This window comes from Falco rusticolus, chromosome 6, assembly GCF_015220075.1.
Source record: "Falco rusticolus isolate bFalRus1 chromosome 6, bFalRus1.pri, whole genome shotgun sequence".
Lineage (NCBI taxonomy): Eukaryota > Metazoa > Chordata > Aves > Falconiformes > Falconidae > Falco > Falco rusticolus.
Genome location: NC_051192.1, coordinates 31,842,044 through 31,914,132, shown reverse-complemented (window position 1 = coordinate 31,914,132; position 72,089 = coordinate 31,842,044). Strand labels below are relative to the sequence as shown.

The 72,089-nt window shown below is 37.1% G+C and overlaps 3 long non-coding RNA genes across 3 annotated transcripts in view; all 3 read left to right on the top strand.

Moving 5' to 3' along the window:
• The window catches only part of LOC119149709, a 10,536-nt gene extending 3,801 nt beyond the window's left edge, over window positions 1-6,735 (top strand). The window contains exons 4-5 of the long non-coding RNA XR_005104840.1: window positions 4,837-4,887; window positions 6,690-6,735. This is a non-coding gene — a long non-coding RNA (uncharacterized LOC119149709). The remainder of the gene's footprint in view (window positions 1-4,836; window positions 4,888-6,689) is intronic.
• Window positions 6,736-17,010: 10,275 nt separating this feature from the next.
• Window positions 17,011-36,476, top strand: LOC119150502. The gene is made up of 4 exons (XR_005105082.1): window positions 17,011-17,034; window positions 29,980-30,006; window positions 31,037-31,084; window positions 36,432-36,476. It is a non-coding gene; the product is annotated as an uncharacterized LOC119150502 (long non-coding RNA).
• A 9,680-nt stretch (window positions 36,477-46,156) lies between these two features.
• LOC119150147 lies at window positions 46,157-71,516 on the top strand. The gene is made up of 3 exons (XR_005104956.1): window positions 46,157-46,202; window positions 47,151-47,186; window positions 69,415-71,516. It is a non-coding gene; the product is annotated as an uncharacterized LOC119150147 (long non-coding RNA).
• Window positions 71,517-72,089: the final 573 nt, after the last annotated feature.

The window sequence follows — 72,089 nt, the reverse complement described above, 5'->3', positions numbered from 1 at the left end:
ACTTAACAAAGTTTGAACTGAATGCTTGTGTAAATCTGTGGATATAATAGGAAAAGAGTAGAATTTATGAGCATATGAGTGGGTAATGTGCTTTCTGGACTCTGTAAAAGCTATAGTTAAAAACCCAGGGCTTCATCCACTCAGCCACCTACCTGCAACATGAGAATTGGTCTGAATCTTTCTTTTATTTCTTATATTTTATCAAACAGTTCCCATGTTTCTCTTAAACTTGATCAGAGTAGATGGTTAGCTCATCTGAATTTCCTTTCACCCATTATTTTGCTGGGTGCTTTTTACCCATCTTACTGGTTTCCTCCTTTCTAGAGATAGCTGTATTTGAAAGGAGGAGTGGTTTATGGATAAGTCTTATTTGACATGTTCTTTAGGTTCTTCAGAATAAAAAAATCTACCATATACACAGACATTTTAATATTTATTCTAAACTATAGTCACTATATGCTATTTCAAATGAAGAACTGCATGAAGAGTTTAGTTCAAGCACTATGGAAAGATGCAACAAAAATCTAAAAGAGAAGAAGGAATAATCTTATTGCTAGACACATTTTCAAAACCCTGGAAGCTGTTCATTCACTCTTGTTTAACTGGGTAATCACTAATTAATCACTTCTTTATACACAAATTAAAATTAAATTATAATAATCTGCATATAATAATCTGCAAATCCTGTGTAGCTTACTCCCAATGTACACATGCCCCATTTGCATAAGCTTACTTATCTGAATCAGAAGTGTATATCCAAACTGTCCTGGGGTCCCATGGCCCTCTTCACAGATTGTCTATAATCTGTTGTTCCCTAATGGAGTTGTGCTGAAAAATTAAAGGAGCCACTTGAGTAACAGCTCTGCCCCCTCTTCCTTTAAATGGAGCAGGTATGCTCAGCCTGCTCCTTTCAAAGGATTACTGATGGCAGTGAGAAGGGGCGGGGGCAAAGAAGAAGGGAGAAAAGACCCAAAACATTTTTCTTCTTTGGCAAGTTTCTTTAGAACCAGTGGAAAGGGGTTTGCCATCCCTGAACAAGCTTCTGTAGCGCATCCTTCGATGGGTGCTCCCACAGCACCGCTTTTGATCTCCTGGGCTCATGCTCAATAGATCAGCAACTTACTAAGTTATTAGCAAGTCCTTCTAACATGAAAGAGCAGGTTAGACCTCCTCCACCCAGCCTTCAGAAAGAGGTAGGCAGGAATTGAATTTAAACATCAAGTACAGGCTCTGTTATATCCAATTTCCTACATTTTAGGAAAACAAAGCAAAAACATCTGTTAAAATTCCAGGATATTACTCAAAAGTCTTACCATTTAGAGCTTCACAACACTTTCTTTACCCCATGTAATACTGTCATGTATGCCCAATGCATTACTGCTGCTAAAAGCAAGATCTCAACCTACTACTCGATGCTGAATACAGCTGTAAATGTACCTCAGGCTCCTGAGCCCCTGCAGCAGACAGATGTCCAGCCCAGATGAGCCTGACCCCTCAGATCCCGAGAGCACTGGCTGACGCAGCCATAAGAGGCTTTCCCATAAGAGGCATCAAACTTGCACAATTCAAGTGTCTGTGTCTAAAAATGCAGGTACCGATTAGCAAGCTGAATAGCTCGGTCCAAAATATATTGGCAGCAAAGAAAGACTCCATAGGAAGAATTTATAATGCTGTGTGGGAGAAACCCTTAGAAATCTTGGTGCCTTTCTGGGCTATGTGCTTTCCCTATTGCATTCTGAACTACTCTGCTGCATAAACATATATTTAGCACTATAAATCCCCTACTTCAGTCACCATATTTGCCCAAACTGTAACGCACAAATTAATCAAAGCCTTTCTTGCATGCCACTCTTTCCCCTCTCCATGACCTCTTCAAGCCTCTTCAGTGGGCCTCTGTAAAGTTTGACCAAGTTACTGGGGGCTTCTTTTCAGTGTTTGCAACTTGGTGTCTTACAAACTGTTCCCTGAAGTGGATGTTTCTGGCAAATAAAAATATATTGAAGGACACAGGAAAGTAAGGATATTTAAGACTGCATATGCATGCTAATTAGGTAGCTTGGGAGTTTGTTACTATTCATGTAAAACCAAATAAAAGAGTGTTTTTAGATGAGGTGTTAAATACTTGTGATGATTAATGTTTGCCTGGAACCTTATGCAATAAAAGAGACCTCATTCTTTTTGAAGGATAGGCTAAGTCTGAATGAACGAGGATGATGTCCTTAAGTAAAAACAAGTGTTTTTACTTAAAGCAGGGACAGGAAAAATAAAACCCTGAAACATGGGAATTGCTGCTGGGATACTCTATAGATCACAACCTCACAATGTTACCTTATCTATTTTATGACCTGAATAAATGCCCTCAATCTTAGAGTTTAATTTTATTGGCAGTAATTAAGAAGAACGCTGGAAGAATATAATTTCCATTGTCTTGTGATAAAGGACATCTCAAGAATCCTTCTGAATTTATAACTAGCTTTTCAGCTTTTTCCTGAAGAAACCCACTTACAATAATGAATATAAAAGCTGATTTTCTGTTAACATAAGTATATTCAAATAATGTGAGGTCAATTAAACCCTCAGGTATAATTTGCCATGTGTTTTTTTGGTAAATGTCTTACCCAGCTAATCAGAGCAGAAGCTCATTCATCCAGAGTCTTTTACAGTGACACTAAAAGCTCATGATACATCATATATAACTCCTCACTTAATTTTTCTAAGAAATTTGCTACAAGTGCACTATGCTGAGTTATTAAGTGACAGTATTTGTGCTCTATAGGTAATCTAAATCCACTCTTACCCGGTGTTCCATGATTTGTTTTCCAAACAAATATTCCTTTTTTCCCTCTTGTTTGCTTCTGTCATGTTTTGGGATATCTTTGCATCTTTCCTTATGTCAGTTATGTGTGGATAATAACCCTATTTATTTTTATACACAGATTGGTAGGGGAAATAAGTCAGTAGTGTGTATTTCTTTCTTGCCATATACATAATAGCACATTGTCATTTAAGAAACAAATGTGCTGATTTGCACTTGCCATGCAGTGCTTGTGCTTCATTTGAGGTAGAAGTAAAAGGAAGTAACATCTTGCCTGTAGCATTTTTTACCTTAACTTATAATACTCCTTTTTTTCTTTAAAAGTAGAAAGTTATGTTGTGAGACTCACCTACAGAAATGCAGTGTGTGTTCTGTTAATACTTCCTCCTATTTCTATGTACTGATTTGTTGTTGTCATTTGCATAAGAACTACATCTTTATCCTGAAGAGTTCACACACTGCTGATGCTCCATCTTTCCATACCATCTTCCTAACCTGACTCATCTTCACCCCTGGAGTAGGATGCAGGAAGAAAGCAGCAAAGTGAATGTTGGCTTTAAGCCAACTTTATGTTTTACCTCTTCTGGGACCAGAAGGAAAGTGGTCCATTGAGAGCAGAAATTTGAAAAGTCTTTAGTGAGTCCCTGTTTAAACACCTGAAGATGAAAGCCTGCTCCCTGGAAGGGGAACAGGACTGGTGATCTCAGTAGCCTTGGCTCGGTAGGGAAGTCAGTATACCACAGAAAGTGTCCTGCACTGATAGCTCTATCCAAAAGTTTTAACGGTCAAAACTACTGAAGCTGCTTTAGGAGCTACAAATCACAGGAGATCTCAGGGACACCTGCTACAGAGGTGACAAAAAAAAGCCCCTCATGGGCACATGCCAGCAAGTCTACAAGGGCAAAGGCAATGGCTTGTGCCTGTGGCTGTAACAATGACTGCTGGTCTTTGAGATCATAAATTAACACAGAGTAAAATGGTCAGGTTGGGTAGCTGTTGTTTCAAGGCTTCCTATACAGTCAACATAAAAGCTCCTTCAAAAGGTTTCAGTCTTCACACTGCAAATTTTCTCTCAATCCCCTGAAGAAGTCCACCTGCTATTGTGAAGACCAAGCTCCTAATTTAAGTACCTGTCCCTGAATGGTGTGATTTCCCTAACAGCTTCAGCCACTCTGGAAGTGTACTTTTTCTGTTACAACTCGCACTTAAAGCCAGATGGATAAGTGGGATTGCTTCCTGGTACCATGGCAGCCAGGAGGATGATCAGAGTTAAACTTATTTTGGAAAGGATCTTATCTTAGCTTTATCTGTTTTACTGAAGATTTGGTTAACTTTCATTTGGAATAAAGTGCATGTTTTTTCTAGATCCTTAGGTGCTATATCCTGTCAGATGTAGTGCAATTGGGTTTACTCAGCACCCTGAAAACTATGATATTATGTCACTCAAACCACATACTTTCATAAGGCTATGAAATTACTTCCTCAGTTTGGAAAAAACTATCCTCCTAATCTTCCCTGGTACATACACTTAAGAGGTCAAGAGGCTATTGGTTTTTTTAAAAAAATAGTTATTTACAACATACTGTGTGTTTTTCTTGTGCTTGCTGACTCTGAATGCATGCTTCCTGAGAGGCTGAGGAAAAAATTTGGCTTCAGACCATCAGAGAAAACAGAATAATCCTTTCTGTCTGCATGAAGTTTTGGATACAGCCCTAAGAATTTCTAATCCTATGTCATTACTTGCATTTCCCCCTCTCCTTTCCAATTTCTTCCTTCTGTGAGATCTCTAAAGACAGAGTGATCTATAGTAACTTCTGCTCTTGAATTTGCTACTAACATTGCACCTCAAAAAATACAAGGTGGTCACTAGACAGAATGTAAAGACAGGTCAAGGTTGCATCCATTTATGTTCATAATTTTAGTCTTACTCTTTAAGTATTTGTTGGGTTTTTTTTTTTCTTTTAAATATAGAAGGGCAGTCCTATCTTCTAAGTTTCAAAACCATAATTATCTCCCTACAGATTCCCTGAAAGGAAAAAATCCCAAGAATCCAGAGGGGTCAAAGGAAAAAGGTAAGTGCAGAAATTAAGAAGTTCAAAGCTGAATATCAGAACATCTATTCAATGCTAGAAACAGATCTTCAGTAGGAATATACCAAGATGGAAAACCAGACCCATCCTGGTTCATGTTTAGATCATTTCACCCATGATACTGTTTTTAACAAGATTTGTGCTTTACAGATCCCCTGTAGGGTCACTAGTAACTACCTAGGCTTCTTTTAAATTCAGATATTTGAAATTGCATCCTGGGGGAAACACCAAAATGGATTTTTATACCACTTTTGGATGTTAGTCTGCCAAAAACAAGTTGTCTAAATCCTACAGTGGCGACTTTCTTGCAGGGAACCTAGACTAAAACTGGTTCATGTGGCTATGGTTCAAGAATGTGGTTGACTAAGAATGAGACTGTCTGAGACTACTGACAGATCCAGCTGTTTGAGGATGACTGAAAGAAGTCAGGATTTTTTCCTAATTTACTGTCAACATAGACATATATGTCTCCAATCTTTTCAGTTGCAGGAGCTTGGCCTGATAGCTGTGCCCACAGAGATCATGGACTGTTTGATAGTGTCTATTTGGAGAAAACCCTATTTGTTGCAATGTGACATGTACAGAACACTGATACAAAGAATTAAAGGATTCACAGCCACTGATGACTTTCTGAAGAGTACTGAAACAGCTCAAAAACTTAAGGGGAAAAGCAAAGGCTAGCAGAACTATGCATGCTTCCTGAGCTATAAAGGCACATCTGATGTCCAAATTGTGACAAATTCCCACTTTTTTTGGAAGAAGGTGATATTCAATGCAGTCCAGATCATGGCTGGCATAGTGTAGAGTACTGAGTAGTCATACAGCAAAGTGAGGTAGTTCTGGGAGGAATGCGTTATTCCTTGTGAAAACTCCATGGAATGAAGCCAGGGTATAACTTGGGGCTCAGGATTCTCCTCTGTTGCTGTTGTCAGTCCATGCGTCTCACCTGGGCACCACAACAAGATCCTAGTTTTCCTTCATTTGTGCTTAGCCAACTGGATTTTTTTTTGTCCTTTGTTCTGCCTTGTCAGATAAAGAAAGAGAGAACTAGAATATCAGTGGTTTTTGTCATCTCCTTTAATACTTTATCATATACAGCAGAAAAATTAAAGATACAATTACATTCTTGGACTATTCATTGTGACATAAGATATATAAGCACACATTCAAAGGATGAGCACTGCTCTTATTTTATACTCAGCCTGCCTGTGATTTTAAAAGGCTATATATATGCAGGAAGTGAAATCCTGTTAACAGGCAATACCCATATGGCCTCTTTGATATTAAAAGGATAATGGAGTCCTGAATGAGTAACCGGTCCTTTTGTCACTCCTGAATAAAGAAAACTCCCACTTACCTTTATCAGCAGCCTCTGGCTTTCAAGACCAGTATTCCTAATATTTTAATTCTGTCAGTGTGGATTAATTTTTTATTTGGGTTTTGCAAAAGAAAAGTCCATTGATGTCAACCGCTCTATAGAATTTATTTCCTCTTTGTAAGTTATTATTCTTCATTGCCTACTTGAAAGACAGTTTAACTGTTTCCTCAAAATGTGAAAAAACTAATGACATACTGAAAACTTATTATTTTGTATATTCAAGTTTAAAAGATGAATGAATGACCTCGTTGTTTTGTCCTGTTCTTTATTTCTGTGCTGTTAAATCCATTTAATTATCATGTCTTTTTTGCTCTCTTCATAACAAATTGTTTGACTTGCTTTCTTTTCAAGTGTCATCTTATTTCTCTAAACTGACTTGCGAAAAATATTAAATGTTTCTTTTTAGACACTGTTAAAAGAAAAGATGTGAAGCCTCCAGCAGCTTTAAAGGAAAAGGGTAATGTCTTATCATTATGTGGTTGGGAAATAACCAGTCAACCTCATGAAAGGGTCTGCTGGTATCTCAGTGCAGTTTTGATATATTTTGAATTACAAGCTTTTGGTGACATGCAGCTAAACGTAGCTTCCTCTCACTTAATAGATCTGATGTATTGAAAGAGCAGTGTCTGATACAATTCAGAGATAATAAGATCTTAACCCTTACTGTGGTATTCTTTAACCACTGCCTGATCTTCACAGCCAATGCTGCAGCAGGAATGCTCGTCTATTCTGAGTGAATTAGTAGCAGAGCTGTTACTGAATTCACATGGCAGGCTGAAATGATAAGCTGCACAGGAATGAGTGCATGGTTTGAACCGCAGAAACTTTACCAGCTAATTTAGTGGGAATTAGTTTTTGTTTGCTTTCAAATCTTAAGTTGAGCCTTTTATTGAAGTGAACAAAAATTCTAATTCTTAACACTTACCTCTTTTGCATATTTGTTTGATATGGTGTTATGCATGTTTGTTACAGTACTGATGGGCACAGTGTATACTTATATTACTAACTTTCTCCTTCAATTATTGTGTTTGTTATCTTTTCCAGACCATTCAAAAGGAAAAGAAATGAAGGCTTCAACTATGACTAAAGAAAAAGGTAACAACCCCAAGCTGAGCTGAGACTTAACATAAGATTCAGTTGAGAGAATATATCCATTGTGCAAGTATTCCTAAATTAAATCCTAGTTTCTTCACTTAGCCATCCATAAATATCCTTGAATGGCATCTTTTTCTGCTGGACATTCATTTAACCTGGCTGATAAATAAGAGGTATATATAGGGTTATACAAGCAAGTTGTAGCAGTGATACTTTATAGACTCTAAAGTTACGAGGACTTATTTTCTTCTTTCTTAATTTTGTCTCATTTTTTCAATTTATATTTGTCATTTCAGATTGGTTTTTACTTTTCTTCCATAACACGTTACTTGATTCTGCTTTTCTCTCTCTCTTCTTACATTGAAATATCAGCATTAGCCATCAAATAAAAATCAAATACAATTTATAGTACCTCTCAAATATTAGGCACTTTTAGGCAGTGATAAAACTGTTATTATAATATAACCAACTACTTTCATGTTTATTTATTCCTATCAACTAAATTCAAACAAAACTTAGTTTTACTTTGACACGACTTGCATATTGATTAAATACCACTAGCTCATTAGAAAGCAGTCTGTCAGGTTAAATGTGCAAATAATTTGACACGGATAAGAATACATAACAACTTGCTAGATACTAACAGTCATTTGAGCCATGGGAATACAGCAGTCGATTTTTAAAACTTCCACTCAGTTTTGAAAAGTACTTCAGGTAATTGAATAATATTACTTTCTATCTTTACATTTTCCCTAAGGATCACTAGAAATAATGAAGCAATATTTTCTCTGACAAAGCTATGAAAGATAACATTTGCAGGTTTGTAAGTGCAGCTGTTTTACACAGTGTATATAGGTAGTATATAGCAGTACAGTAGAAATCTATTACTTTGCACAGTTGTATCATTCTGAAGCAAAATGAAGGCTTAAGTGCAATGAAAAGAACTACGGCTTAAATAGTCTGGAACTCTTTGAAACAGTCAAAGTAGATGAACGTGGATTTTCAGTCCAAGGTGAATGACATTAGCAAAATCGGGATGCATTATTGTACTTTTTATTTTATTCAACAGGGAGTACCGAAGTGCAGGGGTCTTTTTTGTACATTGATTATTTGTTTAATACAACCTGGTTTTTTTTATTTTGAGCTTCAGGCAAGCAAGGTCTATGGTCTCCCTGGTAGGTTCTTGTAAACATACCTGTAAAACATAGGTAGGTTAATGATGAGTTAAACATTTATTAGACCCTTAAGTATTTGACTATTGAGCTTCCCATTGCAGTCCTTATCTAATTTTTGTCTTCAGATCACCATAAATATTTTTAAATTGGAGTGATAATAAAAGTAAAATACTAATTATTAGAAAAGATCAAATATTAGAAAAAGTAAGACATGTCTGTAAGAGTTTTTTAGCTGCACTGCTAATAAATTAGCTTCAGTGAAGTGTCAAACACTCACTCAACCATACAAAAAACAAGTATTTAAAAAGGACTTAATTAACTCAGTTGGATCAGCCAGTGAAACATCTGTTGAATAACAAGTTCCAAACTGAGTTCTTTCAAGAAAGGACATGTTTATTTAAACATTGTAGAATTCCACTGACTGCACATGATGTGTTTTGTGCTCAGTATATTTGAGAATGAACCTCAGTACCCAGAAGTGATTAACCTCACTATCTTGGGGATTTTTATAAAATTAAGTCTTCTTCCCATAGTAGTTTATAGGACACATGCAAGATTTTCCTTATGATACAGCAGTAGAAAATATGAGCTATGTTCCCAGTGAACTTTTATATCACACATGATTTTTCCAGATGGGCTAACTTTTTAACCTATAGATTAAAACACTGCAAGAGATGTAAAAGATTCTGTGCTGTTGTGTCATCTTACAGTCTTACAGTTTGCTACTTGTCAAGAGACCAGAACCAAGATCTGAACGTTTATGCTGAGTTTAAGTCCACTGCAGTACAAGGTCACATAAAAAACAACTGTGATTTTTCTGATAAAGAGCAATGGCTTGGATGAAGTTTGAACTCGAATCAATTGGTTTTTTTATAGTAACAGTAGGATATTTGGATGAGCAATGCTGTAATTTATTGGGAACTAATGGTGCTGAGACTGTACAGCCTTTACCAGTGAAATGAGCACTACTCATTTTAGTTTTTCCTACCGGCTTGCATACAGCCTTGCATGTCACCTGTGGATGTACTTGATGCCTTGCACAGCTCACTGAGAGCAAGTGATACCTCACAGCAGCGACAGCGTTTCTTTTTGAGTCCAGCTAGCTCTGTAAGAACTTGGATGAGCTGCTGCCAAACACATGGTCAGGCCAACTGCCCTCTTTTTAAGTTCTGTGTATCTCAGGTCAGTAAAGTAGCTGTTCTAAGCAGGACTGCAGATCCTTCAAGGACCTTGGAGCAAGACTGCAACAGGAAAGTGCAACTTGAGTGGGAAGATCTCAGGGTGTATGTACATGCATAGTGATAGCACTTTAGTGTCTACAATAGATCTCAGTCATTTTCCAGTCACCAAACTTCATGACACAGCAAATCTATACACGCTCACTCTGAAGGCAGTTCAGCTTAGTGGCTGCAGGTTTTTAAAAGTTGTTTCTATCTTTTCTGTTCCCTGTGGCAGGTCTTCATAAGCCCTTTCTCAGCTGCTGGGATTCATAAGAATGCAGCACTTCCAAAAGCAAATACAACTAACTGACACTGAATATGTATGACAAGACATTGACATTCTGTCAGAAGAGTGTAACCCCAATGCGTAAAGTGGCTTTAAGCATCCATGTGGGATGCTGTGCTTCACCAGACCTCTCTTTCTTCACAGTGATAAGTGACATGTCACATATATCAGGCAGATAGTTTGTGAAAAGCCTCTGTAGGGAAAAGTGTCCCAGAAATCTTGTGGTCATTGCCCTGTAAAGAAGTGTAAGCAGGAGGTCACCTTTGCAAACACTGGTATTTTTTTTATCTGACTGAGAATACACAGGGAGCTTCTTCAGTGGGCATTTCAGTTTAAACTTGCCAACCAAAAACACCATGAGAAACAGCAGTGGTTTGATTAGCACTTGCTGCTTTGCAGAGATCTGTCAAATCTGTAAATTGTATTAATAGAAGCGGCCACAGTGTAACCCCTTTGTTAAGATAAATGCATTTTTGAAATGTGAGTCAAATTCACACAAGCTCAATATAGAATTGCAATAGAAAACTCTGAATAAAAGAAGACCTAAACATAAGGTAAATATATCAGGTGTATAAAAACTGCAATATCAGCCTGTTGAAATGGTCCATCCATTACAGAACATTATTGCTGAACATTGCTGATAATAAACATTTCAAGAAAAGATCAGAGCTTTAAAAATCAACACCAAGATAATGACAGATATATAAATACCAAGACTGAGTCGTAGTGGGAGGTATAAAATTCCCATTGTGAGTCAGCACTTCTCTGTAGAAAGTCTTCAATAGACACTAGAAGAAATTAGAAAATAAGAGAAAAAGAACAGAAATACCCTACATAATGTGAATTAATATAATTTTATAAAAAGAAGGAGATAAAATTTTAATTCCAAAAAACAGTATATATAAATTAAAGATGAGGTATGTTTTCTGGCAAAATATGAAGTGTAACATTGTCCTTAAGGTTTCATACTTGATTATTACTTTTTTTTTTTAAGGAATATATTCAAGCTGATTAAGTAGCATCTGCACATATAACTAGAAATATACATTCAGTAGTTAAAACAGATTTGTAAATGAAAATCTGTCTACTGATACTTAAGGTATTTCCTGGAGGTAGGGACTGCTACATGCTGGGACACCCAGGTCTCTGTAATAGCACTCTGAAAAGTCTTCTGAATGCATAACTTTAACTTTTTATTTATACACGTCTATGCAATAAAACAAAATTCTTGTTGCATAATAGTATTGTTTCACATAATATTTGAGATCAAAACCCAGCATTCTCTCTGACTGGGATGATGTGCTTCTCAACAGCTGACAGAACCAGGCTCCCTCTGGATTTTTGCCATTTTATGGCTCAATTGCACTCTTTTCTATACGGATGCAGGAAAAAACTGTCCCTCTCCAAAAACTCTTTGTACTTTGGGCAATCTCCCTGAAAAATTATATTGGCAAAAAGAGATTTGCACTCTCTGATGCAGGAGAGAGATCAAATCCCTGGGTAGCTCTGCCCTGCTCCTTGGCCTTTTGTAATATTTTCAAACAGAAATTTGAGCCTGTCTTTGAGAGTGTGCTTGAGTTCATCTTCATATGTTTTAGGCATCAAGTTTCAAAGATTCAGACAGGGATAGAAGTCAGGCTTCTGCTGTTAGTCAGGATTGCCTTTTCCTTAGTTGTCAATGAGAGGCTGGACCAGTCTCCACACACAGTCAAAGGCAACTTAACCCAGGAACGTAACCACTCACTCACCGCCTCTACACAGGGATTTTACTGGGGGCCTGATACTCCAGTGTGAATTACAGTGTGAATCCTGATAATCTGAAACAGACCTTGCACACCTGTGTTGCTTTCATTTTAGACAATGTGTGTGTATATTCTCTTTAAGGCATTGCTGGCAATAAAGAGAAAAACTGTAAATTTTTGGGGAAGTTATCTAGCGAATTACATTTTTCTTATTAGATCTGACAGCTATGTCTTACAAATTAGGACAAAAGGAATAGTCAGGTTATGCAAGGAAGTTCAACCTCAATATCTTCCTTGCCCATTAATAGTAAAATGCATAAAGATAATTGAATAAGAAGTTATTTCTCCAAACCTGTTCATTAAAACCTCAACAGAGGAGGAGAGGGGCAGGAAAGGTGTTTCCTGCTCCTGAATGAGAATCATTTTAAACACAGATCCTCCAAGCAATTTAAAGGCTAAATTCTCCTCTCTGTTGCTCACTATACTGGTTCTTTTAACTATAGTTTCTTAACATGATGAAAATTTCTCTTGACATGGATAAGAGAAATTCTGAATTCAAAAAGACTGGAAGAGAGAGATAAAATATCTGTTAAGAAGACCCGAGAGAGTAATATCACTTTATAAGGTTCTTAAATATTCTAAAACAGTACCTTCTTCTCGAGCTATGAACAGATGGACAATTTATGGTGAGGTGGGCTTTGCTGTAGCTGCCTACACGAGGTGGTTTTCTACTTCAGGATAACCATATACTATGAATAATTATCACAGAATGCCTGACATGGGATGAGCCTGTGATTGGTCTTATTTTACTATAACTTACATATCTATAACCAAAACAAATGTAAGAAAGAACTAAAACAAAACTTCTACCAACTTCAGCCAAATCACTACTGTCTGTCTCAAAGTGTGTCAGGGTAAATATATAATATTTTAAATTATGCTAGGGTTATCCAGATATTTAAAAATCAGTCAGAAAATTAGTGATATCATAATTAAAATCAGAACAAAAGCAAATACTTTTAAATCACATCACAGAGATCTAGCCTGCATGGTTTCTGCAAAAGGAAATTATGTCTTAGTAATAAATGTTTTGAATATCTTAATAAAGTAATAACCACAGCATTTATGGAATGGTTTAAATAGGCCTTTGGAAAGTTCCAGTATAGGAATTACTGCAGAAACTAAATAGCTGCTGCCTAAGAGTAGTGAAGGAAATAAATATTTGATTAGGAAGCAGAGAGCAATTGATTCATTTCCATCTTGCAACCCGTTTACAGAATAATTACTTACAATTCCATGTCTGGATTCATGTTATGTTCCTTAATTAACAGGAAAAGATAGAAATAGTAATGTAATGAAATTTTCAGATGACATAAAATTAGTTAAAGAATTCAGGATCAGAAGGGGCTGTGATACACTGAATTTACAAAGTGAATGGATAGCATGATGTCAAAGAAAATTTAGTGTCAATTAATAGAATGTAATATATACTGGAGGGAAAATATTAAAAAATAAATTATCTCTAAATTAACTATGTAAAGTCAAGAAAGCACCTAAGTATTACTGCAGACAAGTCAAGTGAAAAAATTTCTTCCATATGCAGATGCATTAGGAAAAATACATACCGTGTTTTAAAGCCATTGCATAAATCAAAGATGCATCTCGTTTGTAGTGCTATATACAAAACTCTCACATGGTAATGTTGCACTGAAGTGGGCTAAGAAAGAACAGCAAAGGTCTCATAGAAGGAGAAAGGAAAGATTCAGATTACTTTTGAGATTAATTAGTATGATCATGGTAAGATTGAAAATCACAAATCAAAGTCAAGGGCTCTTCAAAAACATCACAGAGGAACTGTATATCTGTATCAAAATGCAGTTTTCATTGCCCAAATTTTCATAATTAAATATTGCAAATTTAGAGAGGAAGTTAAATTTCATGTGTCGGGATGAAAACCAATTGCTTGTTGTATGAAAATAACAGGAGTGTTTGTGGAAGAAATCACTTCTTTGACAGTATTCAGACTAAATATCTGCTCCTGGCTACTGCTGGGTCATTAACCTACATGGAACAGACTATTGTTGAGTAAGAAACAGTGTTTTCAAGGTTTTGGTGTTTCCAAGACATTTTCAACAAGTTTTCAAGATATCAGAAATGTTTCTGTTTGCTGACCAGCTCAGAAAAATGTCCCTCAGAATCATCACTGTCTATGGGATTAAAGGACTGCTGGTGATCCAGATTCAAGTTTTTCTGATGAAAGTGAAAAACAATAGAACCATCCTGAACTTGAATTATTCTTTTTTTCTCAATGAAATATACTTATGACATTGAGATACTTTTGTGACCTTTACGCCATTGGAAATTTTCCTTTATTTTCCCACCCCACTGAAAAATTTTTGAACAAGGTCTGCCATGCTTCATAATGATTTATTTCCCCATTACCAACACATAAAAGATGATGGTGCTTACTTCCAATATCCAGAGGAGCTGTCAATCTGGATTCATGATCCCTGAAAATGGGATGTGTATCCTATAAATTTATTTTGCTTTTGATCATTAACTGGAAATATATGGTTGGATTTGGACAGGTCTAGAAAAGGAAGATTGTGATTTAAGGCTGTTTATATAGTCCTCTTTGAACAGGTTTGTAGGTACAAATTCCTAATTCAAGAACTAGATGATACCTTTCATCAGTACAGCGCAGAAAATGTAGGCTTAAATATTTGTTCTTTCTCCAAATATTCAAGGTAAAAAAGAACACAACCAAAGGCATCTCTCATATCTGACCATCACATTTTCTAGCTCATCATTCTACTTTATTTCATGTCTTTCCCTGCCCAGCTACAATATATTACTCACATTCGTTCTCAGCAAGTAATCTGGCTTTTTATCAATTGTAAACCAAATTCCTTGGGTAATCTATCCATCTTTTTGCTGCATTTCACATACAAACACATTGTTCAGCTTCTGAAAGGGCAATGTAAAGGATGTGTCTATGCTCTTTTTCATTTATTCCTTGTCATTTTAAGTATGAATAACAGGATTTGATCAGAGCAATGCTATTGGCAACAGTAGCCAGAATGAGGTCTCTTCCACCTCTTTTGTTGAGTATTTACAGTACATTCCGTCAGCAAAACTGTGGCCAAATTGAAAATTTAAACAGATGTCACAACAGGATATAATAGCATAATGACAGAAATTAGCTAGCCGTAAGTGCAGTGGCAGGCACAGATGGACCTTGCCCTGCCTGTGCTTGCCTTGGGACCAGACGTGGTAAGCCACATCCCATAAACTGGCAGGACAGAAGTCAGAAGCCCAGAGGTGCACTGCACGTTTGCTTATAAGCCCTACCCAGGTCTTAATATTTTGGGGGTTTCTACTGATTTGAAAGTCCCTCCAAAACACTTTGAGTGGCAATGTAAGTATGCCTTTCAAAAGTCAGTGAGGCTTCTATAGCAGCTTCTGGGGGGGGTGGGGGTGGGGAGGGGGGCGGGGAACAGCGTATCTGCTGTAATGACAGTTTTGTGAAAGGTGCACTTCACAGCTCTGATATGCACCTCATCTAGGAAGGCAAAGTGATTGCAAAGAGGACCAGATTCTGGAAACCTTCTGCCTGTTTTTCACTAATTCTAGACATGAAACCTTTTTGCTACTGCTGGGCACATTCCTGAGATGCAAAACTGTATTTCATTCTCAAAGGAGACTAAGTGGTAGAAAACTTCAAAATCTTTGAAAACAGAATCTTTTTTTTTTTTTTTTTTTTTTTTTTTTGCCACAGGCCATTGATAGATAACATTTCACTAATTTCAGGTTTAACTTTTCCTTTTTGATCTGCTTTATCCAAATGTACTAACAGTTTGAAATAAAATTGCTTTTTCATTTTAAGAACACTGAAGAGGCAGAGGTCAGCAAAATGCAAACACTTGAGACTGTGCCTGCTCCCTCCTTTGACCTCACGACCCTTAATTTCTGTCCTGGGCCAGAGCACATTCTCCAAAGGGCAGAGCTCCACTTCTGCTTGTTTCTTTTCCAGTTCCAGTGCCGCGTCCGGTCTGTTCATACCAGCAGCCTGGTGCTGAGCACTCTTTTCTGGGGAATAAGAGCTCTGAATTTTAATTCCTCTGTCTTCTTTTGCCCACAAGTGCAAACCTAAGGCAGAGGTTAACCACTGCCACTTCTAACAGGCATGTTTCAAAATAAAGTGCCATCATTACTACATTTTTAGAAGGTTCAGTCTTATAAATGTAAGCTGGGGAATGGCTAGTGCATGGATTTCAAATGAACGTAAGTATGAGTTTGGCTCAGATTCATCAGGATTGCAGCAGTCATCTGTAAATGCAGGTAGCTCTCCCATTTTAGACAATTTTTTTAGTACTTTGAGTAAAATGTTGGTATGTTTCGACAGTACCCATTACAGATACATGCAATGTTTTATTGGAATCCCAGGCTGAGCTTTTGGGGGACTTTTATTCTTTCTCCAGAGTTTGAATACTGGTCATACAGCAATGGTCCCCAGCTTGCTCTGGGGAGCTGATTCCAGCTTGTTTTAAACTGGGTTTAAAGTTTAAAGCAGCAGTTTCCTTCCAGTGTTTTCCAGTCTTCCTCCCCATAAAACTCACTGTAGCTGGAGGTGGGATGGCTACATGATCAGGTCTTGTAATTCCCCATGTTAGGCAAAGGTTTAGAAACCTGAACATGACTTCAGGTGGTTTTTTACTTCTTATTTTATGCATTTTTTTACCACTACAAGCTTTAACAGCACAAAAGCACATATTTCTCTTAAACAGATGATGCTTCATAACCTTCCTCTAGACCTCCACTACACTTTCATGCCTTCCCACTCCAGCCTGTTCTCCTTCTTCATTGTAGATTTTTTAAATATTCGGTCTGTGCCTTTATCTCCCAGTATTAGAGTCTGGGAGGAATGATGACTTTGTGACTGAAGTTAAGTGTGAGAATCTAGAAAACTGCAATTTGCTCTCATCAATAGCAGAGCTGGGTGTCTGTGAGGAAGCACTTCATCTTTCTGATCATCAATTTCTTCATCTGGCAAAGAAATCTATTTCTATATTGCATGCATGAAATATGTATAGTTTGAGATATGTACACAAAAGGCTCATCTATAGGTGTTTGAATTATTTTTACTGATATTACGTGTTATTAACTGCAGTTGTTAAAATACATATTTTTGTTTCCATTTCAGTTGCAATGAAAAAGGAGGGGGAGAAGAAAGGTAAATCTATTATTTTCCCTTGACTGAAGTGTCTTTCAGGCTGCGACCGCTGTGAGATATGTTTCTTTCATTCAGTGATACAATTGTGATGACATACACCACCTCATGTGCTACCATCAGCTGGCTTTATCTACTCCTACTGTGATAACACAGTTGTCATTTCCAGCATTGTTAGCTCCTTTTTACCACAGGCCGACACAGCCCAGTATCAGACACTTCATCATTCTGACCGGGAAGAAAATGAAAGGCCTTTGTTGCCATGATAGGATTTGTCAAAGAGAACAAAAGTTGGAGCGCACTGTGCATGCTGACCTGCTGTTTGTTCTTTGCAGAAGGCGCTTTCCCAGGCACATTTAATTTCCTCTTTTCAGATGTGTATGGAGCATGCATGTAACCTTTGCTGAAGTCATTCTTTGGTATTTTAACAGATTAGTGGAAAAATTTGCCCTGAATCAGAACCTAAAACATTATTTAAAATGTTTAAAAATAAAGACACCGTATTTAGCAGACCCAAAATACCTATTTACAGTGTTCTTTCCCAGAATGAGATTTGCTGAGTTGAAATATTTTTTTGTAATTTGTTGATTTTATTTCAACAGCAAAAATAATGAAATATAAGCACTAAGGTGATATTTTTCTTTAATCTATTCAACTTCATTGATAATTTGCTTTATAAGCCATATCTTGCTCACCAAACTGGGAACATTTCCATAACTTTTCCAGTTTCAGGAGGTTATTTGATATTTACTATTGAGTAAGTGAGGAAAAAAAAAAGGAGGCTTTTTATTTCTGAAGTTTACAGATAGAGGTTAATTTTTTTTTTGTGGGCAAATGTCTTTTGCCATCTCACAATAGTTTGGACAATCTGTGGTTCACGTAGTTGGACAATGGAGCCAACTTTGCTGACTGTACATGAAGACATTTCAATCCTGATATTTTTTTTTATTCTTATTATTCCTATGCAGAGTTGTTAACTGAACTGAAAAAAAAATGATAGTCTCAACTGTTTTAACAGCTCATGAATGAAATCTTGGCTATGTTGATGTTAGTGGCAAAATTCCCATTCACTTCACTGGAGCCAAACTTTCACCTCATGAAAATTAACAGAATAATAAAATTAATTTTGGTTATCAAAACCAACCATGCTTAATAGGTATCAAGCAGGATATTCTGTCCAAAGATTAATTTGCAACAACTGAGGCACGAAAGGTAGCACACGAAGCAGGGAGGATCAGAAAACTGGCAGCTACACTTACAGCCATTGGGTTTCAGACATCAAGATGCTTGCTGTGTTCACAGCCTTGAATTGATCACATGGACTGTTAACATCCTTAATGGAAGGAAAGGAGTGAGGTAACTGTTAAGGGTGCTACTTCTGTCAGCCTTGCCACAGGTTATGGGTCCACTCATTTACAGAAGATTAAGGGAATTTGTTTGACATATGTACTGCTTGCCCTTAGTTAATTTTTCTTGGGTTAGGACTTTTCCTCCTTAAGCATAATCTTCCCCAACAAAACTGATTTTGAAATGCATTGTTGGTTAACATTCTTTGAAGTTGGCTCAATTCTTCCATTTCATTTTCTTTTTTATATTTTTTTCTGCTAAAAAATTATATTCTCTGATTTCTTAATTTGTTGAAAGGATTTTATCAACAAGTATAGGTAAGATACTTTCACACACCTGGCTCAGGACACGGTGTACCTCATTCTGCTGGTTACTACCAACCTATTTCACAGAAACATGGAGGTGCAAGCACAAAGTCAGCTTTGGTCATTCTTCTGATATCATAATTTTATTTATTTTTGGACTAAATCTCCTGGTTTCTGAGATCATAATCAACATTGTCAGCAAGGAAGGTAGCTATTCTCCTGAAAAACAGGCTAGTCCAATTCAATTTTCCAGTAACTAAGGAAAATTGCTTCAGCAATGTTTCTGTCTTCAGTAGATATGCACTGACCTGGACTACTGGAGAGAAGTAACAAAGCTTCTTCCAAAAAACAAACATGCCATGCTTTAGCTTTCTCATCTAACTTCACACTTGCTGCAGACCCCACAAGGAAAATATGCACGTTACTAGCTAACTCCTAATATGATCAGGTTTTATTTATTTCTGCTTATTCTGTTATCATAAAAAAATGCTTCAAGTTGCATGTGTATTCCTCTGACTGGCAATAAAAAGGGGCAATGTCTGCTGGTTTTGCTTAAGGATACAATGGGTTTTACCCAGCTGCAAAAATAATAGAAGTAGCCAGGCAGTACTCTAAATTGACTGGCTCATCATCCAAAATATATTGTGGTAGTAGCATGCACAGTTCAAGTACTTCTTTACTATTTCTCATGCAAATCATGCAGCACATAAGCATTGTACTGTATACAAAGCGTTCTCCAATTTTTCTGTCTTACTCAAATACACACCCCTCATCTAGAAAAACAAGAATAATGAGCAATACAGAGTGACAAGCCATCATAAAAAGAGAAGAGAAGATGGAATGACACTTTCTATTGACAGTACATTCTGTGCATAGTATAAATCAGACATGGAGTTTGAAAGAGACAGAAAAGAACACCATTAAGATGGCCAAAGCTTATATATTTCACTGATTTCTCAAAAAATGAATGATACTAACAGGAACCTTAAGGCACAATCTATGCTTGAAACTTATGCTTTAACCATTTCTGTTTGAAAGGTTAGCTCTTTAAGACTTCGTGACCAAAGTCCTAGAAAATAGCTTCAGCTTCCAGCATCATGTTATGCCTTCTTTCAATGTGTGTGGGATAGAGGAGCTGTCACAGGAATGTGTAAAAAATTGTCAGTTCCTAAAGGGCAAGAAGTAGCAACCCTTTGCATGGGGAAGGCACTTTCTAAAATCCCCAAGAACAAATCTGGCTGCCAGTACATGAAAATTTTTAACTCTTGCTCAGAATGCACTGCGAGCAGGGATTCAAGAGAATTACAATAGACCCAGTTACTGATGATATGAGACAAAGCCCATCAGTTTCAGTGCACGTCCAGGAAACAACAAACAAAGCTCTAACACCAAAATATTTCAGTTTTAAGTGCCCTTTTTAAAGGAAAGAAATTCTGCTATTTTTTTTAATCAAAACAGTATTGGGGTTTTTTTGTTGGGTTTGGGGTTTTTTTGGGGTTGGGTTTTTTGGTTGTTTTTTTTGTTTTGTTTTGTTTTGGGGTTTTTTTGTATGAAATAGAGCCAGATTAAAGCCAATTCAAAGTTTCCTGGTTCTAGATAAAATGGAATTTCTCCTTTCAGTTCATAGCTCCCATACCTTATTTCTCACTAAAGAGGGCATGGACCAAGGTGGGGATGCCAAGCAACCAACCTCAACAAGCTTAGTAAGTTCTCTCTCTGGGTCAGTCTCAGGAAAACTTGCCTGAAGAATCATTACTTCTGTGATTCTAGTCAACTCAATCAGGATTTAACCATTGCATAATCCCTGTGAGTTAGGCATCCACATGCATGTGTGTAAGAACAGTCTAACTGTTTAACGTGAATCATGAACCTGAGTTGCCGGGAAGCTCGTTTCTCCAGGCTCCTTACAGCTGATGAACGAGAGAGAGAGGGAGCAGTCTTGCTTCTGAGAGCAAGTTACAGTGCACTCCTAATTCAGGGTAGTTGTCTTCTGGGAGTCTCATCTCCTATGTAGACTGCCTACAGTTAGGTGTTTTGAGTACTTGTAAGCTAGTGAGATGTAAAAGCTTAGTTGCCTGTCGATTACATGACTCCTGTTCTGATTTTCAGCATTATCGCTCTGGCAGCTTGCTCTTAAATTCATTTAATCGTTTTTAGAAAGCCAAAACCCACATTCATCTGACAAGTTTCATCAATAATAAATTGACAGGAGAGTATGAACAATCACATTTTGACCTTTTCTCAATAAATGCATCATGGTATAAAAAACTGCATATAGTCTTAGTGCAGTCAATATCAAACAAATGAAGGAAATGGGCAAGACGTACATTCCGCCTCCAAACTACATAATTTTCCCAATCCAGTAAAGAACAATTTCTTTCAATTACTCCTGGTAATGGTACCCTATCCATTGCTTGGAACCTGCTGCTTTACATACAGAGTGTGGTATAAACTGGCCAAGGCACAGCAGTGTCTCTTTCCAATGCATGTAAAAATCAAGAAGTTTTCCAAACCAAAAAATGCATTTCAGAACTCCTTATCTTTGAAGTTGACCAGAAAAACTGGAAGGCAGCCTTCTTGTACATAAAACAAATGGTCATGGCAGCATGGGGTTTCTGCTCGGCTGCAAATGCCACTGGTCACACCTTCATTATGCAGTTTTTTAACATGGGTCAAAGGATAAGAAAACAGACTACCTAACTCTATAACTGCAAAGTGTATTACATAGCCTCCTAGCAGAATGTGTGTTCCAAAACAGAGGAGGGGGGAAGGAGAAATACTTTCTAAAGCATTTTATTGAAATAGTTTAAAAATTTCAGTATTGCATGTGAGAAAATAATAAAAAGTCACATCCTACTATGCTGTTTACACCAGCAGTGCTATTTTCACGGTAGTTGAATGAAGGCAGGCATCTCTCAAGAGGTAACAGTCATTGAATTAGCCACACGATGGAGCCCTGAGGATCTTCGAGCCCGTGGTTAACTGCCTTTCTGAATCAGATTAAGAACTAAATTACGTGGTTTTACTAAGAACACTTTACAGGAGTCTTAAACTACAGACAAGGTATTCTTCAGTGTAAATCCATTCCTGCCTAAAGACATTTTTCATTTAATAGATGACTAGCCATAGATTGGTGAGCTTTGACTTCCAATGCTGAAGCAACAAAAGCCTGCCATATTCAAAGAATATTAATGAATGGAGAATTTGCATGACATATGGACAATGCTTTGAAAAGTCTACATGAGTTATCTGAAGTTTGCTTGACCTCTGTTTACCTTGTCTCAACTGTCTTGGGGAGCATAAATAATTTATGTCCATTTTGCAGGGTTATGTGAGATGTAATGATCTGTACAACCTCTGTTAAGTGATGGCCAGATCTTGAAGGACAAGGCTCATGTACTTTCCGTGTTGCAGATATTTCAGTTAGGATATGAACTGAGCAGAAAACATCTCTCCCAAGCACCCACTCAATATAAGCAGAAAGTAGGCAGAGGAATGATGAGTGCAGTGGGCTCAAGACTTTTCACTGAATTAATAAAATTAAAGGACTTTTTTAGATCCTCAGATGAATTTAATCATTAAGAAACTTTAACTCATATAAATTTGGATGTCTAAAGTTAGTCATCTATGTTGAAGCTATTCACCGTAGTCTCACTTTAGAGTTAATGGAGAGAAATAAGCATCTGCAGAGAGTGTTTCATCTGTCATATATCTGTCAGAATGAAAAGAGTTTTCCCCTGGAGATACCTGTATTTCTGACTTGACTATAACAAGGAACATAGTTTAGGTTTAGTAACAAAAATAGAAAACAAACTGCAATGAACATCGGGATAGTTTACTGTTCATTATTTTAACAACCTTCCCTCTCTTAAGAATCTGACATTAAAAGAGAAGAAACATGAGAAAAAACAGCAAGTCATTTGTAGATCTTAATGGCTGATTGAATATCCACTCTCAGTGTACTTACATGGAGGGGCTAATGCAAATATTTAACCTAAAATTCTTAATATTAAGCTGCAAACCATGTTTAGCTCCCTAGCACCTCATTTTCAGTGTACTCATAATCAAGGCACATAAAACTAATGATGCTAACTTGCATCAATGTTTATTTAAAAAATACCTACAATTTAATCTAAACCTTGTCATTGGTTATACCTTTGTAGTCCATTCAAGGTAAAATTGAGATTAGACTTTTTTGTATATCTCATGTAACAACAAACCTGCAAAACAATTCATATTGGTAGACCTAGCATAGCATTTTGACTGCAGTTATGATTACCACTTTTGTTAATCATTCTTACTTGCTTCAAAATACAACAGTAATTTATTCAGCCCCTGCTACCAAAAAATGGAGACAGTTAAACTAGTATTTTAATGATTATGAAACAGCTGTGATTTCTGAGGAAACTGATCTATGTAATTGGTGGCCTATATTGTTGCTATAAGTTAGGTGTAACACATGTATATTGGCATTATGTCAGCAACACTTTCACCTGTCAATCAGCATAATATGCTTAAACATCTGGATACCCATTTAACACATGGTTAATCAGCTAAAAATTTCCACATGGGATAAACTATTACTTTAATGCTCTTCACAAAGATGTCTGCAAATGAATGCTCAGAGGTATTCTATTCAGATGCAATTCCAGAATGAACAGTTCTTCTAGTGGTAATCTACATTTCCTTTTTTATCTATGCAGACATCATTTTCAGAAATGTGCTCTTACAAAGTTGTAATTAAAGCAAAAACAGTGATCAGCAGCATTTCATGAGGAACGAAGATGGCTCAGGATGTTCTGCCTCTGGAAGCTAGTCATTAGCCCTCTGCTTTAATCACCATTTAATTTGGGTGGCATGTTGGGAAAAGTCCATTTTTTTCAAAAGCTAATTATTTTTTATTGTTTTCCACTCCTAATATCAACTAATCTTTCCTCCAAAATTCTTCTTTTCTAGATTTTTGTGAGGCCATCTTATTCTTGTCTTAATGATTATTATTTTACATTTATTTAATAAAATATGCAAATATATATTCAACCATGATTACTCTTTTAGAAATCCAGTCATAGCTAAGGACCTCAACCAAGTTCATATCTGAAGTATTTTCATGGAAGCTGGATCCCGGGGGTTAGTTTGACACCTTTCACAAATAACAGGCATTATGAAGTAAACTGAAGATTAATCTATTAGTGAATATTAACATCTGCAAAAGGTGCTCCTTTTGGCTCCAATTTTTTATCTAGAATGAACAACACTATTTTTGCATGAACTAAAGTCAATATTCAGAAAAATATGTCATCACTCTAACATCTTACATACCTCAGGCTGCCCGATTTCACTCAGTTACCCTTTATGAGTCAGTAATTTGTGTTGCAATAAAGCACGGGCTGAGCTTGGCTATGTTTTGCCTTAGCTATATGCAAACGTAAACTTGATACTTCTAAAAGTGAAAGCTTGTTAAGCATATTGTCCCTCATCTGTATGTTCCCATCCCGCAATTTCAGGGAAGAGCACATGAAAACATCAGAAGCTGAGGATGATATTGAGAGAAGCTCATCAGGTCTTTCGCCACACGTGCCTAAAGATGAAATGCATTAATGCAGTATATGTACCTCATCTACACTTGACTGAAATTTTATGCTTTCCAGCTCCGTCGATGGAAGATTTGTCCTCCTGGGATTTTAAGACTTATAGTACTTTAAAGACATTAGCTTTCAGTGCTATCATGCAAGATTGCTGTTTCAACAAGACTTACATCTCCCAGTGCATTTCTATTGTTTAACTCACAAACTGGGAAACAGAGAAAGATTGGGATCATTACTAATGCTCCCTACAGGCATGCATCTCAGATTCAAGTTGAAGCAATTCCTCTCATTAAAAATCATTTTAAAATGTTGGAAATGTCTGTACTTCTTTGCTATTTCTACTACATTTATGCCATGCTAAAGTTTCTCCCTTCCCTCCTCTTTCCGACCTGCTTTTTGTTTTTCCCAGTTACATAAAGTACTCTTGAATTGCCAGTTAAAAATAAGTCTTAAAAAACAAATTTTTCTAGACAACAACAGCAAAATCTCCCCAAACCAAGAATCAGCTACTTCTTCACTATGCAGTCCCAAAGTATAAGGCAAACCAAAGAGAGGACACAAACATGCTAACTGTATGAAGGCAGATACCTTGGACCAGGCTGCTCTGGTAATAGAAATAAGGCAGAAGGAACTCTGAGAGCAGCCTGACACTTTTTTTTGGTGGAAAGCAGCAATAGAAAGTTGCAAATGAATACCCTACAGGGTCTAATATCAGTGGTTAGTTATTAATTATAATGGCAAACCACAGCATTTTAGGAGGGTTTGCCTTAACCATTTACCGTATCATCTTCATTAGTCACACGAGTCCTGCTGAAACAGTGGTCCGAGGAAGTCTATGGTGCTGCACAGACCCAGACAAGCACTCCCCACAAATGAATAGGAGCGAGAGTACTAGCTGTAAGTTCAAGTTCTCTGTCTGCTTCCCTGCAAACCTTCCAGATAGCCTTAGATGAATCACTTAGTATTTCATACCTGTCATGTTAATGTTGGATAACACTTTCTTATGTGTAGAAACCTGGCCAAATATCCTGGAAAATGCCAGATTTAAAGTAAACCAGAAATGTAAAATGAATGCTGTAAGCAATGAAGAGATCCTGTAAGGATCTGCACAACACACACTTCAATGTAATCATACACCAGCTTCCCCTATTTATGCCACCACTACATTCTTGCTTTCTTTGCTTCGATATATCCATAGGGTAACTATTGGCCATACACTGTCAAGGTAATTTTCTAATGTAGAGCAGGGTCAGGGCGAGCACAAGCCATTCTTTTTACAGAAAGCTTGCTGCAGCAAATCTGTTTTGTGAGGAGTCATTTTTTTAGACACATGGTCATTAGGCTCTTTTTCTGCACAGCCAGTCTGCCAGCTGCTCAGCCAGCCAGCTGGACTTGAGTATGACATGGGCAGATATGAAGGATCAGGTCTGCTGATCTAGAAAGCTTGTGGGAACATTTGACTTCTCCTTTGAGTGGCAAAGAGTACAGACAATAACTTCAGAAAGGTGGAGAGCTGCTCTTTAACAGAATTGTAAATCCTAATAATCCTTTCCCCCCCCCCGAATTTATTATCACATAAGACGTTCTGAACTGGCCTAAAATAAGGAATACATTCTTTCCTGGTTGAATTTTTAATAACACAGTTGCTCCACAGTCTGAAAAACCTTACAATGACTAGAACAAAACCATTTTATTCAACCTTAATTAACAGCACATTGGTGATTAGGTAGAATGATGTGTCATCTTAAATTCATGCAGACTACAGTATTCCCATTGAATTTTGAAGGAGGAATGTCCATTTATGACGAAGGGCCAAATAGTTAGTCTGCCTGGAGTTCATTTTCAGGGAGAATAGACTTAGTTAGCTTGCATAAGGAAATCAAAGATTTATCCTTCATCATGATGTAGAAACTGGAAGGTTAAGGCACAAATCTTGAAAATTCCATTAAAAGACTCCTGTTGATCTTGATTCCTCTTTTGGCCTGTGATATTGTTACAGAGTAATGTCATGGATGTGTTTGTCTAATGTCCCTTCGAAAATCTATTAAAAAGTATTTGTGCTCTCCTTAATGAAAGATGAACCAGGCTTTTACTTAGCCTAATGGAAAGTAACTTTCTTATTTGTGATACACATGTAACTATCCAATTAGGTATAATTTTCTCAGCTACAGCATGTATTATTATTTTGGTACTCTTCACTAACACCAATAGTTCTGACATTGCTTTCATTTCCTGCACAACATAGTCTTTTCTTATGAGTGTGCATGCTCACAAATGTGTTTGCTGTCTGAACAGCAAATGACTGTTATCCAGATGGAAAATAGACATCTTACAACTTATATCAACATCTTACAACAAAAAAGCACGTTCTGCTTTTAGCCTCACCAATTTATGGTTCATAAAACAGATAACTTCTTTTCTGAACCCATATAAGAAGCTAATTTACAAAAATATGCCGTATATAATTAATACCATTCTGGCATCCAGAAAAGCAGGCAAGAGTGGAAAAAAATTGAAGTGAGTGTGAAAAACAGCAAGTTAACTACCAAGCCTGGTTACCAAGTTTAATTTAGAATGACAACAAAAGACATTTCAAAAATGTTTTTGCAGAGGGTAGAACCAGATAATTCCATTGATCCAGTTCAGATCTTATATAGCTTTAAGTATTTCATCAAAGATCCATCTGTTTTCATTAGATCTATATCTGACCCTTATCCTCCCCCAATATAGTTTAAGTGCAAAACAAATGAAAAAGAAGCACTTACTTAAGACTGGCATTTTTCCAACATTGTGAACAATAAGCAGTTATTTACCCAACAGGTTTTCCTGTTAGTTAATAACATCTGAACAGCTGTTGGAAGTGAGATCAAGAATTCACCTACCCAACACCCTCTATACCAATGGTCAAGCCAGCAAACACCCAGGAAAGAGTACAGGAATAGAACAGGCACACAGAGGTTGCCTTGTGACCTCCCGCGATCTCAGCTCAGGAACTTCCCAGGCCAGAAACCGTATCTTCATGTTTAAGAGCACTTGGTAAATTTTTCTCTAATTTGCCCAATCATTTTTTTAAATCATGAAAATTTTCAACATCTGCACGTTTTGCAGCATGGAGTTTCACAGATTATTTAGGCACTGTATAAAGAAATATTTTTTTAAACACAAAATTTAAACAGACCTGCTTTACTTTCAGTGCAAGATACTACATGAAATGAGTGACGGCAGCAGAGCACAGTCTTTCACTTCTCACCCTTAAGCTTAAATACCATACAATATATCATTAAATATTCTGGAAATTCTGACTAGGTAATTGACAATTAGCTTTTAACTTCTTCCTGTTTCGCTGACTAAAAATCAAGGTATTTGTGTTATAGACACATGATGCTGTAAAAATGAAACTAAGGGTCTTGGGATTTCAGTTTTTGACTTTCTGCTCACTGTACACATCATTTGAATTACATCTTTGATGAGATAATATAACACATAAGAAGGATAGAATTGATATTGAATGGACTGAAATTATAGTTAGCAGATTTGGCAAAACATAAATGTTTATGGCCTAAAGACAATCTCAAAAATTCAGTATTTTTTTTGATGGATATGTTTTAGAGTAGCCAACACATCCTGTGAAAGCCTTTAACTTTAGAATGGTCTTCATTATTTCATCAAAATATGTGGTAGAAATATCTCTGTTACAGCAGAAAAAGAAGGCTGGGCTTTTAGGCAAAACTTTGATAGCAACAATCTCAATGTTAAAGCTCTGACTGGATACCAACACTGTACGAGTTTGGCTAAATAATACCTCCACAGAAAACATGGACAAGGGCAACACAGATACCTTCCTAAACCTGAGGGACCGGACCTGGGCTGAGTTCCTATTGCTTTAAACATTTTCCGTGACTCATTCATCAGCAGAAAAAGGGAAATAACTGCACTGGCTTCACTAGAAATTAAGGCACAATGGTTTTGTTTTGATTTTAGTGTTTTAAAACAAATTGCAGATTTGAGATAAGGATGCTATAACAAAAGATTGTAGAATTCATTAAGCAGTGTCAGTAAAGAGTCTTTAATAACGTTCATATGTGGCCTAGCTCTGATCATTTTTTAGAGGTCATTGAAAGTGTGATGTGACGCAATATTCTGTGATATATGTTAGCCATTATTCCAGCCTCTGAAGTTCAGCTATATTATTTTTTTAAAAATTGATTTGCTAATTGTAATTCATAGCTAGATGAGCATATCTCACTGCGTCTTTGGACACAATACAAAATCAATTCCCTCTAAAAATTTCAGACATATTTTGTGGATACACAATTACACTAGAATTTACTTAAGCTTGCAGAGTCTAAGGTACTATTTTCTGTGGGTTTTGGGGTGTTTAGGCAAAACAGTTGAGCTTAAATTTACCAGTTTTCTTATGCACATAGAGATAAAAAATGTGGCTTTGTCATATGTTCCATGTTTTTCTGCTGTTTCTTATTTCTGGTTCCTCACTTAGGAGCAGTATATACACTTAATTTGTATCCTTATTCTCTATTACCCCCAAAAGTGCTCCATTATTTTTGCTTTGCTCTGCATGTCATCTCCACTTGCTGTCTCCATAAATGCACAGCAACAACTTGGATTAAATAGAAGCTGGATATAAAATGGGAGCAGTTTTATACTGCAGGGAAGACAAGCAAAACAAAAACCCATTTGCACAGCAGTTACTTTTTGCCCGGAGTGGGAACTTGGGAGCTCAGTGAATCACAGCCTGGGAGCTCACAGCAACAGAATTATTGCTTGCGTTGCTGGGCCTGCAAAAGTAGCTCATCCCCTGCACTGCTACATGTCTCCGTGGGACTACACTCTTTCACACACAGCAGACTGCTACATGCAGGTGGTAGAGCCTTCGTTATCTTAAAAACAACAGCTGCCTTGCAAAAGTCAAGGAGAAAAATCCAGCTGGTGGGCTAGGTCTTGACATTTCACTTCCTTCTGTAGAACCAATAATGGCATTGGGTACAGCTCCCTGAGGTCTTGCTTTATCTGAGAAATGTTCTAAGGTCCATGGAAAGTATTAGCTCTGTTTTCAGATTTGTCTGGTTTTTTTCTGGAAAACAGTGGAAAATTAAATGGCATGAAGTTTAGGAGCTGTGGCACTGAAGTGCTGAGTCCTTTTGCTTACACGTGCCCTAATTATGTTAATTACATTTTCAAATAAGTCTGCTCCTTGGAGAATCATTGAATCCATCTGAAATTCATTGACCTCATTAGGTCTTGCATTTAGACTGCCCTAGGTGTCATTTCCTTACTCGACCTAAACTTATTTGTCTGCTTTTGTCCAGTATTGGATAACTTATGGTCTGAACTTGTCCCATCTCTTAGTGGGCCCTGAACTGAGCACCTCAGCAAGGTAGTTGCCCTATGTTTGAGATATGGTCACCACTTAGTGAGGGCAACTCAGCCTACTGAGGAGGCACAGAGCCTTCCAGGGGTATTGTATCAAATATTGGCTAAATGAGGAATTTACATTACCTGTGTTGCTTAACTAAGTGTCCCAGTTAGATGTTTGGGGTGGATAACATAAGACAATTCTAACTGTTGCATATATTAATATAGATTTTACTGAATGTTTATTTTACATGTCTAAAAATATCATGAATAAATGCATTAAATCCTGTGTTACAGTCAGAAAAATATTAAAATACACCTTTTTTGTTTACTTCTAGCTACCTCAGAGAAACCTCATGAACACAGTAAGTATCAAATTGATGAAGAATATTGTTACTTTAGCTTGTAGGAGGAAGATATTTCTTTATGTTGTCAGTTTTGGCAGCTTTAGATAGGATTCATCAACACAATTTTGACTTATGAGATCAGTTTTCAGTGACTCTGTAAATGCAGAACCAGATGTGATTCACAGGTCCCAGTCTGAGTGGAAAACATTTTCCAATTATGGCTGAGATAAGACCCACCTGTGCCCTGTGCCTCTGTAGCAGCTTCACACTGGGAAAAAAATCAAGGGACGCACAGACGAGGAAGGGTCTGTGCATTTCTCTGGCTATGTCTCTGATCCAAGCAATAGAGAGATTTATCACTTGGTATGTTGCAGCCCTCACCTGCTACACAATTTAGACATAGCTGTTATAAATCATAATGAAACATATTTTTAACATTCCTCTGAAAGGCCATAGCTTCCTTTTTTCTGTCTCATAATGTTGAGGTTTGGATATCACACTGTTTTTAAATAGCAGAAAATTGCATACAGCTTATAATTTAATACAGTATATTATTTATTATTGTTACTACTTCACAATATATCTATGGGATCCAGGCTAACAGAGAAATATGGAAAGTTATTTTTTCTTTATGCAGTACACTGACTTTTATTTGCCATCCTATATGAGGCAACCTCACTTCTGTTGTAATAAAATACTTTTATGTTTTCTATATTAAACATCAAGGAGAAATTTTCTATATAGAAGATAGATGATAACAATCAAAATTAGTAGTGAAAGCATTTCACAATTTTAGAGATTCTATGATATTTCTAAAAACCAAAGAATTTAATTTTGTGCTTCCTTAAACAATATTTAAAAAAAAATCTTAGGCATTATTTTTACATTTTAGGGAAAAATAATTAAATGCTTTTCTCAAAAAATATTTTCAAAAAATTCTCAATTCTAGTGTGAATATGAAAGACAAATCATAATGAGAACCTTATATTTTTAAAATCTTCTAAAAATTAAAAAAGCCTTTTAATGTAGGGGTTCTTCTTACTTGCAGAGCATGAACGCATTAAACATGAAAAAGTGCTTTCTCAGACTAAGCCAGGTAGGTTTGGTAATTTCATTTCAAATTACTCCAGGCTCCACTCAATAAGGATATGTGTGGTTTGCAAAACTGGGAGACTTTCTTGATCTAGGTACTGGTTTTTTGCTTTGTGTTATTGACTTTCCCAGAGTCTGGGAGAGGAAGAAAAATGGGGGTGAAATTTACCTAAAAGGGTTCAGCTGTCACAGTTTTTTTTTTTAGTTTCTATGACTCTCACTGGTGCAGTATGGCTTATAAAGCATTAGCGAAACCCATATTCCAGAGTTTGGGGAAGGAGTTCTTTACTGCCCTTCAGTACATCAAAGAAAAATGCTGGGAATTACTCCATCTCAGCCTTTTCAGTAAACCAGTCGTTACATGAACTGAGTCTGGTCCCCAAAAAGGAAGAGCTGCAGTCTCACCAGGTACATGATAGCCTGCACAGAGGGAGCCTCCAGTTTCTGAATCTCAGAACGGGAGATGAACAATTTAAAAAAACTAATAATAATCCCAGGCTGACTGTGCACTCGGGTAAACTGTAACTAATGAGTGACAACAGGCTGAGGTGAGCAGGGCAGGGGTCCCTCTTTCAAACCAGGGCTCTGCAGCTCATGCTTTTTGAGGAGGAAGGCATTCAGGGATCCGCAGCTGGGTCTGGTGTGAAGAAACAAGACTGAGAGGACAACCTCACGGAAAACTCAGCTACTGGTGCTCTGCTTACATCTCTCCTGAGTGGTCTTACCAGATGGGGTGGACACTGAAAAGCACGTATCAGCATCCCACCAACCTTTACTGGCAGTGCTGCTGTTTGAGCTTCATGTAAAAATGAAGTGCTCATGAATAAGTGATTGGATTAACTACTTAAACCCACATGTGTTCAACGATAGGCAGGCCACATTTTTCCATTATGCTTTTTTTTCCCCAAATTCTTTTTTGAAAGAAAACAATTTCTCCTATGCATTTACTATTTTTCTCATTTGTTTTTATAATACAATATTCTGCTTGTAAGTTAAGTATTTCCATACACATTTTGAGGTTTCCTGCAAGCCTTGAGTAGCTGACTTAGTGAAGCTGCATTACTGGGTTTGAGTCAACAGAGAACAACAGAGAAAAAAAGCTATGTTTCTCACTCTAGCCTTCAAAGAGGCAGAGGCCAAAGTGTTTATTGGGTTGTTGTGGGTTTTGGTTTTTTTTGGGGGGGGGGGGGCGCGGGTGTTTATTTTTACTTTGCTGATCACTTTTTGTGTATTAACAGCTAGCAGAGTGCTTCAGCCAGCAGATGGATGCAGGTGGGCTCAGCCAAGCCATGAATGTCCTAGGAAGGAAGCCACCTTAACTAGCTCTGTGTATCCTGGGAGGGGTCAGTGGTAGCCAAACAGTGGGTTGCCTGGGCAGGTGGCACAACCACTCACCTTTCCTGCAAAATGAAATCAGTCATGCTGCACAATCAGCCTGATTTCATCCAGATAGCAGCATAAAAATAAATTTCCTTGATGAGGCATTTGCAAACATCAGAGCATCATGTCACAAACCAGTACATTGGACTGATTAGGAGCTTACTCTACTATACTCCAGTATATTCCAGACTAAAGCCCTTGGAATTTAAATTCTTGAAGGGAAGAAAAAAAAAAAAAAAAGTTGGGCTAAATTTCCTTTAGAATAAAAAATCTATTCGCAGTGATTAATGGTTCCTTTGGAGAGTAGTGGCTGTTTTGAGTTTCTGTTGATGACCGGAAGTACTAACTTGCAATCACTAGTATTTTTTCCCCAACTTCTGTCTGCCATGTGCCAATGAGTGCTCTTGAGTTAGCAGACTAAACTATAAAAGCCTCAGACTGTACAGAGCAGTGGCCTCCCTTTTCACGTTCATTCAGACAACTTCAAACTATTATTCCTATGCCTCTTGTCATCAGACTTAGAAGTATCATGTGACTGAGAAACTAGAGAATTTCAGAACATATATTTATTCTGTAGGGAAATGTTTAAATTAGAGAGTCAGTTTTGTATGTGTGTGAAAGCAAGTAAAGTAAGAGAATTCATCCCTGAAGTATTCTTCTGAAAATGCCTGCAATACATAAAGAAATGCTCAGAGCTTTATATTTTTCCATTTAAATTAGATACATCAGGAAAAAATGAATATTAATGCTTGTAGTGCTGCAAAACTAGAGCTCTGCAGAGGAAAGAAATTCTCTGCAATGAAAGATTTCAGAACTTTCAGTTGTGGGCTTATTCAAAATCAGAACAAAATCTGAATTTTTCTGAAATATTCACAAAGAAGTATTTTGGACTTTTTGTAGCTTTATGAGGATATTAAAATTTATTTTTTTTCCTGACTACTCATGATATAGTCAACAAAAAATGCATGAAAATTGGAAATGTTACTTCTCTTCTTGCCAAAATACTATGTATTATCTTCATCAGATATTTTTTTCATTGCTTTTCTTTATACTGGATCTGGGGATTTTGTGAAGCTTTCTGATGTCTTAAAGCATGTTCCCTTGTAGAGAGTGTTGTCCTTAAATTTTGATAATCTACTCCTTCAGTTTTCCTTCTTCTAACAACCAATGGCTAGAAAATAATAGGAAAAAGCCATACAGTCACCTCCTGGAGATCTGCCAGTAAATGCATCAGGGTGTCCTCCTTTGGAATCAGCAGATCAGTACTTGCTCTGTGCTTAAGTTGCAGAATAGGTAGGTGAATGAATAGCACAGAATTACTGTATTTATTCCCAGATGAATGTAAATCCACAGGCCTGTCCAAGACACTCTGTTTTCAAGAGCAAATTCATTTTGATAAGTAATCTCTCCCATACTTTAGATGGATCAGACATGCCACCCACTCACAGACTTATTTCATCAACTCCTGGAGTTACAGAGCAAATATTGCTCTAAAATCTCAACAGAATTAGAAAAAGCAAGGATATCTTAGTGTTCAAAAGAGCAGGGATAATATCTAAAGAAAGAGAAGCTCCAAACCTTTCAAACTTTGCTTGACATTTGATGGTATAGGTGCTATGTTTAAAGCCAGCATGCTGGGGGTGGGGGTGGGTGTGTGTGTGTATCGGTACATGGAAAACTTAATATCCCAATCTAAATTAGTGACATTCACTGTTATATGCTGAAGTTTACCTAACAGCAGAAAGAGGATACTTTATCTCAACAAGTTGCATCTTCAAACTGCTGAAAACATTTCTAACTTCAGACAGCCATGAAATGGAGATGAGATCTTTTTAATACACTGCTTTCATAAGAAGCTGACAATAACAATAGCTGAGTAAGGGGGGGAAAAAGCCCTAAACGTAATACAAGTGAAGAGAAATTAAATCACCACCTACCAGATGACAACTGAAAAGCATAGCAATGCAGGGCTATGTTTTATTTCCAAAGAATAGGAAAGATCAGTAACCATGGAGCTTTACCCTTCCCTGTATTTTCTCCCACCAGTACTGATTTTCTTTTAGAAACAAACCCAAAAAAGCTAGACAAAACCCAAACCACAACTGCTGTACATTTCATGACCATACTTGCACTGTAGCTTTGCTGGATGCTGCTGTGTTATGGATGAGGAATATGGACTGTGCAGCAATGAGGCTGTCTTTCCATCTATTGACATACTGATATATGTCTTTTTAGGCCTCTTTGGCAAGTGTACACCTCTGGGAACTCTGAGAGCCAAGTTAAAAAGAAATCAGTACAGAGAAGATAAACCTTCTCTCTGCCCTCAGAAAAAAAAAAATCCTCTGGCAATTAACATGCTAAATTCAAAGCAAATGTCAAGTAGGTTGAGACCACTTAACAGTCTGCTCTTCTAAATACTGTGTTGTCTACGTATTTAGTCAGAGTGCAGATCAGGATTGAGCATTCAAACTTGAACATTTGGGTTCCAGAGAAATAGTCCTCACAAAAGAGCTGCAGTTCCTGAGGCTGACTGTTTGAGGGTACATAGGCATAGTGGTGGGTAAACAAGGGATCTGATAATTCACAGGTGGCTCTAGCCACCCATCCCCTTCCCAGTAACTCCCTCCACTCCACCATCTCGTTTAAGAACAAGTTTGACAGTCAGGCTGGAGTCATTGCTGATATTCAGGAACCAAGCAGCTTTGAGCACGCACAGACCACCCAGGAGGGTTTCTAGATAACTAGTACTCAGACGAGTTGAATGGCTTCAGGGGACAAGACATCCCTGCCAGACCTGACCTCCACCCAGCCATTCTCAGCTTCAATCTTATGCCTCACAGTGGTCTTGGGGGAAAAGTAAGGGGCCAGAGGCACATGGCTGCCAACTGTGTCCGTCAGCAAAAAGAAGGAGAAATACATTCTGAACGTGCCTTAAACATATTGTCAAAAAAAAGTAGTGGTGTATGTGAATGTTGAAAGGCAAGGATTAGGACAGAGATTTGAATTCAGCTGTGGGAAAAGAGTGAAAATTGGAGTAGAGGTATGAAAGGATCGGGAAGGGCAAAGGTCAAGTCAACCAAATTGGGCAAAGTAAAGGTCTGAAAAGAAACATCCCAATTCCCACCTGACAGGGCCATTGGGCAGTTAAGTCAAACACCACCTGATCAGTACGTGCAGTCCTGCCTGTGCCTCTGCCTGAAGTTTCAACCAGCAGCTTACTTGGAGGAGGGGCAGGCAGCTCAGGTCTGGTGGCTGATGTTGAAATGGGTCCATGTCACCTGAGAACTGTGCTGAGCAAAGCCACAGGCAGCTCAAGAGCATGTGAACTTGGACAGCTTTTCTCATGAGATTAGCAGAAACCCAGGGCAGCTCTAAGATTTTATGGCAGATACGCAGGTGGGTGTAAGCTTGTCCAGTAGCAGGTGGTATGAATGGGCATTCAGACTGGAACTGTCCCATGTGGATATACCTCTGCAAGTTAGCATGTGCTTGGGGGTTTTTGTACCTTTCTCATCTTCAGCGTGTAGACACGTGTGGATACATCCATTCATATTTGCAGTTAGGCAGTATCTAAGCAGATGTTCTCAGCGTTGTGTGATACCAAACCTTTGAATTAGACATTTAGGAAGGTGATGTTCACAAAGTTAGAATAGTTATATTATTAGAATATATTTTCCATCTGAGTGCCTGCCTGAAAGACACCACCAGCTACCTGTCTGTTTTCCAGTGGCTCATATGTTAGGCCTAGTTGATTTTTTCCATGGAGTATGATCTTGCCATGCAGTCACAAGTCATAATGCATGTGTGCTGTTTTACACTGGTGTAATGGGATAGTGATGCTAAAGATGTGCATTTATTTTGTCATCATGAACCATATGTATAATATCATGTGTGGAAATATTTTTCTAGTTATATGTACCTATGCTAACACAGGGTGAATTTTTAATTTTAATGCTGCTTTCACAATACAGAGGAGAAAATTAAACAACAAAAGACAGCTCCCACTGAGAAGTCAGGTAGGACCAAGTCATTCTCTCCTGATTTTGGGGATGGAGGGGGGAAGAGGGGTTTTTAAACACTATCCAGTACTCATCTAATGTGGTACACTCACATTGCAAATTTTTTTTTTTAAATTATGTGACTGGTAACACTTTCTTAGAGCAAATCCAGCAGAGTGACAATTGCAGACACCATTCTAAGAACAGTCTTTCCAGTGACAAAGACAGGTCGACGCATTGCAGCTCTTCATCTGCTTGTTGCAGCCTTTCTGTCAGAGCTGGACTAATGAAATGAGGTGTAGCTGTAAATCAAATCTCTCAAATTATCCCTTGTATGTATCCTTGTAGGCATTTGCTGTTTGTTTTTTTCAACCTCAGATATTTCAAGTGACTGAATTTACAGCAAAGACACCAGTGTCCAAGTAAGGAGTGATGCAGGAGGATGAATCATCAGTTGGATTAGGAACTTGGACTGGTTTTAAACTGGCTTTCTTTTGGGGAAAATATTTTTGGAACTAACCTCTAAGTCTTTGGGTCTTTTCTATGATTTAGATCTTGTAGGTTTTGTAGCAATAACGCTGACAGGAAAAATTCAAGTAAAATTGACTGCTATAGAAGCCCTGAAGGGTCACCCAAAGAATTAAAACATTCTCATCATCACTGATAGTCCACACAAAGCTGTTTTGAAGGATTTTTCTAGGTATCAAACCTCTTGATTTCTACTAGGGCTAGCCTTGATCCAAACATAAAATGAAAGATTGCCAAATCTTGGACAATCATGTCAACTACGGATTTTCATTTGATTTGATGATGATGGTAATGATGGTAATGATTAATATTTTCAACAAAATAAAATGCTGTTCTGTTTTAAGCTGAATGGTGCTGGTTGCTACCTCATTTCTATTCTTATTTTATACATACCTTCTCTGAAGTAGTAGAATAGATGTTATAGAGAATAGTATGGTTCTGTCTCTAAGTGTGAACATTCATGTAACTTCTGGGTTTATATTGCTTTCTATAAGAATTTTCACGATAATCTAACATTTTACTATGAAGTGATGTTTTACAGTACTCTATCCAATAAAAACACTGTTTTAATAGTTTTTATTGGATCATAAACTGCTTTAGCTTGTTCAAAATCATATAAATTATGTATCTGTTAATACAATTGGAGAAATTACTGCACAATACTTCAATATATTTCTAACCTGAATGTTTAATGACTTACTGATATGCAAACACAAGTCTGGAGAAGGAAGAAATTATATCTTTCAGTTTACAGGATTTTCACACCAAAATTCACAGTTTTGTTTTTAGGGTCAGTTATGTTTCATTTTAAGTTTCTGAGCAAAATTGGAAGGCTCAAACTGTGGTTTAGCACTGGTTGGAAACAAAACTGCCAGAAGTATCATGACGACTACTTTTTGAAGGATTTGTTAGAGTCATGCCCTTGACAAGTTTTTTTCCTATTGGAATAAAACTGAAAATGCAGTTAGAAAAATGTTAGAACCAACCTTCATTTTAGGAACCTGAATGCTGTGCTGCATTCAGTGGGGGAAGCTAAGAACAAGTGAGAACTGACTGCCATAAAAATATTTGAATGTCAAAAGGAAAAAAAGTAGAATCTCTTTTCTCTTTATATCTAAATATCACAATTTACCTTCTTTTGTCTTCTGTAGTCCAGGCAAAGCCAGCAAGTACGTGGTACCTACCTTGATCAGAAAAAAACCTGTAAAATAGCTGGATATGTGTGGCTTTTTTGACTTTAACATATGGAAACTCTCCCCTAGCAATTTCTAGTTTTGCTTAAAATTATAGTGTCTTTATCACCATGCCTTCCTTTACTTTCATGTAACACATTGTCTTGTCATTGCTATTTAAAAGTCCGTGTGGCATAACCAGTTGCTTCAGTCCAGAAGTCAGTTCATTCTATGTTTCTCATATCACAAATCTTAAAACAAAAAATTAATACAGGAGTGACAAGCTTCTTAGAAACCACTGTTAACAATTAGTTGGGGTGGATAAATAGTCCTGCTGAATTAAAAAGAGAAAAAGACATCATCACGTTTTCTTCTTATCCATGTATTTTAGTACAACTACGTCTAGATTTTATCTCAGTCAAAAACAAGTGAATAGAGTCCATACATTAACTTCCCGTGCAGCCTGTTTGTTAATTTTCTGTATCTTTTCTACCTTCAGCATGCAAGATAAACCACAAAAGTAAAAAAAATAAGAATTCAATTAAGTCCCCAAATATTGCCAAGCTTGAAAAAAGCCTAGATCCGAGAAAAATATCATTCTTCATGGATATAAGTTTTAATTCATACCCTCATGAAACTGTTTCCTATTTGAAATTCCCTATAATGTCTTCATCTTGGCATTGCCAGGCATGTATCTCAACTGAGATCACAGTTTCTAGGAGTTCAGTTATTCATCTCAGTAGCAGAAGGGCTGAGGCACATTGCCCTTTTTTCAGGGTCTACTCTCATTTTCAGCATTTTCCACTTTACAGCCCACCTTTGTGTCCTTGTTGCTCAAAAAGCAACTGATGTAGGTTTTTAACTGTTGGAAACCACCTGAAAACAAGGCCAACATAGTTGTCCATTGATTCCTCAGCTCTAAAATATTTTGTGGCCCCTATTTGCATCCATTTGGCATAGCCGCTACTGTGCTATGAAATCTGTGGAGTAGGTTTCCTTCAATTACTTTTAAGTAGGTGTGACTTTTGTGTAAATTATGTAGTGCTAGAACTTGTTTTTAAAACAAAGCTTCTTCAGCCTTTCCATTTCCAGTAAGCTGACATAAATTCTCCTTTTTTTCCCAGTAATAATTATGAAATAGAACAGCCGGGGTGGGGGGAAGATACATCGCCTACCAAGCAGTGCTAGTTCTCTCTCACTTTCCACAGTTAAATATAATTTATTCATATGGAATAGGATGTTTGGGAATTCAGCTCATATATGTCTGAATCAGCAACATAAAAGTCGAGTGAACGGTTATTGAGTTTGCTCTGTACTCTCCTTTCAAATAGCAAGAATAGAGTCTAGGTACAAATTACATTTCAGAAATTGAAGGGAGCCCCTATTAACTGACTCCTTCCTCAAGGTACATGCATAACTCTTAGTAACATTAATAGTAGCTATATGTGTGGAGCTATGTGCAGTACTACTGAATTTGGCTATTTGGTGGCAGATCCCTCAGGGGATAATCTGTTAATAACTAGTCCTGTGTCTTTTTTCCAAAATAACAGCATGAAGGGAAATAAAATGAATGTTTATTCCTGAAAAATAAACATGCAATCCTTAGTTTAAAAAAAAAGAAAAAAAAAAAGGACATAAACAATGTAACTTAGAGCATTACAGCAATTTTATTATGCTGTTTCTTTTTATCTAGAGCATGAAGCAGTCAGACATGAAAAAAATGTTCCACCTACAAAACCAGGTAAGCACTCCTGCATTTTATACATTCATTACTTTTGGAACTGTCATTTAAAAAAATTGCAAAATATGTCAAAATCATGGTCCTGTGATCTATTTTACAGTATAGAATGGCCTTGGTGTGTCACACCATAGCTAAGGTAGCACGGTATGTATTTGCAATGCCAGATGTCATTTTAAGATTATATGTATATCAAAGGTCAAATTTCTGCTTCTGTAATTCCACCAATGTCAAAGAAGATATGCCAGCAAAGAATGTGAACCATTTTCTGAAACTGCTTGCTTTAACTGGCTTCATTTTGCTAATTATTTGTGGGTATCTACCATCTGAACTTCAGAGTCTTCCTGTATGAGTCAACTTCTCAAGACCATCAATAGTTTAATTTTATCCATAAGAGGTATTATACAAATACTATTCAGATCATGACACTGGCACTATCCATCATCTATGATAAATGTCTCTGCATATCATAGCTTCTATGCAGCCTCACTTGCACAAGATAGAGCAAAATTACTGCAGGTATAGGAAGCAGCACTGTGCAGTTTTCCTGTGAAGCAATCATCATGGGTTTGAAAAATGCCTCCTCCATGCTTCTCCTTGAAAGGAAATAAGTGAAGAATTAAAATTCTTATTCATAGGTATACATCCTTAACTCTAGCACAGCAATCATGTGTGGATGAGAATAGCCCTACTATTATTATCCATCATTAGATTGTTATTATTTACTCTGATATTAGTAAAAAATATGTTTTGATATGCAGTAAATACATAGAACAAATAAAGCCATTCTCCACCATAACAGTATTTAAGCTGCACCTCACTGTTCTGACCATTTTTCTTTCCTCTTTTTACCTCCCAGTCAAACTGAAAAACACTGCAAGTACATGTCATGTCTTGTTTCCTATGGAATATAAACCTTCTTTTCAGATGCATGTTGTCTCAGTTTGCATTTGTGCAATTTTGTCTTGTTAGATAATGCTATTTTCTTGCTTATACTAAAGGGACTCTTGTACTCCGTCTGCTTAGTAACAGCTGAACACACCAAAACTAAGTACATTTATAATTTAATATTGTGAAGCTGCAGCATTCAAACTCTTTGCATTTTTTACTTTTTATAAAAGTAAATTATGTTAGTAGCATAATTGATGCTCTGGTGATTTTAGATGAGTGTAGACACATGATTTATCTTTATGCAAAAATATTATTTATTAAAAATAACAAAATAGCATGTAGCATAACTGAATTAGACAACATTTTCATTACTTCTACCATTTGGAAATTACTTATTTGATTAATTCACTAACCATGTGCTTGATTTTGTTTCAATACACTTCTTTTTCCTACTTTAATACAAAACTAAATTAAATTAAAGAAGAGAAAGGAATATTTCCAGTTTAGATTAGTTTTAAGGAGGATTCAAAGGGAATTTCTTGCATAACTTCCACTGAAGTCATTGGATAATGTCCTTGTTAAGGACAGTAAGTAAGACTTCTGTCAGTAAGAGAGACTGGGATTTCTTCATTGTGGCGAGTCATTACACATTACACACTGCAAATCACATTCAGACAACAACCAGAAGGGCAGCGTTTACACTGCCTGCTTCGAATTGTGAAAATGTTGAAGTATGGACCTTCACAGATAAATTCGTTGTAGCCTCCCTAGCACAGGATCTCTGTTTTCTTTTTTGTACTGTACCTGGCACATCAAGACTAAACCATGTGTTACTCTGATGCAAAGTAATTTACAAAGAGTATCCAAAACCAAGGCTAAGCCCCATGAGACATAGACCTCTTCCTGCTCCAGGTCAGAAACAGACAACAGGCAAGGCAAACTGATCCATTAAGCTTTGTAATTAGTCTCTTATGTTAGGTGCTTGAAGTTAGACAAGATGAATACCTGCTCTTAAACACCTGCCAGAGGACACAGTGCTATTCTGAACCCCAGCTCCAAAGGGAAAAGGGGAACACAAAGCATCTGAAATGTGCTAAGACTGAAGGATCTCCTGCAATGCTGAATTGCTGTGTTCAGTTTTCAAGTTATCATTGCAAAACTATTACTGCCTCTGAAGCTATTGGTGGGTCTGTTTCCATTTTTGCCAGTATTTTAAGTAAATGTCCCTCTGTTTGATTCCATTGTTCAGATTTGTTCGGTCTTGTATTCACTGGATCTGTTCACTGACTTTTTATGTGTTCTGCACTGCTTTATCTGAGAGACCCACTGATGGCACTGTCTACTATTAGAGAACTATCAAAGATTTAAGTAACTAATTCCTCATGCTTTCTGCAATAAGGATCATTTTAACCCCAAATCACTGCCTGTAATGCTTTTTTTGTCAAAAGCAATATTACCCTGGCATATTGTTAATATAAAGAAGAGCCTTCCTTTGACCTTTGCAGACGGATGTTTGTACCACATTCTTGAGCTTATATCCCGCTGCTTGAAATGATTACAAAGGTTAACAATGCCTTTAGAAAAAGAAAAGAAAAAAAAATAAAAGGTTAAAATAGTAAGCAGACCTATGATCATATACAAAAGTAATTCTTACACTGCTTATTTTGACCTAACCATCCTTGAACAGATCTAGTTCATGATTTCAAACGCCAGAGCTATCTATTTTAAATTACTTTTTCCGCTCAAAGAAGAATACTTAGTTGGATCACTGCTTGCTTTATTTCTAGAGCTCTGCACAGCTTTGCTTCATGTAATTCTCAGCCAGGTGTTCAGTATACTTGCTAAAATATGAACATAGATATCATGTAATTCGGTATGAGATGTAGCCATGGACACAAAACATTCACTGATTTTGGAGTTCAGGTCTAGCAGAAATGTAAAATAAATCCGTACATTTATCCTAGGCCAAATTTCTTCATACATCGTACCCTGTGCAGTCTTACTGTAAAAGTAAACAGGGTTTAAACCAGTAGAGAGATTGTGTCATGAAGTGAATGACAGGTTATAACAGAAATACAAGGCTGAGTTTGAAAAGTTCTGAAATTGACAACAAATACACTTTTATAGTAACCTGCCATCGTGGTTTAACATAGCAGGCTTCTAAACATCACATAACTGCTCACCCAGTTATAAAAGCAATTAGTAAACTGTCCCATTTTTCACTATTTCTGTTTCAACATGCAAGAGGGTCTTTGACAGCAATTGATGCTGTTTCAAATTTGGACGTGTAATGAAACTCGGAATTTACTCCCTGCATACTGACTAAAGACTCTCAAATTGTGAGAGGTTACTTTGAACAGCGGACCAAAGTGGTGGCAGGTGTTCCTCATACAAGAAGTAATACCAAACCACATTTTGCAATCAAGAGGTAGAACATGTAGGCTGATACTTTAAGAAAAGCATTGGCCAAACTCTCTTCCCATCTAGTTCTATAATGAAAGTTGCATGATAAGGGTAAAATGTTGCCCAAGCCCTCAGAGTAAGTGAAAGTTTGTTGATGCATTGAGAGGACAAAAAGGCCTTTATATTACATACCAGAGGGTCAAACAACTACCCTTCAGGTTAACAGTCTTTCAGCACCTTCTTGTCTAAGGTGCAATCATTAATCCTAAATTAGGATATATGCATATAACTGGACCAGTCCAGAACCCTCAGTCAGACAACCTCTCAGTTAAGGAGTGAGAGCATGACCCTGAACCCCATTCCTAGAGGTAGTGTCTCAGACAAATCTCTTTTTGCTTTTTTTTTTTTTCCTTTTGAAAATGAGAAAAGGTATTAATCAATGGGTCAGGATGCAGTAATGCATCAGCTTTCAGCAGCTATGAGCATGATGTCAAGCAGAAATGCAAATATTAAATGGCTTGAACATGTCATCATTTAATAGCAGCAAAACTGGTCTTTGCTGAATGCCTGTGATGCCTAAGTATTGAGCCCTAACTTTTGTGAGTCTCCCTATAAACAAAGACCTGGATGAAAGTTTACTGGGATGTGTTAGTGAAAATCATGCTTAATTGCTCGGTCTTCCTGTTGAAAAAGCATAGACTGAAACATTTTCACCTTGGTGTGAGCTGAAGACCCTCATGTTCATCTGAAGCCAAAACTCAGCGTGAGGAAAATACAGAGATAATTCAATCAAAGGAGTCCCTGAAAAGTTTTGTGAGCTTATTCCTTTTTTATCCCCTTCTGGGTTCAAGGAATAAAGGCTTTGCTTGGCTAGTGAGGTTATTCTGTTTACTTAAAATTGTGTTCTGAAATAAAACTGGGACTAATGCAGTAGCAATGGGTAAAAAACTCTTGGATTCCAAAACAAAATTTAATTCATTCCTTTGATTTGAAAAGAGTCATGATGGTTTACACCAGGGAATTTCTATCCCATTGAATTGATGAATTTTCATTAACTATTACAGGTACTATTATAGCACAGGAATATATGCTTCTTTTGTTTTAGGTGCTGTGCAAAGATGTAGTCAATTTTTTTTCCAGCTCTCAAGAGCTTTTACTCTTTAAAGGCAAGGCAAACTGATAATGCACAAGAAACAGGTATACAGGGGTGAATGCCTGCTACTCAAGGTCAGTGTCAGTCTTTGGTTGGGATGTGTGGATGATAAGGAAAGAGAGGCAGAAATTAAACTGAATACATTTTTTTCAAAATAGCATAGTCAGCTATAACCTTGAATGCACATTTAAAAATAACTCTATTTAAATATTTGCTTGCTGGAAAGCTTTGATTGGCACAGTGTTTGCATTTGCAAGAAACATTGCATGCTGGATTATAGCACTTCAAAGAGTGAGACTTTCACCTTCCAGTGTGAAATTCCATGTACGCACCCATTGTTAAGGCATATTTCTTTGCAATTTAATATCCTGCAGTGAAGTTGCAGATGAAAGAGATCTATTTAAATGGTTACTTGCCTTGAAAAAACATGGTACTGAACCTCATGCTCTTTTCCTCCCCCCCCCTTCCCATTTATCGTTTTCCTGGAGAGCCAACAGGTGAAATCCCAACAGCAGGTAAGTATTACATCTCTCTGATATGTCTTATGGAAAGAATTAATGAAAACATACCAGTGTTGATTAATACATATTGTTCATCAACAATGAACAATGCTAATGTAAACTAGCATTGGCAAACTGACAGCTTTGTAGCGACACAGTTCTCTACCAAAGACAGTTCTGAACAGCTGATGATGTTATTTCCACCGTTCATCTTTGGCAGCATGTTTTGCTGAGCCAGACACAGGTGATCACCACTGAACAAGCTAGTGTTAATCAGGTACCACATGCACCAGAAGACTTCGAACAAAGCTTTATCACAACTGGTTGGATAATTTGAAGTGCAAATGAACAAATAGAAGGCAGCCTGCCAGTTTTCTGCTGTAACCAACAGGGAATACTGAAATGGGCTCAGATGCCGGAAGCAATACACCTTACTTAATTTCAATCTGCCTTGTTGAATGGAGTCACAGACCAAACCTCTGTATTTGCGGGCTGGGGAAAAGGATGCTGAAAGGAAAAAAGCACATATTCTAAGTGAATGTAAAATTAGAGAAAAATAAACTACACAAAATAAACCAGAATCTACTGCTGCAGAACTTCAGAATGGTCACATCTGCTGGTTCTAAAGGTCCATCTAGCTCCATATCCTGGGGCGGTTTTCTTGTTTGTTTCAGGCAATTGAGATTGCTCTGGGAAAGAACGTAGAAAGCAGGCAATAGGCAGAGGGGTACTTCCTGATGCATTTTGGCCACCCGAATTAGGTAATTCTGACAGTACTTAAGGAATTACAGAATTCTAGTGCCTAAAGCCTGTATCATGAGTTTCCAAACTACTCTGCAACCAGCAATACTCAGAATGGCTGTTCAGAAAGCCCAGAACTGCTACTGCCACTAAGGGTAGCAGCCATGGTGGGAATATTAGATACATTGTATACATGCCACGAGACACATTTACCACAGTTATTATTCCAGGAAAATTACTAGGGAGATCAGCTTTTTGTAATGCACTTACTGTAAGAGCTCCATGTTTCTGATGCCTGTCACTTAATGTTGTTTCCTTGCAAATCTTTCTAGCCATGAAAAAAACAAAGACAGCTAAGGAAAAAGAAGGTAGGAATTTATTCTCTGTGTGGATATATATGTAGAAGATCACAATTAAGATACTATAAGATTACAATCTGCATGTATTGCTCTTTGAAACAACCCATAAAAGATCTGTGTTAATTTTCAAAGAATTTTACTTGAAAAGTCTAGGTAATAATCTATTCAGCAGTCGATTTACAAACCTTGACCTGTGCTACTTTTTCCTTCCTAGAAAAACAAGTTGAGAAAAAACACCTGAAAGATGAAAAAACCAAAGGTAATAAAGGGATTTTAAACTCTGCAAACAGCAATGAAAATGCAAACATTAGGGGTTTTTTCCATGGGATTGGAAAAAGAAGCTTTGTTAGTATTTCTAGATACGTGCAAGTAAGCAAAAATGATGAAATTGTACAGAAATCCCCAGTAATTTAATGCACAATGTCTCCTTTGCATTTGAGTATCAAGGATTACTCCAGCACATCAAATCTGGCTGCGGTGGTGCCCGGTGTGTGACCCTTCCTGGCCGGTACAGCATTAGCCTGTCTACAGAGCCCTGCAGCACTAAACCCACAGACTAGCAGGATGAGGCATCCCCACATATCTAACGGTTATGCTCCCTAGGGCGGTAGTGCAAAGCTCATCTCTATAGCCTGTGTGATGCTTCAGACCACCAGCTTTATATTGTAGAATAACTACATTGATAACAAGAAGTGGTTTTCACACATAAGATAGACTTCATGGTCACCTATATCCTAACCTGTTGGACGCCGCACTGCCTTGATTATGCAGACAGAGAAATGGTTTCTGATACACCTCCAAAGATAATTAATAGTAATAAGTGACACTAATTTATTTATAAGTGACACTAATTTATTTAGTGGTCTAAGACATAAATGTCTTCTCTATACTGGTTAAAGTGACTAACATATAAACATTGTATATTGAGGTCCTGCACCTTCAAAGAATAACAGTTAGGTGTACAGGTACAAGTTTGCTAAACCAGTATCTAGAAGCCATTTGCTTCAGTGGTATTACCAGACATAATATTTCTATGTTTAAATATTTTACTAAGAAAGTCATGCTTAAAGAAAAAAACTGGTTTATAGAGATTTCTGTCTGTGAGTTCATTCCAAGAAATTAGCGTGGGTTTTATTTATTTCAATATTTTGGCCTGAAACTGTAGGTTAATTTAACATCTATTTTTTTTTTCTTTTTGTCCCACCAGTTAAAGAAGTTCCACAACATCACAATCTGACATCAGGTACATGATATTACTTTACTGTAAAGGAAATTCCTTTTTCCTTCCATGTTTTTCCTTTTTGTTTTTCAGGTTTTGGTTGTGGGTTTGTTGGTTTTTTTCAAAGATCACACTTGCTCTCTTTTCACATCTCTCATTCAAGTCTAGAGGATGAGATGTGAGGCAAGCCAGGTAAACTAAATCCATAAATGTTGTTCCTGTGGAGAATGATTGCTTAAATGGTATTGCTTTACCACTTCCTAAACTTTTAAACATATATTCAGCTAATTATTTGATGAACCAATTGTCCTGTAATTAATTTGGAAGTGCATTATTTAAACAAAACATATGCTCCTCACAGAAAATCTATTCTATAACAAAACCTCATAAAGAGAAGCACATTCAATTTATTTTCTCTCACATTAATAAATATTGTCTCCCATCACAGCGTGCCCCCTGGCCCAATCCTCCTTGAAAAAAAGATGAATAAGGGTAGGGCATCTCAGAAAGAAATCTCCCTGCATTGTCTTATTGGTTAGCTCCATGTTTTTCCTAGTTTACAGTAAAAATAAAAATATATTCCAGATTCTTTACTAGTATAAATTAATCCCTGAGACTTCAGTGGAACTGCACTGAGTCATGACAGACAAGAATCAAAGTCCTTAACCTCATCTGTGAGGTTTAACTGGTTTGCACAGAAAATATGAACCAAGTATTACTATGGATCCTCCCAGTGCAACTTTGTTGTCTTAAACTACTGAGGAAATAATTTCACCTCTAACCATCCAGGCTATTTCATTGCATATGATTTTTTTACCACTTACTATAAGTAGAATGCTTTAGAGTCTTACACACGTGATATAAAATGTGTAATGTATGTGCAGTTATATGTATCTATTTATTTTTAAATACCTATTTGTCCTTATGTATAAACTTAAATATTAGAATATATTAAAAAAGTAGCTAAGAATAAAACAAGGACAAAACGATCTGATATCAAGGAAGAGAAATGCAAATGAACTTCTAAGATAAGCATCCGAAGTAGTGCTAATCATAATAAATAACCAGTAAGTTAAACCAAAGTTTTTATCAGGAGAGAAAATAATTATCTTATGGAGAAAAATGCTAAATTCAGTGTAAAACTGGAATGGACTAAAACTTGTCTGCCACTGGACTTTCTCCTGCACACCACACTCCCGCAAAGTTTACATCATCCAAAAACTGTGTTATTGTGGCTTTCACTTTACAGTAACTGTTATGATTGCTTAATTTAATTGTACATTATCATTGCACAATGGATGTTTCCCAAACCATAAGCAGCTCTGTGCATATAGTTCTTCATAACTGGCTTTGCAAAAAATACTTACTACATAAGTATTTTCAATTTATTCTTTGTCCACTGAAAAGTCATTATTTTTCAGAAAATGGATGAAAGGCTTCCATAAGAACATCAAAGTGGTCTCTCTTTATGAATTTTTTTCTTTGGTATTTGCCCAAACTGAGAATTCAAAAATTGAAACCAAATCCTAGGTCATGTACACTTGAGTTGGACCTTGATAGCTTTTGCTTGTTCTGTTTGCAATGAAGCCAGTGTGTTTTCCCCAGTGCACTGAATACCAGCACTTTTTGCTGATAAACGGGAATATAAAAGGATTTGCACATTCTAAGCTAATCTAAAAATTTAAATACTAAATTTTCTTTCAGCTTTCAAAAGCTGAAAAGTGTAGAATCATGTGTTCTTAGATTTTTATCAGTCCTTCATCATTTCCCTGATATTAAAACTTAATCAGATAGAGAAAAATAAGCAATTTTAAAAGCTGTATATCTCTTCAATTTTTTAGAATGCTCCACATTTAAACAGATTTTTAAGCAGTACTATATCTTTTGTAAACAATGGTGATAAGTGCAGTAGACACTAAATTTCACTCCCCTGTAGAGCTGTTAGCAATTACCCAAAATCCCTTTCATTTCTTTCTCCTGTCCTAAATGTCAAAACTGACACCTGTACCCAGACTGAAATTTACCCACACAGCAAAAAAAAACCACAAATGGGAATTCTTGGAACTCCATTTTTTTTTCTTCTTACAACAAATATATTTGCAAGTACACAGAAGCAGGTTTTTGTACTCTTTTTGAAGAGTAAAATTTGAAGAGTGTACAAATTCAGTTCTGTGGTGAGGACTATCTACCATACCCTTTGTATGAACACCTGTCTACTTATACAAGACTGTGAAAATCAAAATTAATCAAAAGTTGATTATGTTTATTGTAATTACCTTGTAACTGTCCTCATGGCTGAAAGCTAGAGAAACAATGTGTTGCATTTGTCATACAGCTAGTTGAAGAGGTTGATGGTTTTAATATGCTGTTATCTAAGACCACAGATGTGCAAATGTGACAGAAATAAAGACAGGCTGTGATGAAAGAGCACGAAGAGTGAGAAATAATGAGATTTATATTAATACCATATAAATTTCTTTGTTAAATTAGAGAAATGTGTGAATTATTCTCAAAGTTGAAAAATCAAACCAGTAATTCTAACTTCCATGTAAATAGATATGTCATAAATAGACTTACATAACTCCTGCATTTACCCTCATAAATTATTAGAGGTTTAAAACTTTCTTGGACATGACAACACCTATACTTACTGTCCAATCAAAGAAGCTGTACCTCTGGGAAAACTAAAATTATCATTAAGCAAGGTCAGAACACTGTTTATATGAACATACTATACTAGCACTTTTTTTTGGTGGGGGAGGGGGGAGAGGAGGGAGGAGGAAGCATTTCTCAACTCGATTTTTCTTCTGCTTCTGCAGCTATAGAGAGTAATACAGTTTCTCAGCTATCTTCTAGCATAAAGAGGAATCATTTCATCATATTATCAGCAAAAGATATTCAATGGCACATAGTGATCACCACATGAAAAACAGCAGCTCCAGTGGATGAAATCATCACGTCTGTATTAGCATGTGGTGACTGGTTTATTACTGTAAGGCTGTTTTTTTGTTTCACACTTTCTGCCTTCCTGTAATATATTTTCCAATGCAAAGATGATTTCCAAATCTGCAAATGAAGAAAGTTCTGTTTAATGTGACATTTGATATGACAGCCATTTGAGACACCATCAATGATGCTGGAGGGACTTTTTACAAGGGCATGTAGTGATAGAACAAGGGGGAACAGCTTAAAACTAAAAGAGGGTAGATTTAGACTAGATATTAAGCAGAAACTCTTTCCTGGGAGGGTGGTGAGGCACTGGCACAGGCTGCCCAGAGAAGCTGTGGATGCCCCATCCCTGGAAGTGTTCAAAACTGGCTTCGATGGGGCTTTGAGCAACCTGGTCTGGTGGAAGGTGTCCCTGTCCATGGCAGGGGGTTGGACCTAGATGAACTTTATGGTCCCTTCCGGCCCAAACCATTCTATGATTCTAAGATTGTATGATTCTAAGATGTATTCTCATTGTTAAGGGAACATAAACTTGTCCAAAGTGCAATGTGTAAGATCTTTTCCATGGAATATTATTTTTTCCTTGCTTCTGAAGCATTTGAAGACTTTGGAGAAAAATATGGTATTTTCCATTATTCTAAGTTGCAGGTTTTGTCAATTTCATTAAGCACAATCACTACTATTCTATAAAATAGAAGCATTGAACTACTTTAAAAATAATGCAGAATATTCAAAAGGCAAGGCAAGAACTTCATCACTGCAGGACAGGTAGTTCTCATCTATAGATAAGTGATGAACTGCAGATACTGTATTTTCTGCTCTCCTTTCCCCCCAGTCTGTTTATCTTAAATGTATGGTGGTTCTGCTATTCTGTCAGCAGTTTCTGCCAGAACTTCAGCTGCATAAACTCATACTCCTGAAGCTGGCCATTTGAATGCAGCTAGATCAAAGAAGGTGAACAAAAATATTGAGGAGAAAAGATGGGATGCCCTTTCTCAAAATAGAAAGATAGATCAAGTAAGGGACCATTAACTGTAACAGCTGTGTCTCTGCAAGTAATAATGAAAACAGTAATAGCATCCTTGAAATAATTTGTGTTAAGAGTTTCATCATTTTTTCCTCACCAGAATTCAGCAATAAATCACTAATATCAATGTTGTATTTTCTGGACATAAGAAGATGTGCCATTGGCTGTAAAATAACAGAAAGAACTGGCATTCTCAGAAGTTTCAGCATCTTTTGTATAAGATCTGTGCTCGCTCATTTACAAGACCTGTGTCTATGCAGGATATTTTCGTTCAGTAAGATTTTCCAAGGGCGCTCATCACTCTGCAGTACAGGTACTCAGCACCAGAGCAGGATGACCTGCGCACTAAGGCTGCTTGCAAGAGTCCATGTAGAACAGCCTCCATTCTGTGGATACACATGAATGTCTCAACACTTTATGTTTGTAGAATTGTGAGGACCAAGGGTGCATATGCAGGCTTTTTAACAACTTGGTTGTTGGTGTTAGTCATTCCACTGTTCTGAAATTGACTTTTAAAGAAATATTTGGAGACTAAAACTTGGTAGGTTTGTCTGAGCAGAGACATGGAGGAATACTGTGCATTAACAAGAGGTGTATGTCTAAAGAGCTCAGTTAAATAGTGCTAAATGCTTGAGTGGTCGCTTGCTAAGAACTAAGGTGACCTTGATTTAATTTAGTTTAATCTATTTTGAAATTGAATTGATGAAAATTTCACAAGACTGCTTGAATTCTGAATGAGTGCCCACACAACATTTTTATACGGCCTAATTAATCCATCCTTAAAGTTATCTTGAATTAATCTTCCTGATTGTTCCTACATAGAAAAGCCATATAAGGAGGCAATATCAGCCACATTGACATAGCTAGGTAAAATGGAAGCTTTATCATCTGGTCTTGAAGCTGATTATATGTCACTGGAAAACTTATAGATTGCAGTAAGTTTTGAAACTTAAAATCTGTAAACACACACCAGGAATGAGACCAAAATATCAGGTTTATGTTAATTATAAGCTTATAGATAGTCTCTCAGCATAGTAGCATTGTAATCTAATTTATGAATTACAGATATTCCATTTAAATGCCCAAAGGGTAAGTTTTTTCTTTGGGAAGAATTTCATGGGGAGAATGTAGAAGCACTTTGGGTTCCTGTTGTGTCTTCTATCCCTAGATGTAAACTAATCCCAAACATATATCTTCGGCTATATATGGTAATTCCTTTATCTCACCTTGAGTTTATTTGTTGTCAAGATTAATTTACAATTTGGAATCACTGAGACTGATTCTCAATCAACTTTGCATTATGTCAAGAGTTACTTGAACTCAGTTTAAAGTCCACCTCCCCTGTAAACAATCGTAAGTTTTCAGTTACCAACACAGTGACAAAAGAAGGGTTGATTCAGTTCAATTTCCATGTAGCATCTAAATATTAGCTACATGTTAATAGTACTTGATCTTTACTAGCTCAGTCTTCAAATTACTGAGAACCTTTTCTTAGTAATTGTGCAAACCTTAGCTGTGTCACAACCATGAATGCTTTACAGACCCCACTGCTAGACTTTCACTTAAAATCTGTAAGAGATGAATCCTGAAGATAATGAGCAGTCCTTGCCAATTAACAAAAAATACCACTGCTAAAAATACAAGGTAAGACCCAAAACATTATTTTTCAAGATTTTAATGTCCCAAACAGTCTGTTAAAGAGATTCCGTAAAGCTTAAGTTTTCTGCATCCATAAGGCACCTTCCCATGCAAACAGAGAATGTTTTGGCCCCTACACCCATGTTTTTGAAATAGGCAAAACTGCTAGCCTAGTGCTCAGTTCCTACAAAAACTTCATTAGGATCCAAAAACTTCATTAACAATTCCTACCTGCCAGACATACTTTGAGCACGACTAACCCATCGGTAACATCAGGCTCTTGACAAAATGCAGTTATAATTACTTTGCTTTTAAAAAAGTGATGAAGGTGTTATTTTCTTTATACCTGTGTAGTTACTGTGTACTCTCCAAGAGATTTAGCTCACACTCTTTCAGAGCCCTCTTCACCTGGAAAGAGTCAGCTTTATACCTTCCACTTCCCAGGAGGGCACTAGGGTGGCTGAGTTACCAAATAGTGTGGCTGGAACAACTGCCTGTTTCTATTGAATTTGCATAGTTCCAGATCAATTAATACATGAGTCGTTGGTACTGGAGGTTAACAGGCAAGATTTATCTATTTGATATAAAGGTCAGTTTCTACTTCAGAGACTTCTTTACATAAAATACTTCAAAATGGTTACTGGGTAAAACTTAGAAATAATTCTGGTCTAATTCTTATACCATCAGGCACATCTACTAATGTATGTAGCTAGCTAGCTTCTGTGGCTCATCCAGACATACAGCACTAAGTTTAGTATCTGGAAAGCTTTGCAATTCATAATGGAGGGATATTTCCTGTTGTCACTGAAGATCTGATTTGTGAATGTGACTTCACATATAGGTGCTGTGATTCAAACTAAATCTTGTTCAAGGTGTCTCAAGTCCACTCTAAATCTTGGTCCACAAACATTACTAGACATCTCCCTTTACACTTGTTAACATGCCTTCGGAGCTTGGAATGGTTGTTTACATCAAAAGGAATGAGCAAAATTATCCCAGGGAATACAGTAAAGAAAAACTCAAAAGAAGGATCTTTGGCAAAAAAAATCAGTTGGAGGATGAGCAAAAATCAGCAAAGGACAAGATTATCAAAAGTTGAGGGGGTTGCAATTAATTCATGAATTGATTAATTCTCATGTTAAGCCTAAAAATTATTTGCCTAGTGAATTATTAAAGAAACATCTATATTTTCTGTAAATGTAGGGATAAATTGGTCTAACTAAACAACATACAAGGGTCATAGCCTATGGAAAAAAAGAATATGAAAAAATATATTATTTAACATACTGGGTTAGATCCAATAATGAGAACCTGATTTGATTAACTTTGCAAAATGAATCCAATTAGTAATGTTATTTATGCCTGTCGGACAATGATTTCATTCCCTTCCTCTTAACTAGGTCAAAACCTTTTGCTAAAATTAAACTAAGTGGCTCCAAGCATTTATAAATTTATATAAAATCTGTGCCAAATCAAATGAAAAAAACAAACCAAAATCAAAATTCAGCATCAGCCTCTGAATGATTTTGCTATAAATATCAATATCTAGTATCTTAACACTTATTATTAAGATGGTTTTACCCTTTAGTTTGACTGCTATAATCTTCTTAAATGACACTGCAAGAAAAGGGTAAAAAAGTACATAGTATATGTTTCCATGACATACCTCATGGAAGCAAAGTTTTATACAAAATGAAATTCTTCAACAGTTTTCTGAGTCAAAGATTATTTATCTTTGTTTCAGATAAATGGGCATTTCTTCAAATTCCTCTTAACTTTAGGAAGCAATTCCTCTAATGTCATCCCTTCTCTTCTAATAGGCACATTGCTTAGAGGACCGAGACTCTGTCTTACTGTTTTATCAACATAGATTTTGGTTTTTTAGATTTATCAGCTGAAAAACAGTCATCTTGATGTTGGAGTAAGTTCATGTTTCCAGGTTATTATGGATATAGTCAAATCCAGTGGACAAATCATAATTATGTGATGCAATTCTGTTAGTGAGACCAGAACTGACAGCAGATGCTGTGAAACATTTTAAAGAAGCCAGTCTACTGAACTTCTATGGTTTCTTTATGTTTTCCCTTGTTCCTAGAACCGTGCAAATTCAAGGTGAGGAACACATTCTAATTTAGCTTCATCTTTCATCGTAAGTAGCACACAGGCACAGATCCAATCATCCTTATCATAAGCGCTTAAATAAAAGCATATTTGCACAAGTTCCATAGTCAATGAGAAAGGAACTTCTCCAGTGGGTTACTCATCCCTTCAGCATCTGAATTGCCTCAGCATTATGTCATGTGGCTAGAGCTAAATCCAGAAGGTAGTACCTCTAGTGTCTGGTGTTAAGCAGGATGAATTTGAGCTTATCAGGGTTTGTCAGTAGCATAGTTCAAGCACTCTGTCGTTCCTGAATTTTTATTGCTATGAAGAAGTGCTGCTGCTCCCAAGCAGAAAAGTTCTCACTGAGGAAGATAAATGTGTACACATAATCATAGAATCACAGAATCATTTAGGTTGGAAGAGACCTTTGAGATAATCAAGTCCAACCATTAAACCAGGACTGCCAAGGCCACCACTAAACCATATTGCTAAGCACCACATCTACATATTTTTTAAATACCTCCAGGGATGGTGATTCCACCACCTCCCTGAGCAGCCTGTTCTAGTGTTTGACAATCCTTTCAGTGAAAAAGTTTTTCCTAATATCCAATCTAAACCTCCCCTGGTGCAAACTGAGGGCATTTCCTCTTGTCCTGCCACTTGTTAACTGGGAGAAGACACCTACCCCTACCTGTCTACAACCTCCTTTCAGGTCATTGTAGAAAGCAATAAGGTCTCCCCTGAGCCTCCTCCTCTCTAGATGAAACAGCCCCAGTTCCCTCAGCTGCTCTTCATAAGACTTGTGCTCCAGACCCTTCACCAGCTTCGTTGCTGTGTGAAGCATGTTGACCATGTTCTCTGAACATGCTCCGGCATCTCAATGTCTTTCTTGCAGTGAGGGGCCCAAGACTGACCACAGTATTTGAGGTGTGGCCTCACCAGGCTGAGTACAGGAGGACGACCACTTCCCGAGTTCTGCTGGCCACACTGTTCTGGATACAAGCCAGGATGCTGTTGGCCTGCTTGGACACTTGGGTACACTGTGGGCTCACGTTCAGCCAGCCATCAGCCAGCAGCCCCAGGGCCTTTCCCACCAGGCAGCTTTCCAGCCACTCTTCCCCAAGCCTGTAGTGTTGCGTTGGGTTGTTGTGACCCAAGTGCAGGACCCAGCACTTCTCCTTGTTGAACCTCACACAACTGGCCTTGGCCCATCGATCCAGCCTGCCCAGATCCCTCTGCAGAGCCTTCCTGCCCTCAAGAACATCAACACTCCCCCTACCCGCCAGCTTGGTGTCATCTGCAAACTTACTGAAGGTGCACTCGATCCCCTTGTCCAGATTGTCAATAAAAATACTAAACAGAACTGGCCCAAATACCAAGCCCTGGGCAACTCCACTTGGACCAGCTGCCATCTCCATTTACTACCACTCTGTGCTTGGCCATCCAGATAGCTTTTAACCCAGCACAGAGTACACCCATCCAAGCTGTGAATAGCCAGTTTCTTCAGGAGAACGCTGTAGCAGACAGTGTCAAAGGCTTTACTAAGGTCCAGGTAGGCAACATCCACAGCCTTTCCCTCATCCATGTTGTCAGGTCACCTTGTCATAGAAGATCAGGTTAGTCATACAGGACATGCTTTTCATAAACCCATGCTGGCTGGACCTGATCCCCTGGTTCTTCTGCTTGTGCCGTGTGATAGTGCTCAGGATGAGCTGCTCCATGGCCTTCCCTGGCACCAAGGTCATGCTGACAGGCCAGTAGTTTCCTCCTCCCTGTCCTTCTTGTAGATGGGGGTCACATTGGCTAGCCTCCAGTCTTCTGGGACCTCTCCAGTTTGCCAGGACTGTTGATAAATGATGGAGAGTGGCTTGGCAAGCTCTTCCACCAGCTCCTCCAGTACCCTCAGGTGGATCCTACCTGGCCCCATAGACTTGTACATGTCTAAGTAAAGCAGCAGGTCACTAACTGTTTCCTCTTGGACTGTGGTGAATTCATTCTGCTCCTTGTCCCTGTCTTCCAGCTCAGGGGGCTAAGTACCCAGAGGGAAGCTGGTCTTACTGTTAAAGACTGCAGCAGAGAAAGCATTAAGTACCTCAGCCTTTTCCTCATCCTTTGTGGCAATGTTCCCCTCCACATCCAATAAAGGATGAAGATTATTCTTGGCTCTCGTTTCTAATGTATTTGTAAAAATATTTTTTGTTATCTTTTATGGCAGTGGCCAGCCTGAGTTCTAGCTGGACACTTGCCTTTCCAATTTTCTACCTGCATAACCTAGTCACATTCTTATGGTCCTCCTGAGTAGCCTGCCCCTTCTTCCAAAGGTGGTAAACTGTCCTGTTTTCTCCTGAGCTCCAGCCAAAGCTCTCTGTTCAGCCCGGCCGGTCTTCTTCCCTGATGGCTTGTTTTTTGGCATATGGGAACAGCCTGGTCCTGCACCTTTAAGACTACCTTCTTGAAGAATGTTCAGCCTTCCTACACCCCTTGGCCCTTCAGAACTATCTCCCAAGGGACTCTCTCAACCAGGCTTTTAAACAGGCCAAAGTCTGCACTATGGAAGTCCAAGGTAGCAGCTCTGCTGACCCCCTTCCCTACTTCTCTGAGAATCAAAAACTCTATCATCTTATGATTGCTATGCCCAGGATGTCTTCTGACCACACCACCCACCAGTCCTTCCCTGTTTGTAAACAGCAGGTGCAGTGGGACATCTCCTCTGTCTGGCTCACTGACCAGCTGTGTCAAGAAGTCATCTTCCACACACTCCAGAAATCTCCTAGACTGTTTCCTACCCACTCTGTAGTATTTCCAGCAGACATCTGGTAGGCTGAAGTCCCCCAAGAGAACAAGGGCCAGTGATCTTGAGACTTCCAGTTGTTATAGAATGTTTCATCTGTCTCTTCATCCTGGTTGGGTGGTCTGTAACAGACTCCCACTAGGATATAATGTAACACACATCCAGAAAAACCCTTTATCTAATGAAGAGTTCTGTTAGAATGATAGCTGAAATGAAGAACGCACTTGTGTCATTCAAACACCAGCTTCACTTTCATTAGTTGCTTCACTGCCTTATTACACACCATTCCTCTCCCCTCCCCTCTCCATCCCCTGCCTTCACAGCTGTTGTGGTTTAACTCCAGCTAGCAGCTATGTACCATACTCACTCCCCACACCGTGCCCCCGGTGGGATGGGGAAAAGAAATGGAAAAAGGTAAAACTTGTGGGTTGAAAGAAGAACAATTTAATAACTAAAAAAAAGTTAAATATAATTAAAATAATTATAATAATAACAATAACAACAAAAACAATTGTAATGGAAAGGAAAAAGAAAGAGAGAGGAATTAAACACAAGGGAAAAAAAAAAAGTGATGCATAATACCACCCACTCACCATTCAGTGACTGATGCCTAGGCAGTCCTCAAGCAGTGATCAGTGGCTCCCAGACAACTCTCCCCCGTTTCTATACTGAGCATGACCTTCTGTGGTATGGAATATCCCTGTGATTAGTTTGTGGTCAGCTGTCCTGGCTCTGCTCCCTCCCAGCTTCTACTGCACCTGCTCACTGGAGAGCACGGGAAACTGAAAAGTCTTTTATTTAGAGTAAGTGCTACTTAGCAATCACTAAACCATCAGTGTGTTATCAACATTATTATTATACTAAATCCAAAATACAACACTGTACCAGCTACTATTGAGAAAGTTAACTCTCTCCCAGCTGAAACTAGGACAACAGGTGAATAAGGATCTGGTATCAACTTCCAGTTATTTGCTATCCAATCTTGTTAAGATAATAAGATCCCTGATTGTTTTTACCTTCTTCTTTGGTTTTATATATTTTTTATGCATATATGTGTTTGTATGTAAAGTTGAAGCCAATCTTTAAGGGTCTGACAGTTCATTTGAAACAATGATTTTAATGCAATACGTTGTAATTACATTAATCTAACATGCTGGCCATAGGAATAAATCAACAGAGACCATGTCATGTCAACATCCCTAAGGTACATGACCAGGACATAATGAATCCTAGCAAGACACTGTCATTGTTTATTGAGCAGTAGCAATAAAATCCAATTCTATATTGTTGCTCACCAAATACCACTGTCATCTCATATAATTACCACTGCAGACTGAAAAAATCCGACAAATTTAATAGACCTTGGATCAGGTCTGCATTAAATTGTTGATCCCTCTTAAGTATCACTTCTTGAATGATTCATTCATTTTCTCCTATGTTTCAGTAATAAAGCACATAACGCCAGTACCAGAGTCCTTCGAAAGCACAGTGCTATCAAAATTGTAAAGAGTGTGCACTCTGATCATTGCTATGCTTTGTTGGAAGTGTCTGTATTACCACATATGTGTTGCACTGTTACATCTTGCATGGTTTAACTACCTAACAAAAAGAATTTCTAAACTAATTTTGGGGTAAAGCCACTTCAGGGATATTCAGACATTTACGTGGTTTGTGTGCAGTGACCATCACACAGAATAAAATATTTTTCTCTAAACATACAGATTATTTATCCATTAAGCCTTCTTACTAGACAATGCAAGAGCCAGTTAGCAAAATTCAGATTTTTTTTTCTACCTTTAGTGGTTGTTAGGTGTTATCTATAACATTAAAGGTAAAAGATATAAATAATAAACTTCACCTTTTATTGCAAAAATCAGTTTTTGTTAGGATAAGGATCTCATTCATTGAGCTTTGTTGCTATGTTTCAAAAAGAGCACTGGCTTTGATAAGTAACAAATCATAACTGGTTTTAACCAGTTCTGGTCTTCTGATCTCATAGATATATTTTACTGTAGTGATATTTTTCCCCTCTAATGGTGTTAAATATGACCAGAGTGATCTTCTAGTGCTATTGATTTTATACATTTACCACACGTTTTATACCAAGAAAGTGTTCGTAGAGACACATACTACTAAATTTGTACTTACTATTTTTGTTCCACTGATTGAAACACAAATAAAGGCTGGTTTCTTTTGTGCATTTAGCAAATTTCCTGAGTGAGATGGGACCTTAGACACTCATCAGAAATGGAAAAAACTTCTGGATGTTTTTTGCTTATTCTTGAGCACTATTTTTGGGAGGAGGTGTATTTATTCTTTTAAAGTTTATCTATTTTACCTTCTCCGGACCTTGCAGTGGTAACAACATTTGAAAAAGAGCCAGTAAGGAGAACATGCATTCAGAGTTCTAATGGCTGTAATAACAATGTTATTGTTATTATTTAGCTCTGCTACTCACACATTTTTAGTACTTTTTTATTAAATATTTTTTATCTGACAGACCCCCTATTTAAATGGATATAAAAACTTGAATGGTCTTTGCAAAGACAAGCAATCAATTGCATTGTATCACAGACTACTTTGAAAGTAGTTTTGAGAGCTACTTTCTAGCCATTTCTTCATTTTCTTTCCAGATAAGATGCAAAAGAAGTATCCTCAAGTGGCAACATTTTTCCCTGTGTACACATTGTCTATACAGTGCTAGAAAATGTCATTTTAAGGGGATGTTTTTAAATACACAGAATTGATTTAAAGTTGTAGTAATATTTCTTATGTGTAATAGAAGTATAAGTTTTCTCTTCTCTTTCGCCTCTTCCTTCCCATTAAGCATTGTACTTCCTGAGAGCAGCAGTAGTGTGGGTGCACAGCATGCTCAATAATAAGAAAGGAATTGAAACTGATTTAACAGAAATAATCTAATTTTTGAAGCAAACCATGTTGTTTTGAAGAGCTAGTATCTAAACATGAACCATGGTGTGAATTTAAGAAAACAGTATTTGGTCTCCTGCATTCAACTTTGCTATTCAGAGAAATGGGATCTAAATTAAATGTCAGTTGTGCTGTGCCGGTAAGCACAAAGACTTATGTACTTGTTTTAGAAAGTGTGAAGGCAAAAGTTTGTGATACTTAGCAAGGATTCCACACCACTTCTATTCACCATCTGCCCCTGCGCTTTCTCTGGTCAGTTTATCATACTGTAATTTTCATGAAATGTTAAGGGAAAGAACCCAAATTGTTTGACAGAAGAAGCAGAGCAAGGGAGAAAACACCTGCTTCTCATCCTTGCCCTTTAGTAAGTGAAAAAAAACTTCAGCTCCCCAGTCACTGAAACAAGTCTTCTTTGTTCTTGTGTGGTTCTGTTTTGATTGCTGAACCAAAACACAGTATGTACATTCCTGAGAAGCAATCACAAAGAAATGAGTGCAATTGTTAATACTTTCCTCTTACTTATAATTGTTTACTGATTAGTTGTTTCCAATGCTATGACTGCCTGAATTTTTGTGCTTTGCTGAATCCTTTAATTCTATTAGGGAAGTCTTTAAGTGAAGAAATTTGATTCAAACTAAAAACCAGTAGTAATAAAAATTGTTTTCTCACACATGCTCTGTAATTTTTCCCTAATAACCAAACTGTTATTGCTAAAAGCTATTGCTTTTTAATTAACATCTTTTTTCTGATGACTTGCATTAAAAACAGCTATCTGACCCTAGAAAGGGGACTTTAACTGTTGTAACATATGAAGAGGAACACCTTTATATTCTTTATGACTAGTAAATTTTATTCCTTTCTGAATTTTCTGCCCCTTTTCCTTATAAGATTAATTTTAAGGACACTATCTTTAAAAAGTACATTCGTTTGCTTCTTTGGGTCACCATAATTTCTTACACAAAACTCCCAGTAACTACTTGAATAGGCACTTGAGTGATAGTTTGGCACTTTGAATGATAGAAAGCTATGCTAAAGGAGTACTCTTCAGAATCACAGAATCGTGTAGATTGGAGAAGACCTTTAAGATCATCAAGTCCAACTATCAAACTAAAAATGGTATCAAATTATATTAACTCAGAAGTTTTCATGAAAATTAGTACAAGTTCCTTGGTCATCCTTAGAGTTTAAATATGTTCCCAACTAGACAGTGTGTAGCTAACGGAAATGAAAACTGGTTTTCCTTCTTTAGCCCCTGAATTACCAATTTCTAAATCAGACATGCTGCTTAAGTGAAGCTAGAGCTCTCATCCCTTGGAAACTGTAGATCAATCTATTGGAAGTCAAATTCTTTTACAGTTTCCTAGCACCTTGACTTTTAAGATACATCATGTCTCTAACAATGGAATGCCCTCATATTCATCAATTTTCTTAAAGAACTACTTCAGCTAAATCAGCACAGAAAGAATTCCAAAATAAACTTCTCAGGATATAAGGATCTACAAAGACATAAATATGCAGAATGAAAGTAAACAAATCAGTACTTACCTAGCATTGAGCTTTTATAATGTCTCTTGCACTGCAGGGTTCTTTTAGTTAGCTGACAGATGCTTAATAGTCCTGGTGAATGGGCTTCTCATGAAAATCTTTCCTCATCAAGGTTTGTCAGAGAAAGGGACCTCTGGTTGAGGACCGCTTTATTCCTTTTGTATGGAAAGTTCTGGTGATCTATTCAGATTTAAAAATACACTCTTTACTAGCAGTTCCTTAATCCTTCTCTCAGCAGAAAAAGGATTTGGGATCTTATCGTTACTTCATCAGTGCCTGCATTCTCATGCTTTGGAAATGTAAATGGCTGAGTGTGAATCTTACTGCTCAGACAGTAAATAAAGACTGTTAACCAATATAAGCCACCATAAGGAAAAAAACCTGTAACCACCTATTAAGCAGTATTGAAACCTGAGTGTGAAGCTTCTCATACATTGATTCCAATATTCTACACGGATTCACATAAACTGATGATTTATGCCATGTACAAGTGGATTTAACTCTTCACTGCCTTAGCCAGGCATGAGACAATGAGTAATCTGTTTGGGATGGTAAAGGACTTGTGGATGACACCATAACAGTATCTGTACGGGGTATGACAGATGTGCATGCTTTGAAACTTAGATATGATTCTGGGATGTATTTGGAGTCCTGTGAGCCTGTCAGCTGGTTCTCAGCCAAGTCAGTTCTGCTGGTATATTTATTTGCCTTATGTGAATATGTGGAAATGGAACAGTATCTAAGAACACTGTTTAACTATTTCAACACTCTTACAGCTTTGGGATTGTATTTGTTCTCTAATGCCTCATCCCTTACTAGGACTCGTGTCAGCTAGTTGCCTTTTACCTATTACCTTTTCCATTCAATAGGCTTAATGAGAGCAATTAACGAAGAATAGTATGTAATTTGCATTCTAGCTCTTTCAATGTTAAAATAGATTCTCAAAACAAAATAATCTTTGAACAATCATGGCAATTGGGAAAGGTGCCTGAGGACTGTCATAAGCAAATGTTCCTCCTGTCTTCAAAAAGGGCAAGGGCCCAGGAAGCTACAGGCTGGTCAGGCTCACCCCAAAACCTGGGATCATAATAAAGCAGCTAAACCTGGAAACCATTGCCAGACACATGAAAGACAAGAAGGTGATCAGGAATAGTCAGCATGGATTCACAAAGGGAAAGTCACACTTGACCAACCTGATAAACTTCTATGATGAAATGACTGACTTTGTAGACCAGGGGAGGGCAGTGGATATTGTGTACCTTGACATCAGGAAAGCTTTTGGCACTGTCTCACACAGGAAACTCATAGACAAAATGTTTAAGTATGGTCTAGATGAGCAGTGAGGTGAACTGAAAACTGGCTAAACTGCCAGGCCTAGAAGGTGGCGATCAGAGGCAGGAAGTCCAGTTGGAAGCCAGTAACTAACCGGGTAATTCACGGGTCAATACTGATTCCATTTATCATCTTCATTAATGATCTGAATGGTGGAGCAAAGTGTACCCCCAGCACCGCAGAGGACATAACAGTGGGAAGAATGGCTGATGTGCAGAGGGCCGTGTTGCCTTCCAGAGGGACCTGAATAGGCTGGTTTCGTCCTTTCTGCTGAAGAACTGAAAGTACCAGGAGCGTCCTCTTGCAATATTCCTCACATTTCTTGAAACCAGCCCTCTGTGTGAGATGCATGTCATTTGGAAATCAAGAGCACACATAAACTCCATGGAATACTTGTATTATTTACTGGCTATCTATGGAAAGCACTTAGCATTTCCTCTTGACCAGCTCTAAATAGTTTCACATAAACCTTGATTCCAGGGGGGGTTGGTTTGTTTCTCTGCTTTCTGGAACTCGTCTTGGCTGTTTTCACTTCAAACTAATTTCCATCCAGGCAAAAGTCATTTTAAAAGATAAAAAATATCTTAAAAGATTTTTCTCTTTTTGTGAGGAAAAAAAAGTGCCTGTTCCTTTCACAAAGTGAAAAACAAAGAAGGAAATACCCCCTTCTCCAGCCTTTCAGAAATTAATTTGTCTTAGGTATCAGATGTCCTTATATAACAGCATTAGTTATAATTTGTTAAAAAACAAAACAAAACACCCAAACAAAAAACATAAAAACATTTCTACAGTTTTCCAGCATTGAGTTTTTCTGTTTCTTCAGTAATACTCATAAGGGAAATTTAAGTAATTATATAAATTCTCATAAACTGCATCCTAAAGAAAAGCATCAGGACAAAATGTCTGGTGTTAAACCACATGTTTTGCTTCTACTATTCATCTTTTCCCAGTAACATTTGCCCTGAAGGTATGAGACAATGCATTCAAAGTGAGAACCCTCTTCAGTTTAAAAGATACCTACCATATTCACATTGAATGCAGGAATTACAAAGGCAGAACGGGATTGCATGCCAAAATTCAAATTGTTCTCCCAACTATGGCTTGTATCATAACAGTGTTGCCAAATCTGCTATAGACACAGCTCCAAAGCTGTTGGTATTTTTTGAATTAAGTTCTTACCTACATGTTTTGCAGCTGAGATTTGCTAAAGTAACCTGAGAAGGACAACATGAAAAGGAAATAATGAAAAAGCACACAGGGAGAAACATAATTCTGAAACCATTTCCTCCTCCATAGACTTACCATATGGGCAGCTGACTTCATTTTGCTTAAGAAGTTAGAATATGCTAAGGCAGACCAATCAGTTTACAAAAAGTATGAATGTCATCAGCCATAAAGAAGGACAACAGATGAGATACCAGAAAATATTAAATAAATAAATACAACAGACACTTGCAATGTATGTTTACTTCAGTTTTCAGAGTTCTAGTTGCTTGATTAGCTAAAATACAAAAGATCTGTCCCAGCAAGGCATGCTGATGAAATTTTCTGTTGTAAATGAGTAGCTTTGTACTGGGAGAATTAATAAGAAGCAATCTACAAAGAGACTATGGAAAAAAAAAAAGCCTTTTAAAATAGTTTGGCTGTCATCCAAAACCTGATCACGCACCCTTTCTGTACCTACATTTGGAAAAATAACATCTTGCTTACTAAATGTTGTACTCTGATAAAAGTAACTACTAGATCTCACATACAATATGATGTATCAAAATAGTTCAATCTTTCAACAAGTGAATCTCTTAATTTACTCATATATAAACAATGCTTTAATATTAGAATAAATCCACAAAGCATTGTGCTTGATTTAACCCCAAACATTTTTTTGAAATTGGGGCTTTTCCTTTGAGAGTGAAATATTTCAGATTCATTCCAATGACATTCCGGTTAGAAATTTTATTTTTTTTTCAGAAATATTTGTAGATTTTCAAAAAAAAAAAAAATCAGAAAAGTTTCATTGAAAAGTTTTGAAAATCAAAAGGTAGAGTTTCCAAATTTTTGTTTCAGGTATCACTTGTTATTTATAAAGTTGCTTTTGGATAATTGGATATTTTAAATCCTCCACTATAGACTGTTTAGTATTGATGAAAAAAACATTTGCTTTTTTTACTATATCCTTCTGCAAGATGAAATAGTCAACAAAGAGTTTTAATTAATTATTTTGTGTATTTTGATTATTTTTTAAAAGCAGAATCTACGTTTTTCCCTTTTGTCAGAAAACTTTTCTCCAGTGAAGAGCTGCTATAGCTAAATTTCTCATTGGCTGTAGCCTTGCCTATGCCTGAGAGGCTAGGAGACACTTCCTACAGGTGAATTCGTCGTGGTGCTTCACTCATACCATAGAGGAGGCCTCTGTGACTGGCAGCATGGAAAGGGCCTTTGGCTCTGCACACTGATACGTACCAGCTCAGACCCTGACATTACAGCCCATGCAGACCCCGGCCTCTTAGCAAGAGCTCCTGTCATTTGCACAAAAGGAAAATTTCCCAACAGCATTACATTGTCATCCTCAAAATATATGAGCACTGAAGAGGGACAAAGTGGTTTACCAGTGGTGTTGGCTGCTGGCTGACAGCAGAGCAATTGTCCATGGAATACAGTATGCTGGAACATTCATAGTTGTTTAGCCTCATAGCCCTTACACATTTCTCATGGAAGAGGTATGATAGTTTTTTTCCACCTTATCTTAAAAATTCTTGTACATATCCTGCCTTTTCTAGTCCCCTTGTTCTTATTCCCATCCCATTTGCAGTGTTTATCCTATCTTACTTCCACTCTTCAGGCTTTTCCACTCTCACTTTGTCCACAAAATAACTCTTACTCTGGTTTTTTTCTGTCAGAATCTCCAGCAAGGGCTCGCTTCTTAACATAAGGTTCCCCTACCACTTTCCAGTTCCTTGGTCACAATCTCTTGACACAGCTATGTCTATTTTTCTCCTCAAGCTCTTTGGTCAAATTGTATACCACTTATTTTTGTCTTCCAGTTGCTCTAAGAATCACCTGCCCTGGGTACTTTGCTAGATCAACCTCCTACCATGGCAGACCACATTTTTGGCTTTAGCAGGCAGTCTCCACCACAGCGTCCCATCTCAGTCTCATCATCCTTGACACACAAGTCAGATGTCTTGTGCCTTCCACATTGCCCCTCTAGCCTCCTAGGATACTGACACTTTTAAAAGGAAAGATTTTTTTACACAAAAAAGAAACCAAAAACTTTTTCTTTTTCTTAGCTGGATTTTTTTTTTTCCCACAAAAAATATCCCTACATTGTTCTTTAGGGTTTGTTGCCAAAAAACAAGCTCAGCCTGCAGCTAATTTCAGCATTGAAAGTTTCACCGCAAGTAGTTAACATGATAACAAATTAAGTTATTGGAATTAGAGTCTTATGAAAGTAAGCAGAATAAAAGTCATCACTACCAGCCCTATCTCTCCTGAGTTTCTTCTTTATCTTACACTTAACTGATATTTTCTGTTATGTATAAGTATATATATTTCTGATATGTATATTATATCATCTGGTATGACAGATAATAAGTAACAGGCTATATAACTATTAGAATGTCACTTCAAAATGTTGCACTCAACAAAAGTACATGTTAACCAAACAGGGCTCACTTCACAAACACTACAGGTATCTCAGAAATAACACAATCAAGGATGATCTTTTGCATTACACATTTTAAATACACATTAATTTTGGATTTCTTTTTAATCATTATTTTCTGTGCCTATTTTTCAAATTTAGTATTAAGGCCCTTGAAATTAGTTTGTGGCTGTTGGCCAATTTGCAAAAATCTGAAAGTTTTCCCTTTCCCTTTCCCTTCATGCATTTAGTGGCTTTTAACAATAGACTGTAAGTCAGATTTTCAAATTAAATAGTTGCAATGGCCAGTACTAGTAGTGATTTTAGAATGATGATCAGATAATACCTCTGGAAAACACTGTGGTTTCAGGCATGCTATAATTACAATATATATCCATATTTAAAATGCTTTTAAGTGTGTAGTTATATAAGCTAGTATGTATCAGGACTTTATGTAAGTGTGGGTGAAGAACAAGAGCAAAATTTTTGCATTCTGATTGCATGTAAAATACAATAATTTTTTAACCTTCAGTAAATTAGTTATTGGTATTTATTAGGGCTAGAAAGTACATGATGCCCTGCTTGCCTTCATAAAGAAGAAAAAGTTATTGACATTCTAATTTTCATTTCTATATCCATAAGAAGAATATGCAGAAATAATTTCCATTAAAACAGTGAAATATGAGTTTTTAATTCTTCCTGTAAGGCATTTTTCTTTATCAAACTGGCACCCACTGGGATTAAATTTTAGGTACTTGTGTATTTGATAGGGTTTTTTTTAAAAAAGGTCTGATTGAGAAATCTCTGACAGAGTACTTTGGTAGGAGGACATTGGTTTTAATCACACCAGGTTTTGTGGCAATATACTGCTTTTAGTTAGTTTTACTTACAAAAGTTACCTTAGTTCAAGGATCTAATAAGTTTGTTTGTTGAAACTACCTGGTCTTTTCCAAATGCCTCTGTAAAATGACCGATGGTAGAGTACACGGCACATCCACACCTTGAACCTAGTCCATGGCTTGTCAGGCCTCGCCGGGAAACCTTGGTCTGTCACATTCTGGCTGTAAGTTCTGGTCATGGGAATTGCTTTGTCTGTTTTCTGAAGAAATTGCATTCATCTCACAGAGGAACATCAGTAATACTGAAAATTTGGGGAAAATATTTTTTCCATTCTTAGACTTAGTGGAAAAGCAGTAAGTCATTTTCATAAGGATCTGATGTCCAACTCCATTTTCAAGTGTGCTTTTTAGATAACAAAGACTTAACCTTTGCATGAGTCAGGCAAGAAGACCACAGAGGATAATATAACTGAACTGAATATACTGGCATTTCTAAAACACCACTCTCTGGTCCACCATTTACTGTGACCTGGCAGTCAATAAATAAATTGTGCACCTCAGTCTACAACACAGGGAGCCCTTGTGTCCATTTCAGTTTAGAACTGTCACAGGGAACAGCTCTTTTTTTTCTTTTTTTTCTTTTTTTTTTTTTAATATATGGAATGAATTGCAGAGGAAAGAAGAAGTCATAAGAAAATCAATTGCATGAAAACTAACTTGTTTCAGATGACAACATCCCTCCAGTCATTTTCCCAAACACATAACTGAGTAATAGTTATCTTTTATAATCTTGTCAACATCAATTTCAGAGTGAAAATCTCAGCTTTTGGAACAAATTAGGTCAATTCCATCTGTGCTACAGTATGTGTTCTTGAAAGCTTTTAAAATAATGGTGAGAAGTGTGACTACACAGGCTAGTGCTCAAAAATCAAAAGGGATAAAACCTCCATGATTGTGAAGGACTAGGAAGGAGATACTGTCATTTATGATCCCTTTATTCAGAATAAAAGAAAATTCCTTTGAAGCCTAATAAAATATGTCATTGTTACTATTAAATGTAAGTTCTTCTGGAGCCCTTCAATATATATGAAAGTGGCTGTGAAATATACAATAGGAAAAATATATGTGCGAATTTTAAGGGTTTCTGTTCAGCTATCCCAAAATGCACATACTCAGGGAGAAGTAGGACTATAACACTGAGAGGAATAATGGGTTTAAATGTGAAATTGTGAATAATTATTTCTCATCTTGTGTTACAAAGAAGTCTCACTGAGTGCTTTAGCTAAAATCTTGCTGATATGTGGAACCTGGCTTGTGATCACACGATAGAGATTTGTGTTGTTATGATTTACTTATATGGGAATGAAATTATACAGATGTTTTCTGAAAGAAGATGGAATAGACTCATGGTCCCAGTTTGGAAACTATAAACATTAACCATCTCTTCCTTGTTTTCCTAGCTCCTGTCCGCTACTTTCAATGTGTCTTCTTAAATGGACTTAATGGATTTGGACTGCAATTTCCCACTAATGCCCCTTCAAACAAGGAAGAAAAGACTCACTCAAAGACTTCCAAGAGAAAGGCAAGGAAACCAGGACACTAGAGAGACTGAGTCCTGTGATCGCTCACGTTTTGCACTTTATCTTTTCTGCTGAGGTCCACAGTAGTTACAGTAGTACATGTCATTGCAAGAATGTGATACACCTGGCCACATGTACCTGGAAAAAGTTTCTATGGGGCAGAGGCAAAACAAGCAGTAATGAACTGTATTTGACAAGACAGAAATACAGAAGTGCCCCATTTGTCATGGAAAGGCTGCATTGTTAACAAAGTATTGATGTGTGTGTGAGGTGTGTGTGTTTTCCTGCCTCTTTTGCTCTTCTTGTTTTTCTTTACCTACCTGCTCAGAATTGAAGTGAGTCTGTTTTCCATTTAATCTTATCTAAAGAGTGAAAGGTTGAATATAGCCCTTGTATCAGCAAGATTGCAAGACTACCTGCAATCCTAAATCATTTCTACTTAACGTTCAATCACATTGCTGACAGGAAAAAGCCTCACTAAGTCATGAAAATGTGCTCTGTGACTGGTGCTATTTTTATGTCTCATTGACCAGTGCAGCCTGAAGCTCACACTTACTTGGAGCAGCTCTATATGCTATCAGTAAGTTGACTCTGCAAATCATGTTAATGATGAATATTTCTATTTAACTTGAAGCAGTAAAAGCATAACCTCCTTGCCTGCCTGTTGCTGAAATATGAACTCTTCGCTTTCTAAAGCCCAAAGTGAGCAGAGAAAGCGAAACAACATGGCAAAGGTGTGGAAAACTAGTATTTTACCAACATGAAGGTCCCAAGAAACAAATGAAATAATTTTAGTACTTCTGCTTTTCTTCTGTGGGTAAATCAGATTGACTGGGAGTGAAGACCATGCAAATGGAGAATATACTAGCCAACCATTTGCTATTAGCATAAATCAGATGAAAAGCTATGATGTGAGATGGCACTCATGAAACTAAAACAATGCAAATTTCCAATATGTAAACATGTCAATTTAATGTAATCTCAGATCAGCAAACAACAACAAAAACAAAACAAAACAAAACAAAAAAAAAAGAAAGAAAAGAAAAAAAAGAAAAAAATGAAATAATCTGGGTAGCTGAATTTACTAGATGAAATGAAAGGACTTCCTCACAGCACACTACTGATAATAATTTATAGAGGAGAAATGGAAGTAGATATACCAATCCTCAACCTTCTTTTGTGCGTTTCTGTAGAAATAATGCATTTATTACCTTAAGAAAGAGATGGGGTAGCATTTTGATCCATGTGAAGGCACATAACTGAAAACAGGCATCTCAGTTGTCTGTACTCTGGCAATGTAAATAATCATGCATTTTTGCCAGCTGCTATTTGTTTGCATTTCCTTACTATATTTTTGTGTTTAATCTGTGAAATGTGCAGCAGTACCTTTCAGTTATATATTTACCTGGTGAAGCAGCATGATGCTCTTTGTACAACCTGACTACTTGTAGAGTCTGATCACACCAGTAACTATATACTGCTTTTTCATTTTTAGCATAGTTCAAGATAACATCAGCCCTTTCTCCCATCTGCTTTCCCTGCCGACCCATTTTTACTTTAATCAAATAGTTGACTCACATGAGTTTTGGACAACTGAGTCTTTGACAGGTTGATGCAATTCAGAAAGATTTGCTGTTACACTGCTGGGTCAGGTTGGTGTTTTCTGATTACTGGTAATGGCCTTATATGAACTGGGTTCTTGGTCTTAGCGTGCTCTCATACTGCACAGGACCTGGCTGCAAACACTGTCATTGCAACAGGCAATGGTTTCTGGAAAGAGGTAGAAACAGGTCCTGCCCTAGAAGTAGCTCTTCCCACATGGGATCACACTGCAAATAAAAGGCTTCATGGTGAATGCCTTCACAGTCACCTATGATATCTGCTCTGGATACAGAGCTGCCAACAGAGAATATTTTATCGTAAAATGGCAATCTTCCATTTTCTTTCGGGGGTGTTTTTATATTTCCACTGACTTTTTTTCCTTCCCAATTTGTGATTTTGTATATAATATTATGTATGTTATTGCCCTAGGTTTTTACTGTGAAAGCTGTCTTAAAATCAGATTATAATTTTCTGAAAATTAGTTAATTTAATTCAAGACTTTATCTAATTCCAATAATCAGGACAAAGTTTTAATATACTATAATGTTTTATTTTTTTCAGCTTCATTTGGCAAAATTATTATTTTTCATTACATTTAACCTTGATTCTTTCTTCCCATCTGAGTTGAGAGATGACAAGAATATGTTCTGGATCTCATTTTCATAATGTTTCAATTATATATCTGAAAGCTTTGGAAATATAAACAATATCATTAAATAAGTGATATAAAATCAGTCATTTATTGTTGTTTCCTAATCTCAGTCACTGCCTCAAAGAACAGGAGAAACAGGTCCACTCAAAGTGGCAAGCTTTCTCTCTTTAAATTTACCTGGAAACTTTAAAAAAATTACTTGAATTGCATGATTTTACTCATTAGCCTGAAATATTGCAAAATCATATGCTGATTGTTATACATTTTGGAAAATAAAGAATATAAACTTTGTTCCAGTGTC